The 71,058-nt window shown below is 37.1% G+C and overlaps 6 protein-coding genes, 1 long non-coding RNA gene and 2 other non-coding genes across 12 annotated transcripts in view; 2 read left to right on the forward strand and 7 right to left on the reverse strand.

Moving 5' to 3' along the window:
• Positions 1–2,030: 2,030 nt before the first annotated feature.
• pole3 (polymerase (DNA directed), epsilon 3 (p17 subunit)) lies at positions 2,031–5,672 on the forward strand. Of its 2 annotated transcripts, XM_051378471.1 has the most exons (5): positions 2,031–2,238; positions 2,787–2,949; positions 4,072–4,157; positions 4,313–4,431; positions 4,612–5,672. In XM_051378471.1, exons 2-5 carry the CDS (start codon positions 2,884–2,886, stop codon positions 4,797–4,799), a joined length of 459 nt encoding a protein of 152 aa, XP_051234431.1. In that variant the 5' UTR covers positions 2,031–2,238; positions 2,787–2,883; the 3' UTR covers positions 4,800–5,672. The 2 variants fall into 2 exon arrangements, with proteins under 2 accessions (XP_051234431.1, XP_051234430.1); XM_051378470.1 differs by having other exon boundaries at positions 2,031–2,949.
• A 574-nt stretch (positions 5,673–6,246) lies between these two features.
• On the reverse strand, positions 6,247–9,810 carry rpl12 (ribosomal protein L12). The gene is made up of 6 exons (XM_051378468.1): positions 9,644–9,810; positions 8,095–8,168; positions 7,688–7,786; positions 6,883–6,964; positions 6,704–6,790; positions 6,247–6,400 (listed from the first exon to the last, which is right to left on the reverse strand). The coding sequence occupies exons 1-6, from the start codon at positions 9,678–9,680 to the stop codon at positions 6,282–6,284; spliced, it is 498 nt and encodes a 165-aa protein (XP_051234428.1). The 5' UTR covers positions 9,681–9,810; the 3' UTR covers positions 6,247–6,281.
• Positions 6,524–6,649, reverse strand: LOC127352331 (small nucleolar RNA SNORA65). The gene has a single exon (XR_007881074.1). It is a non-coding gene; the product is annotated as a small nucleolar RNA SNORA65 (small nucleolar RNA).
• LOC127352332 (small nucleolar RNA SNORA65) lies at positions 7,929–8,054 on the reverse strand. Its single transcript, XR_007881075.1, has one exon. It is a non-coding gene; the product is annotated as a small nucleolar RNA SNORA65 (small nucleolar RNA).
• A 1,436-nt stretch (positions 9,811–11,246) lies between the features above and the next one.
• Positions 11,247–17,051, reverse strand: LOC127351184 (uncharacterized). Of its 2 annotated transcripts, XR_007880807.1 has the most exons (4): positions 16,851–17,051; positions 16,225–16,286; positions 15,210–15,415; positions 11,247–12,168 (listed from the first exon to the last, which is right to left on the reverse strand). It is a non-coding gene; the product is annotated as an uncharacterized LOC127351184 (long non-coding RNA). The 2 variants fall into 2 exon arrangements; XR_007880806.1 differs by having other exon boundaries at positions 15,210–16,286.
• Positions 17,052–25,840: 8,789 nt separating this feature from the next.
• Positions 25,841–38,981, forward strand: LOC127351158 (potassium voltage-gated channel subfamily G member 4-like). The gene is made up of 3 exons (XM_051378437.1): positions 25,841–26,257; positions 30,732–31,574; positions 36,216–38,981. The coding sequence occupies exons 2-3, from the start codon at positions 30,816–30,818 to the stop codon at positions 37,056–37,058; spliced, it is 1,602 nt and encodes a 533-aa protein (XP_051234397.1). The 5' UTR covers positions 25,841–26,257; positions 30,732–30,815; the 3' UTR covers positions 37,059–38,981.
• Positions 38,982–52,274: 13,293 nt separating this feature from the next.
• LOC127351180 (C-C motif chemokine 18-like) lies at positions 52,275–54,035 on the reverse strand. Its single transcript, XM_051378473.1, has 3 exons — positions 53,876–54,035; positions 53,640–53,766; positions 52,275–52,657 (listed from the first exon to the last, which is right to left on the reverse strand). The coding sequence occupies exons 1-3, from the start codon at positions 53,937–53,939 to the stop codon at positions 52,522–52,524; spliced, it is 327 nt and encodes a 108-aa protein (XP_051234433.1). The 5' UTR covers positions 53,940–54,035; the 3' UTR covers positions 52,275–52,521.
• Positions 54,036–61,129: 7,094 nt separating this feature from the next.
• LOC127351179 (gamma-aminobutyric acid receptor-associated protein-like 2) lies at positions 61,130–67,256 on the reverse strand. The gene is made up of 4 exons (XM_051378472.1): positions 67,021–67,256; positions 64,072–64,127; positions 63,735–63,907; positions 61,130–61,332 (listed from the first exon to the last, which is right to left on the reverse strand). Exons 1-4 carry the CDS (start codon positions 67,052–67,054, stop codon positions 61,242–61,244), a joined length of 354 nt encoding a protein of 117 aa, XP_051234432.1. The 5' UTR covers positions 67,055–67,256; the 3' UTR covers positions 61,130–61,241.
• A 1,465-nt stretch (positions 67,257–68,721) lies between these two features.
• The window catches only part of nqo1 (NAD(P)H dehydrogenase, quinone 1), a 4,759-nt gene continuing 2,422 nt past the window's right edge, over positions 68,722–71,058 (reverse strand). For both annotated transcript variants that reach the window (XM_051378458.1, XM_051378459.1), the window contains exons 3-6: positions 70,991–71,058; positions 70,621–70,734; positions 70,119–70,220; positions 68,722–69,209 (exon numbers count right to left, since the gene is read on the reverse strand). The exon at positions 70,991–71,058 is cut by the window's right edge and continues 63 nt beyond it. In XM_051378458.1, coding sequence (XP_051234418.1) covers positions 68,883–69,209; positions 70,119–70,220; positions 70,621–70,734; positions 70,991–71,058 — 611 coding nt within the window. In that variant the 3' untranslated portion in view covers positions 68,722–68,882. The remainder of the gene's footprint in view (positions 69,210–70,118; positions 70,221–70,620; positions 70,735–70,990) is intronic.

Raw genomic sequence — 71,058 nt, forward strand, 5'->3', positions numbered from 1 at the left:
ATCTCTGGTTTTACACAAACGTCCTGCAGTTATTGTGTTCACCGTTTACAGTTTATCTTGTTCTCTGCTGTTATTGTTAAACATTGAATATAATATTAATGTATTCAGGGGTCGACAGTCGGTGATAATAAAAATGGGTCCTTTAAGGAAAAAGTGTTTTAAAGTAAAGACGGTATTTTATATTTTTATTTATCTTAGATTGCGTTAGCATTGAGGCAGCAATAATCTCTCTGTAATATGTATTCTATTTATTTTTTACAGATTTAATAGGATTATTTTTAGACACATTCAGTGTTTTATTACCTCTTTGTTTGTTATAGCTCTAATGTATGTGATGAGACCTGCTGTGTATATTTTTAAAGTTTTCCTACACGCCTTAAATTCATCAAGGTCTCGTGACCCCCCTGTGAAGCTTTGGCGACCCTGGTGGGGGTCCTGACCCTCAGGTTGGGAACCAGCTGTAGAGAGTATTCGGGGCAGCAGGACGGTGAATGTGTGACAGAGTAAACTACAGAGTTCAATCATCATCGTTACGTTGTTAACAGAAACAGAGAAACAACCTTCAGCTGATCTGTCTCAATACCAATGATAATCTGACTTTATCTAACAGTTAAATGTTTGTACATCAACAACATTAGATTATTTTTATAACAATTATTACAAATGTTTAATGAAAACTAAATGAATCAATAAATCAATAAAAAGCCTGAGAAACTTTCTACATTATTAGAGATTATCATCACTTTATATTTAGACTTAATTTTTAATTCTGTTTATTGTATTTTATGTTAATTCAAATGAACAATAAAAAGACTTCATTAGTACGACCATAAACATTATTAATATATAATCAAAGCACTGAATGGATACTGATCAATATATGTACTGTGTGTAATATTTAACACCAGATAAATCGCTTTTTGCTTTATTATTATTTTTAAATTCATTTTTGAAATAAAAAGGAAAAATAAAGAATATGATGCTTTTTATCTTAGAATAGAAAATATTTTGTTTTATTTAGTTGTTAATTATTTAATCCAGCTGCTCAGTTAAAAGATAAAACTTTACACTTTTACTGACAGTTTTCTGCACATTAAATAAAGAGTATAAATATGTTTTGTTATAAATTAAACTAGTTTATACAAGAAGCTTAAATTATTAATTGATTAATCAATTAAGTAAGTAAGGTAGGTTAAATTAAAAATGTAATAATAATAAAATTACTAATTACTTATTAAAGTGGCCTAATCCAAGTATTTATTTATTTATTATATATTAAAGTAATGTAACTCTTCTGGATTACCTGAACACCAAATACAATGTAAAACAGGATCAAACTGATGATATAACACTGATTTGTTTTGGTTGAGTGGTTAGAAAACACTAAAAACAACACGTTTTTATATAAAAGGGTAAAATCAGAAACAATATACTGGGAAATAAAAGCAGAAATATCTTTACAAAAAGAACAAAAATGGGGACAAAACCAAAATAAATGACACAAATCTTCTGGAGCGAGTTCAGTTACCTTTAAAAGGACCTTATAAAATATATTTAGAAGGTAGAGACCACAGTCCAGGTCTGGATGGAGGTTAGAACCACCGTCTATATCACAGTTATTATTCTCTTTAGAGGAGGAACAGATCTACAGTCAGCTCACATTAACAGGAGAACTTATACACAGCCAAACCTTCCTCTCCAACAGTAAGGAGATTATATATATATACATTATATATGTCTCTGTGTAATAATATCTGTGAGGAGAAAATGTTTGTCTATAAATTAAAGACAATAAAAGGAGGAATTGTTTGTTTCGACATTGTAGCTGCAAAGTGAAATAAATGTAAGGCTGAGCGAAAACAAGAAAAGAAGAAGATTGAACTCGAGTTTTAATCTAATTTATCTTTAAAGTTTTGTTACAGGTGGAAATAAATGTTCATTAATACCGAGTTCATTTATTTTTGTTTGTTTTGTTTTTATTTCCTGTTATTGACGTGACGGTTCGCACACGTCACGCCTACGTCAGGGGTCGAGGTTGAAAGTTGGCGGAGGAGGGCTCGTGCTCGGACGGTTCGCGGGAAACGTCTCAAAACAAAAGTCGGTTCACGCGAGCGTCACGCACTTCAAAGAGTTTGAACTTAATCTGATCCATACACACATTAAACCAATCGATCGGATCAATAACGCCGTATTCCCCTATAACTGACGTCAACGGCTATCGGCAGCGGGCACGAGCTGGTAACGTTAGCAGCTTACTTTATGTTAGCTCCTCAGGCTAACGTAGCACTGTAGCCGTTAGCTTAAGTTAGCTCCTCGGGCTAACGTAGCACTGTAGCCGTTAGCTTAAGTTAGCTCCTCGGGCTAACGTAGCACTGTAGCCGTTAGCTTAAGTTAGCTCCTCGGGCTAACGTAGCACTGTAGCCGTTAGCTTGAGTTAGCTCCTCGGGCTAACACAACACTGTAGCCATTAGCTTAAGTTAGCTCCTCAGGCTAACACAACACTGTAGCCGTTAGCTCCTCAGGCTAACGCAGCACTGTAGCCGTTAGCTTATGTTAGCTCCTCAGGCTAACGCAGCACTGTAGCCGTTAGCTTTTGTTAGCTCCTCAGGCTAACGCAGCACTGTAGCCGTTAGCTTATGTTAGCTCCTCAGGCTAACGCAGCACTGTAGCCGTTAGCTTTTGTTAGCTCCTCAGGCTAACAGCACTGTCAGTTGGCGCTGATCGGTTAGCATTAGCATTAGCACTTGTTCAGCGGCTCCACACGAGCTAACCGCGCTCTCCCGCAGTCTGTGGCGGCCGGTGCGGTAACGGTAGCGGCGGAGACCCGGAGCGAGGACCCGGAGCGAGGACCCGGAGCCAGGACCCGGTTTAACGGTGGTTAAGATGGCTGAGAGGCCAGAAGACCTGAACCTTCCCAACGCGGTGATCACCCGCATCATAAAGGAGGCGGTGAGTGTGAAACATTAATGGCGGAGACACTTTATCATTAAAAGAAGAATTAAACTGAACATCAAGAAATTATTTCTTATTAAAAAGAGTGACAATTAAAATAATACTACTAATTCTACAGGCTTCTTATTATTGAAAGTAGGTCTGCACGATATAACGTTAATAAATAAAACTACATTATTTTGACATATTGCAACTTTTATAAAGTCTAGTAACCAAAAAGTAAAATAATTTTTAAGAATATAAGTAAATAAAGTCGCTGTTAGTTTCAGTTACATCGTTGAGCCTTTAAAGCACATTTTACTGACGTGTAAAAGTCACAAAACTATTCAGTTTAAAATATAAATAAGCATGAAAGCAACTAAATTTAATGCTGATCGTCTTTTAAATGCTTTATTTTTTATAATAGTTTCACTAAACAATCAATTATTTTATTATTAATATGTTTTTGTGTATGCTTGTTTATAGTGGTTTGGTTTATTTTGTCCTAATATGCTTATAAATTACAAACATAATACATATTGGTGTGTTTTTATGTGGCATAATGTTTAATTTAAATGTTTTAGGAAGTGTAAAGCAAATAAAATCCAACACTACCTCATTAACCCACTCATATAGTATAATAAAGTACATTTTCCATTCAATATTCTCAGATTTACATTCAATATTTTTAATTAATAATTGATTAAACAGCAGGAATATCTTCAGTCTTTACTGTGTTCATCTCTGTGTGAGCACACTCACTTACACTGTTATATTGCTGTTTTCATAGTTATTTACTTAGATAGAACAGTTGGGTTCAAACAATCATATACAGTAAACCCCATTAATCTATAGTCTACTGTCAGTTACTGGTGCTCACGTAGAAATGTAAAACTTTCTTTATATCTGTAGAATAAAGTTGAATAAAGTGTTCAAAGTTTCCATAAAAGGAAAGAAATCCATAAAAGACAGTGACAGGGTGTTATTGTTATTGTCCTTTAATGTTAAGATCTTATTGTTTCTGAGTAAATCACTCAGTTTTTTTATTATTTCTCAGCCCGCCTGTGTTTTCTGATTAAAATGCTTCTTTTACTGCAGCTCTGAGATAAAACTCCTCCGCACCGTTTGTTTTCCTAACAGCTCCCAGACGGGGTGAACGTGTCGAAGGAAGCCCGGAGAGCCATATCCCAAGCTGCCAGTGTGTTTGTGTTGTATGCGACGTCGTGGTAAGAACAAAAAAAAACCCCACTTCAGTCGAGAGCTGATTCACGAAATTCAATCCGATTGAACACAAACGGCGTCTGAGTCGACTCATTATAACTTCACACAGCGTTTGAATTGTTTTATGATAACTCATTAAATTCTGTTTGTCTCGTTTCAGCGCGAACAACTTCGCCATGAAAGCGAAGCGGAAAACTCTGAACGCAGGAGACGTTTTGGCCGCGATGGAGGAAATGGAGTTTGAGCGTTTCCTGGAGCCTCTCAGAGAAGCTTTGGAGGGTCAGTGAATCTTTTCGAGCTCACAAGGACACAAAATAAAAGTTGATATAATTCCTCCTCAATCAGGGTTTAAATCATCATTAACATATTCGGTGTTTGTCGTCTTTACATCGGCCATGAACAGAAGAATAACAGGTCGAGATGTAAAATATAACTGCGGCTGTTTGTGTTCCTCAACAGTGTATAAGAAGGGCCAGAAGGGGAAGAAGGAGGTGTCGGAGCAGAAGCGCAAAGATAAAGAGAAGAAGAACGACTCCGAGAACGATAAGAGCAGAGAGGAGGAAGAGGAGGAGGAAGAGGAGCGCATGGAGGAGGAGCCCGAAGCTGAGAACGAGGCGGAGGCGGAGGAGGAGGAGGTGGACAACTGATGGGAGCTCTGGCGACCGACGGACGATGAAACCTCCCGAGGTTACCGCTGGCTGGACGTGATGTGTTCAAGTGACGCTCGTTCATCTCAGAGCCGCCGCGAATCGACACATCCAAGGTTTCTCAGTGCAGCGACGTTGTGATGAGCTGCCGTCTTCCATCAAATCGTAGCACAGAGAAAACACAATCGCTATTCATTTTGTATTTTTTCATCAGTTTTTGATACAACAGGATTTATTGACAGTAAATAATAATACGCAGTAGTTAGTGTTTGTCTGTCTGCCACCGGAGGGAGCGAGAACACAGGCTGTAGTTTGACCAGCCTCCACTCATTAAAAGGGCTTTTTGTTTTTGGGGAAATGTTCCAACAGTAGGACGCTTACTAAACACTTTATTATCCAACTGAAGTTCTTTAATGTTAAACTTTGTACAGTGTAAGATAGTCTGAGATCAGGGACTCGTTTATCAGAAGAATAAAAACAGAAACCAATCTGGACGGAAATTTGATGCTAGATTCTGGTACGACAACACAAACCTGGTGTGAAGTTAGGATCATGGATGTGCTTTTTCCTACACACACACACACACTCTCTGACTGAAACAAACACTGAGCTTGTAACAGCTAAAATGTGAGAAATACTGCGTTTGAAGTGTCGTCCTCAGATCAGTTTCACACCTAGAAGAAGACAGCGATGTCTGTGATGAACTGTTGGATCAACGTTACTTAAAACCCGGTGGAGAAAAGAGAAATAGCTGCACTCGTGTTTATTGGCCCTTTTGTTCTTTATGTTGGGTTTTTTGAACCATTTTTACTTTTGTAGAATTGTACATGACTGGTGGATATTTTCAATAAATATTTTGTATAAAAAGTTAAACTGAATCATGATTGATGTGAAACACTGAACTAACCCAGACTGCAGTGACACCAGTATCTGCTGGTGCTTTAATATCACATTACAGTTAAAATCAATTAACCTTTTTCTCAGCAGCCATTTTGACATGAACTAGTTGGGTAAACAGGCGTTAATGATACCAATTAATGTTCAACTCAGGTCCAACAGTTTAAAGACTGCTTCATTAAATGGAACTTTAACTTTACCAACTATTGGCTCCATCATTAGCAAAGATTCAGTTATTTTATGGTAGAAGTCCTTAAAATGACCCAATGTTATTTTAAATACATCAAGTTACAGTTACACCATTCTCAGTTTATCCCACATTAACTGTTTTTATCTTCAGTTCTGCTCCTGGAGACTACAAACTACAGTTCTCACTACCTGATCAGCTGTAGAGACTTATTCTGTAATCTTATAAAACATTAAGATAGTCGGCTGTTCTGAGAACTGCTCACATCCACACAGTCACTCATTAATGTTTGCAGTCTTTTAATGTTTGGATTTCAGTGTTTGTGTGAAACAAAAGGATGAACAGAAGGTTTAACACAAGAGGTTTAGTTTTTATGAACTTTTATTGATGTCCTCCGTTTACTCAGACGGACACTCAACCTTGCCGCTGTTGATGTCATCGATGACATCATGGGGAGGACGCCCATCGATGGTGCAGCCGACGGACTGAGCGGTTCCCAGGATCTCTTTGATGGTTCCTGAAATTAAAGAATATACAGATTTAGTTTAAACCGCTCTGAGGGGACGTAAAGTGATTAAAAACATTACTGCCAACACTTTAAAGTTTAAACTGATGTGGATCAATTTATTGGTTTATTGATAAATGTTCCAGACTTTACGGCACAGAGTTGTCCATTAGTTTGGGGCAGACCTGTTTCCTAAAGTTGGGTCAATCTGAGCCTCCACTGGATTATACTCAGTCACTAACAGACAGGCATAGTGGCGGGAGGCTGCGCGGTACACAGACCGTCAGTAAACCGGGTCGGTGTTTAGACTCTTACCGGAGAGCTCTCTGGCGATGGAGCGATGCCTCATGACGCGAGCGACGCCCACAATCTCATCGAAGGTCACGCTTCCGCTGTGCTTGACTGAAGATGTTAGAAAAATCAAGGTGAGATTCAGTAAATCCACTTCAACACTTGAAAAAAGATTGCTTCCACACAACATCACAGGCACTTACTGTTCTTGACCTTCTTCCTGTCACGAGGAGGCTCCTTCAGAGCCTTGATGATCAGAGCGGACGCAGAGGGAACGACCTCGACCTGGAAAACAAAGCTGAGGGTTTATATTCGCACCAGCTGGAGGGAGAGACTGCACAAGATTTAATCCTGAAGACGTTCAGTTCGTGACTGAACCCTGAAACCCAGACAGCTAGTGTAGAAACTCCATATTTTACCTTTAAAATCTTATTTATGAAAGCTTTTATTCACAGAAGCATCAGTCTTAGTCATAAAGCATGATAGTTAGCGTCACCCAGTTGCTCTGTGCTCACTAAGGCTGCACGATAAGGTAAAAACATTATGTGGGAATCATCATTTTATATCACAAAACAATTAAAATCATGTTGATGTGAAGCCTCTAGGTCTGTACCAATGTGGGTCACAAACAGTCCCATAGAGAGTCGCTGTGGTTGTAGGAAATACAGCATTAACACACGGCTGACTCTTCCTGACATTACACACCAGAGCTTTACTGCTTTAACTATTACAGATTATAGATTCAACTGTTCTCAACTGGCAGGGAGCAGAAATCATTTCAGTAAACAGACTTTAAATGTCATAGTGAGCAGATTATCGACAGACAGGTTTATGTAATCTGAGTGAGGAGCTAAAACAATTTAAATCTTCAAGGATTTTTTGTCATTTTAATCTATTTCCACATCTGGACAACTAGTCTCTATTTCCAGGTCTTTCAGGACGTAATAAAGGCAACAGATTGGTTCAGATTGTCGATGTTGAGCCCCTAACTTCAGACACATTACGTACCACTGCCTGTCTGTTCTGGATGGTCAGCTTCACGGTGATCCTCAGACCCTTCCAGTCACCGGTGGCCTTGGCAATGTCGTCACCAACTTTCTTGGGAGACTGGTGACAAAACAAAGACATGATGAGTAAATGAAGACAAAACAGACTTAAATGACTTCAGCCTGAAGCTGCGACTATTATTTACACTATAAATATAGTAATTACATTGTTAATCAGGATAACGTCACGTTGGGTTCTCAGTTTGTGTTCCAGACTTTACGGCACAGAGTTGTCCATTAGTTTGGGGCAGACCTGTTTCCTAAAGTTGGTTCAATCTGAGCCTCCACTGGATTATACTCAGTCACTAACAGACAGGCATAGTGGCGGGAGGCTGCGTTCAACACACACACACAAAGCTTCGTACTCACCAGACCCAGAGGTCCGATTTTGGGGGCGAGGGCGGAGGTGGCTCCAACCTCTCCTCCTGTGCACCTCATGTACACTGCGAGACAAAGACGACACACAACTCGATTTAAATGCTTCCCTGGATGCAGTTTCTTCACACGTACACGTTCACAGACACCCACTGACAGCTGAGCGTAAACAGGTTGTCAGACGCAGCTTCACAGCGCCGCCGGGACGTAAATAGAGACCGAACAGCGTTTTAGTTTAACACCTCAAAACATTAGGAATCATTCCAGGAAGAGGATGCAACATTTAAACACTGCAAAAGAAAACTCATTACATAATTAACACCTATAAAGTGCTTTATTATTCTGGACCAGAACAGTTTGTGTTTCACTGCTTTAAAGCTGTCGGACCTTCAGATTGACATTTAATATTCAACAGCTGTTCCAACCAAATCTAACTTATTTACATTCATTTAACTGTTAAGTTACTCTTCATATTTCCCCATTATCCTTTATGCTCACAACTATTTCTGTAGTTTTAAACCCCTAGAAACAACCTGCACACTCAGGAAACTGTTTCTGCTCCTCAGATATTTAAAGTGAAGACTGAAACTCTTTAAAATACAGATTTTAAATCCCAATAACTCAGTTTACAGCAGGGAGTCTGAATCCAGGTACATTTACCTGCTCTTGTCTACAGGAGGATATAAAGTTATTATATAAAATCATAAAGAGTTGTTTCAACTGATTTAAAGACATTAATAATAATAATAATAATAATAGTTTCTCTGCAGTTTAATTATCACTTATAGCAGCTTTAACAGGTTAATGTTAAATAAAGGCTAAATATAAGACTTTAAACCCATTATCAATAAAATGTAAGAACTAGTTTATGTCCATCGTGGCAACAAAAGGAACAATATAAAGGAAAATAATTAATAAAGTTAATTCTCATTAATTTAATTCAACTTAAGAACTATTCTTTTAAAATGTATGTCCTAATTTCATTTAATCCTTTAACCTTAAAGTATCAGAAACATAATTAAATAAAACAGTTATTAAAGTCTAAAATGTTCATATTAGTGTTAATGTGTAAATATTAGTAATATTCTAATAACTGATCAGAATAGTAGTAATCAATAATCTGTATCTGATCACTGCAGGACCCAACACCTACATACATTACATTAAACATTAACAGGATGTTAACATTAAAGGAAGAAGAGTTAATAAAATAAAGAGTTCAGAGTTTAAAACCAGTTTTACTTTAAATAAATTTAACCCTTCGCTAACGTTAGCCACCTAGCAGCTAACTAGCACTCGCTCCACGTGGACTCGGACACAGACATTCAATCCCTCATCAATACCGCCACAAATCAATCAAATCCCACCTGATTAAAACATTACAGCATGCAGAGGTTCAGATAAGCACATTTTCTGTCTTTCTTGGCGCGTTTTGTGTCCCGTTTTTACCGTTTAGTTCGCGCCGTTAGCGGGCCGGCGCAGAGCGACTCCATCTTGTCTGTGAACAAACTTCTCTTATTAGCCAGAGACAGTGACAACGTACCGACTTTAATCTCGCTGGGGTCGAATTTGGGAGGCATGTTGCTGCTGTATAGGCTGAGCTCAGCTTGGTGAGGGTGTCGGATGAACCCGGGCTCGGGACGACCGATTTACTGTTGCACCTTCACCGGTAACGGGAGAAAGAGAAGAGAGAGCGCGGCGGCCGCGGAGGGGTTTATATATAGCTGCACCAAGTCTCGCGAGAGGTTGTGATAACGTTCTTGTGACGTAGTGAGAGTGACGCGACTTTCAAATCAGTTTTTAACATTTAATTAAAGTTTTATTTGTTTTTATTTTATTTGTTTGTTTTTTTTACCTTAAAAGTTATTTTTATATTCTCTTTTGTTGTTGTTTGTGTATTTATTTATTATTGTTGATATGGGGTCATTATGATATTTTATTTTTTATTGTATTGACATATTTCTATAATGAATTGCAGTATTTATATATTTGAAAGTTGATCAATAAAAAAAAGTTTCTAATATTCACTGGAAAACAACATGGTTTCTCCCATTTAATTAATTAAACCCAACAAATAGAAAGTAAAGTACAAAATTGTGCATAATATTAATTACAATTAAACATCTATTCTTTGTCAGTTCACATCAAGAATCTGCATTTCTGCATTGTGTGGATATTTTGGACAGTCCTGTCTTTGAGGTTGAGGTGAGGGGCCTGTATTCAGATATTTTATTGAAGTAAAAATAATAAAAATAAAATAAAACAATATATATATATATATATATATATATATATATATATATTTATATTATATATATATATATATATATATATATATATATATATATATATATATATATATATATATATAGTATAGTATAAAAATACCTCAGGGTAAAATCCTTAATTTTACACAACCTACTTTTAAGTTTTAGTTTGTTATCTATCATCACTTCTAGAAATGTAATTTTTAGACCCTCAACATGTTTGTGTGTTTATTTGTCGCAAGAATATGAATTTAGAATAATAAAATACAAAAATAACAATAACAAAGGTAAAAGAAAACAGCAATAATCGCCCCAAAAAATACTGTAAAAAAAGGACTATTTTATCAGTCAAACCAACCATTTAATTAAAGTAAAAACCAGTGAAATCTCCAGTTTGCTGTTGTGTGCTGTGGCAGCAGGTTGAGGGTAGCGGACGCCGACAGACCCAAACTTATACACAAGGCCAGTGACAATGTCTCCCACCCACTCCACCGTGAGCTGCACAAACACAGGACTCCACCGAGATTAACCACAGAAACGCCACAAGAAGTCATTCCTGCCTGCGGCCATCAAACTCTTCGTCTCCTCCGTCAGAGCGTCTGACTCTGAGTCACTGTCATCAAACAAATGTTCTCTGGTTAATGTTCAGCATTCATCAGCATACTGTCTCAGCTATTATCACTCCAGAACCAGTTTCAACATTAATAAAATGTGTATTTGTTGCACGATTCCCAAGAATTATACATTTCTAATAATAAAACACAATAATAACAAGACTTTCATTTATTGATCCTCTGTAGAGGAAACTCACAGTTTTGAACAGCAGCAGAGAGTAAAGAAAATATAATAAAATACAACAACATTCAATAAAATAGAATTTAATAAGTGTGTTGTACGTTTAACTGTCTGAAATGTGATATTATTTTATAAGTTATACGTTACATAATTTTAGAAATGTATTAACTGTATTAAACTCGAATTTTATGTGAAAAAAAGGACATTTTCTTTAAAAAAGCAGTAATTTTATGATGATTTACAGTTACAGGTTATTTTACATTATACATGTAAAATAACATAAGATAGACTTCATTGATCTCACATCCACTCGCTACAGCAGCTCCAGATACAAACACAGGCAAGTAGTAGTTGTGCAAAAAGTCAATAAAATAGAACAAAATATGAGAAAAAACAACAAAATGTAATAAAAAAAATATAATATAAGTAACATAAAGCAGACTATTGTGAGTGTAACTGAGTATTTTTACTGTTGTATTAGTACTTTTACTTAAGTAAATTCTTTATTTTACACAACTGACCTTAAAATTTTAGTTTTTATATAATTTATGTGCATAGTTTATTATCTAATATCACTCTCAGAAATGTAATTTTTAGACCCTCTTTCAAATTCAACGCGTTGTTTGTGTATTTGTTGCAAGAATATAAATTTAGAATAATAAAAATACAATAATTACAATATGATAAGATAAAGATGCTCCTTTCTTAAGTTGGCACACGGGAATGTAGTGCAAAAAAGTCAATAAAATATAATAAAATAAGCGTATTTGTGTAACAGCCTTAAATATAATAATATTCTCTAACATGAGGCAGCTGTTTGTGAGAGATTTTGCTTTTGTTTAATGGACTTTGTGTCGATGGTGGAAAGTTATTTTCTGATGGTTCGTGAACCCGGAGGAGGTCAAAGTGCTGCATGTGGGAGCCGAGTGGATGAACATCCTCTGCAGCAGGACGGATAACGGAGCTGCATCCCGTCGGTACTTCAGGTGTTTGTCAGGTTTCCAGGCTGCTGCATCATCGTTGTTGTAAAAAAAAAAAAAAAAACAACCTTTTTTATTTCCTGTTTGGTTCCTGAAGGACTTTTTTTTATTTTTTTTTTATTTGACTCAGAGCTTCTCTACAGGAATAGAAACAGGACACAAGAGGGAGTAAGTGGGTGAGAAGCAGAGATCATCACTGTTGTGCTGTTTAATATGCATCATGAAAATCTGTGAGGATAGTCAGAAAATTCACAGCTCATATTATCAAAGGACAGATTTATCTGTGTTTTCAGAAAGTCCTCAACACTCAGAGGAAATGTCACATCTCAATAATCTTTTTTTTAATGAAACGTTATTATTGGTTTTTCAAGCTCTGGTGGTCAGAAAGTCTCTTTAAATCTTTATTCTTGTGATGAAAATAGATAAAAACAAGCAGAAAAACTGAATATTAAGTTTTAAATTCTGTTTATTGTTTCCAGAAAACTCTCAGCTCGTTTCCTTTAAGTTCAACGGGGATAAACTGAGGAAGAAGATAATAATAATAATAATGATAATAAACATGATTTACTGGAGCTAAATGTGGCAGCAGTTATTGATCTTCAGATTACAAATAACTGATAACAAATAACTGATATTTAACGTGTTTTATATGTGACTCTGACCCGGTCTTTAACATGTTAACATCAGTACAGTAATGTCACGTTACACCAACATGAGACATGAGGGAGTCCAGTTTCAGTTTCAGAGGAGACGACAGAGAGTGATGTAATTACATTTCCCTTCTCCTGTTTTTCTGTGTGTGTGTGTGTGTGTGTGTGTGTGTGTTACGCTCGTATTGCTATCTTTGTGAGGACCTGTTGCAGTTTCAAACCACCGTTGTGAGGACATTTTGGACAACTGACTTTTAAGTTTTAGTTTATTATCTATTATCACTCCCAGAAATGTATTTTTTAGACCCCCCCACAATTTCAACACAAGTTTGTGGTTTTATTTGTTGCAAGAATATGAATTTAGAATAATAAAATACAAACATAACAGTAATAAAAGGTAAAACACTGCTATAATAGAAACAATCAGGCTGTGCTGTTATTATTAGATTTTTCTGAGTTTAATGTGTATGTAAAATTACTCCACTACATGTGAAAGTCTTGTGTTCAATATCTAAACCAACTACAACACTCTGCTAACCCACTAACTTCTGAACAATGACTTTTAAAACTTTGGGCCGAGAGCTGGACCCAATAACCCTCTCAGTGCTCTGTTCACTGTGTGCTTCACCTCTTTCTCTGTATCCCAAAACAATGAGATTGCCTTCAGCTCTCTGCTGGCCAGAAGACTGATCCTGATAAAGTGGAAATCTCCTTCAGTCCCGCTGGAGTCGGGACGAAATTCACTTTCTAACGACATCTAACATTAGTGTTAGTGACAGGCAGCTTCTTTTAGCAACAAGTTCATCAGGTAACTCCATAAATCACCTCAAACTGTCCTCAAACTGTCCTCTGTCTGTCTCTGTGTTCACTGGGAGGCTGCTGAGCCCTGTTCAGTTGCTAACGATAATGGCAGCTACATTAGCAGTTAGTGGAGGACGTCAGAGGGAAAACCAGACAATATTCTCTCCATAAAATATGATCCAGTTTGATTTGATTCTGATGTAAAAATACAAAGTTTTTGTCATAAATTGTTAAACAGGGGAACAATATAACAGAGGATGTGATCTTAAAGAGTTAAAATGACATTTATCATTTCACCTGGACTTTAATTAAGATAAGATGCACTTTAATTGATCCCCATGATGGAAATAGTGTCTTAATCCATCCATATAACAGAAAGCCTAATCAAATAAATGTACTCTATAGTAAACTATGGTGAGTGATCAATGGAGTGATTTCAGACGCAGCCACAGATTTAAAGTGTCTTTAATTAAGACTGTATTGAGCTCTAAATGAAGTGAAGATTAAAGTTGCCTCATTGACTTCCTGCTCACAAACCCAATCAAGAACCAGGTGCTCAGGGTTTGTAACTATTGATAAACCTGCTTACTGATCAGCTCCACTGAGGGGGGCTGAAACCCAAAGACAATTTCTTCTGCTCCTCTTTTAAATCCAGTTAAAAGAGACAAGCAGCGTATTTAGCCTTGATTCCCTCCCCTCTCCTGACTATAGCCGGGCTCGAAAAACAAAAATCGATAGAGGAAATTGTGAAGCAGAGAAGTTGGAGGAGAGAACGAGCTGCTGCTGCTGCTGCTGCTGATGATTGAAAAACACGAAAGGAAAAGGTCAAGAAGAACGAAAAAGATGGAGGGGAGGAACTGTAAATCGAATCATTCCCCAGAGTTTAACAAATGAGCTGTCGAACTGAGTGTGTGTGAGCTCGATGGTTCAGCTTCAGGCTCACAGTGTGTTGATGCAAAAATAACAGCTTCACACACACACACACACACACACACACACACACACACACACACACACTGCAGCCTCCACTACTGAACACTGACGAGGATCTATTGGCAGACAAGTTAAATAATATTCACAGGTATGTTTTTAATAGTGTAAAATCACCTGAATATAAGAACCGTTGTGTTTCTGTTAGCGGATCTTCCCAAAATCTACGTTTCTCTACGGAATCTACGGATTATTTGTGCGCTTTGTGGTCGCCACAGTTTCTCCTTTGTGTGTGTGTGTGTGTGTGGGAGTCGCAGGGTGAAGCGAAGGGAGCTGCAATCTGTAACTACGTCGCTAGATGCCATTAAACCCTCCACGCTGGACCTTTAAATGTATATTTATCTCACAGCTTTGAACACAAAACAGTAACATATGAAGCGTTATACAGTAAATTGTAATATAATGCTTCATATTTTTAACGTTCTTTATTATTATTCACATTTCTTTAATGCAACTGTATCACAACCAGTCAGTAAAGTATTTCTGAAAACAAACTGTGGTCAATCTGAGGTATTGATTAATGGGAGCTGAAGATTAAACAGGATGCACTATGAGAACCTACAACAATATACACATACAGTGAGGCAGAAAGCAGAACCAGACATGAGAACATGTAAACACTTTACCCCTCTCTGCTCTGTTGATCTGTTTGTTTGTTCTCTGTGTTGACGGATGGTTAAACTCTCTGTTGACTCTCTCAGCTGCTCGTTCGGGTAGAAAATGGCAACAGGACGTCGCTGCCAACTCGATGAAAACAAAAACTGTGTTCACTCTGCAGTAAGATCCTTCCCTCCACAGTGCTTTAAAGATATTTAAACCTCTCGTTTATTTTCTGCAGGGAGAAGAGAGAAATCTGGTAGTTAGAGGAAGAAAAATACACATTTAAAGAAGATTTCAGGAGTCAGGTTTGGAGCACGTGAGCCGAGCCAAAGGCCCGACTTTCGCTTTACCTGGACTCAACCCAGTCGCTGTCTGCATGCTTCTGCTTTTGTTTCTCTTTACTTTACAAACACTTTACTATCACATAATGCTCAAACATTCACATCTACATCACTGATGTTACTGACTGACTCACTTTACTTCTGGAACTGAAACAGTCACTAATTACCTGTCAAAAAAATGTTAAGGTAACATAACTTGAATACTTTACGTTACTTTTGGATTACCTCAACACCTAAAATGCAAATAAAAACAGGTTTAAAGAAATATTAATAAGTAATGATTGATTAGTTTATTCTATAAGACAACAGAACAATTTAACACTTTGAAAATAAGATGGAGACGGAAAAGAGAGGAAGAACTGATGTATTTTAAAATTGGAATCCTGCTAAATAATTCCTATTTTATCCTAATAACATGTAATCCATTACTCCCCAAGCCTGCACATTAGGGCTGTGCAATATAAACAGAATCTCATATCCCTATAAAGGTTGTTTCATATCCAGATAAGTTATTTCCTAAAATCCATCTCAAAGGAGAGGGAAACAAAATAAGAGAAACAGGGGATTAGATTAGCAATTATTAACAATGACAGTGGAACCAAAACTAATAAAAACAATCCAAAGTGGATTTCAGTGAAATGAAGGTCGACTGATACCATCAACAGACTTGTTTCTTTATGTCGTCCATAAATCACTCAACTTTATTCCACTCCTCGTTCTGCACCAGGCGGATTCGACGCCACAGTCTGAGGAGGATTACATCTTTAAAGAAAAGAGATTAAGACTTTTGAGAGATTATTGTCGCTCCTGGTTTGTTGACATTTCCCAGATATTACATAACTATAAGTCAGTGAGGAGAAGCTTTATGAGATATCAGGACTTGTTTCTCGTACAGTTGCAGCGGGTGGCATTAAATACAATAAATATGTGTCTCAGCTTTCCTTCATTTCCAATTTATATAATCCCAACACTGTTTATGGAGCCCAGTATGTAGAAATATTCAAATACACTAAAATAACACAGTTATGCTAAAATCCTTTGATCCTTTGAAAATGACAAAAATTTGCCCAAACGTGCAAGCGTTATTTTACCTCCTTCTCAACGTGCAAATTTTTACTTTTCATCTCATAATTTTGACTTTACATGAAAATTTTTTTAGTATCAAGGCTAAGTTTTCATCTTATTTTATATTAGTAGAGCATGGTTGGTGCATTAGGTCATCTAGTTTTATATAATACAGCTCTGAAAGAGGGAGGGATATATATATCTTTTTGTGTACAGATTAAACAAATAAGATACGATGTGTTAATGAGTGAACGTACTTACAGGCTAGCTGTTTCCCCCTGCTTCCAGTCTTTATGCTAAGCTAAGCTAATTGACATGAAAGTGGTATTAATCGACTCATTTGACTCAAAAAGTGGAAAAAAACAAATAATTCTAGTTCCTAAAATGTCAAACTGTTCCTGTAAGGAGTCTTGATGTTAAAATGAGTATAATTCTGTCCTTGTTCTCTGAGCTGCTCCGTTTATCTCCGACAGCTCTGGGAGATTTCAGATCGCCGCTGCCCCAGAAGATCACCTTTATCCCATCATACATCTCTTCCACAGAGATAACGCCGCTGTCCACTTTACTGACATCTACTGAACGAGGCTGTCGCTGTTTGTGGGCTGAAGGTTGAAGCTCTGCACATTCCTGGTGGATTATTGTATAACCTGAATGTTATGGAGATTAAAGATAAAATAACTGCTGCCAAGATTAAGTGAAAACAAAAGTCTGAAAATGTGAAGAAGAAAAGCTGTAAAAAATGACTACTTTAATAAAAGAAGTTAACATAAGTTCATTAATTCTCATTTGCATTAATTAAACTCTAAAATTAAAATGTTGTATAGCTTAATTTTTAATTATTTAAATTTATTAATCATAATAACCCCAATTATGCATCCAAATAATTCTTAATGATCCCTCAGAGTGTAAAGATTTGATGTTTGTCACATAAGAAAAACACAAATCAATTAAATATAAATAGTTTATAAAAAGTTTATTCCAGACGTTCTCAGTCTGCCGGTGGGGTCACCAGATTACGAGAAATTAGTTTCCTTCTTTTAATTAAATTTACTCAGTTACTGAAATTAAACCATGTGAAGTTTAGAGGGGAAACGTCTCTTTGGTGGATCTGTTAATAAACTCCAGACTCGACATGTGAACGTGACAAAGAGCCACAACTCTGCGTAATCGTGAAGGAGACCGACTGCGCCTGCGTGGGTCAGTGGTTCCCAGCGGCCACCAGGGGTCGTCAAAGCTTCACACGGGGTCGCAAGGCCTTCTTAATTATAAGGGCTGCAAAAAAAACCATACACAGTTGATTTATATCTCAGCATTTATTTCATTTATGTGAAGAAAACTAAATGAAAAAGTTTAAATGATTAAATTATCACAACAGCCTCGTCCTGCTTTAGAAAAGTACATAATTAAAGGAACCAGAGAGGAAATAGAAGAAAACACAGAATTTGTCAGAAAAGACACCTATTAAGTTTATTATTATGTATGATTGTTAAAATATAAATAAAATACATAATACAGACAGAAAATTGTATAAAAGTTCCTCTCTGATCAATATTCGAAGGAAATAATCTGCTTGAAATTACTTGTTTTACACAAACTTAGTTACTGCAGTTATTGTGTTTAATATTTGGGTTCATGGAATAGTTTATCATTTACTTTGTATAATTATTGTTAATAATTGAATATAATGTGAAATATCCATAAAACTTTGTCTCACTTTGTCAGTTTACTGAATGATAGAAAACCTTAAAGGAAAACTTGAAAATGCATTTTATTTCCTAAACTTTTATATGTTTTTATGTAAAATCCTAATCTGAAAAGTAACTTGTCAGATAAATGTAGTGGAGTATAAGTAGAGTATTTCCCAGTATAAGTATATAGTGTAATATAGGCTGCTCCCTGAAGGTGGATCATGTTTCCATCTTTACACAGGATGCTCTTCCTGACACAACCCTCTGCTCTTTATAGAGACTCGGGACTGGCAGGAATAAACACCGGCTCGGGCTTCCCCAGTGACCGAGGAACAAATATAACATGGGAATACTGAAGTACCAACACTGTAAAACCTTTTAATAACACATATTAAGAAAGGAAGGAAGTCAACATAAAGTAATCCTAACTGGAGTCACTCATTCACATTAATTAAACTTTGTTCCACTGACTGATTTTCTTTAAGTTGACTTTACATAATTGTAATAAAATGTAAGCTTTATGCTCTATAGCTCAGGATTTTATCATTTTTGTTTTCATAAGCCCAAATATGCATCCGAATAATTCTTAATGATCCCTAAAGTGTAAAGATTTGATGTTTGTCACATAAAAAAAAAAACAACATTTTGATAATCAATTAATTATAAATACGTCAGTTGTTTAATGTAATAATTTGCTTCAGTGGAAGAAAACTGAGAAAATTCAACTTAACATTTGTATAAAAAAGATGCATTTAAGTGACTTTATTGAGATAAATTCACATTCATTTTAAATAAGTTTGGAGAAATGCTGCATATGAGTCTAACTTCATACTAACTTAAATAAATTAGTTGCTTCGACTCAGATTTCATGCTTAAATTGTTTGAGTTAAATGGTTTAAGGTTGTTTCCTCAAACAGTTAAACAAGAGCTACATTGAAGCTGCAGACTTTGTCCCAAGTCGGGATGTTTAAGACGCCGTTGATCCAAAATCGGTGGAGCGGCCCGTAAGCTGAGTCGGGGGGGCTGAGAGCTTGTCAATAACTGCAAGAGGACACCTGTGCTGGCCTACATAATCTGATTCCTTTCTGAGGGTTTCCTCCATCGACGCATTGGACTTCCTCTCGTCCTTCATTCCATTATGAGAAACAGGAGACAGACAGAAAACAAAGCCTGAATGCTTAATGAAGCTCGCATCAACATGCCGTATTAATGAAAGTTCAGCAGCGTTTTTTAAAGTAGGAGACTTTGGGAGACTTGATGAGGGATTTGAGGGCGGGGGTTAATTAACAAGGACTGTTTGTGCTGAATCGAGAGGTGAGTTATCAGTTGCCCCACTGCACCGGGTCCCCTGGTGGCTTCGGCACAAATTGAGAGAGCAGCAGAGCAATTCCCCAGGAGTTTGGTTTAATTTCTTCTGCCAGAGAGATTCCATTGAACCATGGTAACCCCACCGCACCGGCAGGAAATTAAGTTGCCAAAGAGGCTTAAGGTTTCTAAACAAAATGAAAATGAAAGGCTGCCGTCTCCGTCGGCTCCCGCTGCTCTCAAACTCTTCAAAATGTAAATAATAAACATGATTCCTTCTTATAGAGGACGTACGGCTCCAACCAGGAAGAAAGATATCGGCCGTTGGAGGTGGAAACAGACGGGACACGACTTGTGGCGCCAAAAAATATATGTTTGAGAAACTGTCATGTCTGTTTCCAGATATCCCAACCCGGTTCCTCCGATAATCCACAGACCTCGTTGTTTCATGTAGGAACTATTTTCTTTCTACGTATCACGAAAGGAAGAGTTTGTCTACTCGTGGACGAGGAGGACGCCATTAATGTTTACGTCCTTGTCTGTTGTTCTTCCATCTGAAACATCGTGCTGCTGTCGTGGCCTCTTGTAATCTCAGTGGGAATATTCTAATAAAAGTAATGAACAGGTGTGTATTTCATTTTACAATGTATATGCATGTTGTATTATCTTGTTTTAAGGTAAATGCTTTACTACACTCAATGATATGTTTATTTATTTATCTCCAGTTTGACGTTATGGTCGTCGCCATGACAATTTATTGGAGCCAGCAACAGAATCTGGATCCATATCTGATCAGCACTGTTTGACAGTTTGATCTGAGTTTGGTGCGTTGAGCTGGACGGACTCACTGAGAATGAGCTGTCAATCACAAGGTAGCCCCGCCCTAAAGCATACCCTGCTTTATGGTCTGTTTTACTCTAAATGGGACCATCAGTTACTAAATGAACATCATGCTGTATGGAAGAAGACTGAAACTAGAGACTGAGACCAGAAACTCATCAGGAAACTGTTTACTGAGGGAATAAATCAACTGAGAAGTCGACTCATTTCTCTATAAGACTGAATGGTATCTGTGTGTTATTGCAACCAGTGGAGCGCCCCCTGCTGGTTGTTACAGTAAATGCAGGTTTAAGACACTTCACAGACCCAGAAGCTGCATTAATGTGTTTAAAGTTGATATACTGTTAAATCTACAGCATCATATTCTATAAGATCACCACATGTTTGTAGAGTAATTCAGTTAATGTTCATCATTCCTGCTGTTTTCAAGGTCAACAATGAACTTTGAACCTCTACGTTCACAGTTTTTATCGCAGATTTTCTGCTGAGGACGATAAAATAAAGTCGTACACACCTTGATGACATCACTGTGACATCATCAGACATGACAGAGGTCATCCAGAGGTCACGGGCTGTAGTGCCGCTGACCTTTATGTGTAAAAACATGGTGGATTGTCCCTTTAATTCTCTGATAATCCTTATTTATGGTGTCAGACCTGCTAATGAAGCAGTGATTGATTCCCAGCGTGCTCCAGCGGGCTCGTTGCGTCCCAGCATGCTCTCTGGTCTTCCCCTCCCTCCCTGCTGGTGGATTATCGTGTAATCCGCGATATTCATCAGCCTGGTGGGGGTCAAAGGTCGGCTCATTACAATTCTACATCACTCTCATCTCGTGTACGTGAAGTGGATTGTGTCGGTTAAAGAGGAGAACAGACACATTGATCGTCTCCTCTGAGCTTTAATCTCTGTGGTCGCAGCGCCGGGTGTCACTTTAAAGCCGTTTACACACCTGAGAACGAGCTGAAAGGTGAGGGAGGAGAGCAGGAACTAGTTATTATCCAGGCAGAAATACAGTGCTTCAGTGTGTGCGCTGTAATTATATATATATTATAATATGTACATTAAAATGTCTATAACTCTTTAAACTCTCAAAGTTCAAACTCAGAGAAATCTGTCATTTTATTCAGGTAACGCTGCGTTTCACCTGTCGCCTGTCGATGGCGTCATATCCCCTTTGTGCCTGCGTCAGCGTTGTGGTTGTCTGCCAGAAGCTGTCATACATTGACTGTTGATCCAGTCTGAAGCCACATTGTTACCATCCACTGTTTAGATCTTGGTGCTTTTTAACTCTAGATTTGAACCGGATGAAGGATTTTAGTCATCGGACGTCTGGATCTTAAGTTATCAGAGAAACAAGCTGAGCTAACGTTAGCAGCAGCTCGGCTCGCAGCCCCTCCGGGACGTCCTTTGTCTGTCCAACAGCGTGGGAGAAGCAGTGATTGTTAAGGTGGAACTGCTTTATTCAGTGTGTTTAAGGTGGAACTGCTTTATTCAGTGTGTTTAGTGGTTTTAATCAGCGGGTCTGTTTGTGTTGGAGAGGAGGAGACCTCTGTGGATCATTGGGCTCCCGGTAGAAACCTCCTGAACCATGAACACTGAAGGAATCCTAACCGGGAGAAGCTGACTGCAATGACGCCAATGGTGGTGAAGACAACAACTCCCATGATCCCACGCTGCTCCACCACCTCATTAAACTTTGTGTTATTGTTTTGATGTGAGAGTGGCAGAAATTGAGTGCTTGTTGACTTTCAGGTGTCTATGAGTTGTTAGAGATTCTCTGTTTGAGGTCTAAACAAGTAAAATTATTCAATATTTCACAAAAAATAAAGATTTAATAAAAGCATAAAAACAAAAAGAATAAAAATGTTTTATCAGAACTTTTTTTTAACCTTCTTTTCTCTCCCATTAACCATTATGCTACAGGCCAGAAAGCTAATGTTATGCTGGCAAGATTATGTATTATTAATAATATTTCACATTTTACTTTTATTATACTTTCAGTGGATGTCGCTGATAATACGTCTGTATTTTTACTGTAAATACTTATTTTGAGTTCTGGTTCAGTTCCTGGGAAATAAAATCTGCAGTAAATCAACATTTCTAAGCCCAGAAGAGATTTTATGAGGCAGATAAACAAAATTAGGACAAAGATGTTTTTTCTGCTTCCAGCAACATGTAATAAATCCTCTCCGAACACTAAATCATCTGAATTTGAATGGCAAAGTTTTCATGCAAACGCACACCGACGGGCTCCTTTCTAACGACAATTAGTCAAACAACAACACACCAGAAACACATGAGTGACGTTAATCCACCTTCTTCTTCTTCTTCTTCTTCTTCTCTCTGCTGCAAAATATAAGCAGGACATAAATCCTCGTTTCACAAACCAAACATTTATTTTACAGAGGTCACGTAATGAGAGCGAGGATGTCACCGTCACAGCGGCTGATGTTTCGGTTATTAGATCTGGACGGAAACAACCACCTGCTTCTTGTAAAGCAGCAATGCAAATCATGAATGACATAATAGTGTGTGTGTGTGTGTGTGTGTGTGTGTGTGTGTGTGTGTGTGTGTGTGTGATCTGTGTTTTATCGTCTGTCCGTTTTTATTAATCCTCTCTGTGTTTGGATGTCAGCCTGCACAAACTTTGTCAATCAGGCTTTAGCTGCATTTAAACAAAAGGCTTTTCAGTGGAGTTCAGTTTATACTGAAGAGTCCTGATCAACTGGAGACCAGCAGCTTCTGCACTGTAAAAAAAACAACATGTTGTGTTCAGGAGCTGCAGATACACAGAAACAATTTTCTCTTTGCTTGAGTTCAATCATTTTTGTACATTTTATTACATTTTTATAACATTTTAATAAGTCAAAGTAGCTCTTGTTATCCACCACAACAAATACCTGCAAAACTACGGAAGCGTTCACTTGAAAAAAAAACAACATCTTCAACTATCTACCGTACCGGGTCAGTTTTGCTCTGTATATATTGCTCTGTATATATTGCTCTGTATATAATGCTCTGTGTATATTGCTCTGTATATATTGCTCTGTATATAATGCTCTGTGTATATTGCTCTGTATATATTGCTCTGTGTATATTGCTCTGTATATATTGCTCTGTATATATATTGCTCTGTGTATATTGCTCTGTATATATTGCTCTGTATATATTGCTCTGTATATAATGCTCTGTATATATTGCTCTGTGTATATTGCTCTGTGTATATTGCTCTGTATATATTGCTCTGTATATTTTGCTCTGTATATACTGCTCTGTATATATATGGCTCTGTATATACTGCTCTGTATATATATTGCTCTGTATATATTGCTCTGTATATTTTGCTCTGTATATATTGCTCTGTATATTTTGCTCTGTATATAATGCTCTGTATATATTGCTCTGTATATATTGCTCTGTATATAATGCTCTGTATATATTTCTATGTATATATTGCTCTGTATATACTGCTCTGTATATATATTGCTCTGTATATTATTGCTCTGTATATATTGCTCTGTATATATTGCTCTGTATATATTGCTCTGTATATATTGCTCTGTATATAATGCTCTGTATATATTGCTCTGTATATATTGCTCTGTATATATTGCTCTGTGTATATTGCTCTGTGTATATTGATCTGTATATATTGCTCTGTATATATTGCTCTGTATATATTGCTCTGTATATTTTGCTCTGTATATATTGCTCTGTATATATTGCTCTGTGTATATTGCTCTGTATATATTGCTCTGTATATATTGCTCTGTATATATTGCTCTGTATATATTGCTCTGTATATATTGCTCTGTATATATTGCTCTGTATATATTTCTATGTATATATTGCTCTGTATATATTGCTCTGTGTATATTGCTCTGTATATATTGCTCTGTATATATATTGCTCTGTATATATTGCTCTGTATATATTGCTCTGTATATATTTCTATGTATATATTGCTCTGTATATATTGCTCTGTATATTTTGCTCTGTATATATTGCTCTGTATATATTGCTCTGTATATTTTGCTCTGTATATTTTGCTCTGTATATATTGCTCTGTATATATTGCTCTGTGTATATTGCTCTGTATATATTTCTATGTCTAGCAGATCTGAATGAGCTTTCCTTCTGAACAACCGCAGAGTCCTCAGGTTCCTGCGTAGAGTCGACAAACTAATGATAATACCATCTATATGACTTAAAGACGGGACTATCTCTCAGTGTCTGAAACCAGATCAAAGTAAAACTTGATTGAACTAAACAAGCCGCTCATGTTTGTTTCTGTTAAATCGAGCTCTCAATAAAGGAATGAATGCGTCTATTGTTTCAAATGCTCAAAACTCAGAAAGAAATTAGTCTGAAAAACAGAAAAACATTTTTTCAAGTGAATGCAATATGCTTCCGTACAAAACGAAGCCTCAGCCTTGTATTTTAATCATGTTTAGTGCTAATAAAGGGAGAAATGTTAGCATTCTACCTAAACATCAGCATGTTATCACACTAACAGGCTAAACTGATAAAGGAAACATTAGTAAACATTATACCTGTTAAACATCTGCACGTTAAACTAAACTAAGAAGGTATGAGTCGCTACTGTTGATAAGTAGCCTACTGTCGACTTCAGGTCCTCATTTTTTATTTATTTACAAGTTTATTTGTTTTATTTATTTATTTCACATATAATAAACATACATGTCAATATATTTGAAATGTTATTGGTTATACGGAGATATAGCTCAGTATACAATTGTGAGTTAAATCTTTAGTCAGGCAGGTGAAACAACAGAAGCTACATTATAAACAACACTGAATGAGTTTTACTTCTACTGCAGGTTTATTAGTCCTACTCCAACTTTTATCTAAAACATCTGAGTATTTCTTCAGTCAGAGGACTTTTTCGTTTTTAAATGAGAAAACCAACATCTATAAATCTACCATATTTATAAATAGACTATAAAGACTTTTTAAAAATATGGAACAAAAACAGAAAACTGGTCTTTTTTTTAAATTAACTGTTATTTTAAAAACAAAAACATTTTTTTTGTTTAATATTTCCGCTTTCCGTTAAACATAAAAACGGGTTGATTTTTCATTTTCCAGTTTCTGTTATCAAACACACACTTAAAAATATTGTTTCTATTTTTTTATTTTTTATATTTAAAACAAAAAACAGAAAACCTTTAATTTTATTTTAAAAAAAACAACAAAATATGCAATTTTTCATTGTTTTGTTCCCTTGTTTCTAAAGATTTATAAATAAATAGTCATAAAACAGCTCGTTTTCCTATTTTTCTCACTTTAAACCAAAAATCCTTTGAAGTTCACCTCCAATCATATTCTGAGTTATTTTAACCTCAAACATTTTACAGTGTAGAACCAGAGAGAGAGAGAGAGAGGATGGAGGGAGGAGGAGGAGGAGGAGGAGGAGGATGGTCCTGCTGTCAAACACAGATGAACGACAGCAGCAGGTTTCAGTAGGACTCCTCCGTTTGATAACCGCAGTCACTCCTCGGCGGCGGCGGCAGCGGCGGCGGACGAACCGGGAACCTTCATCCGTTAAATCCGGTCCAAACTCCGGAAGAGCCGCCGAGCGCGGAGCGGTGATGCAGCACAGACACACACCGAGCCCGCAAACTTCAGACTGGATTTACTATACCACCACTGCTCTTCCTCCTCCTCCTCCTCCTCCTCCTCCTACTGCTGCTTCTGCTGTCTACAGTTTATTATTTATAATAATCATAATAAAAAGAACAATTATGGATTAATTAGTGAGGAGCTTCATTACAGCAACAGATGGGGAAATGTTAAAGAGCTGAGGCTGCACAGGTGAGTGAATACATTATCTCTTATCATAAATAATATCTTATAATGGAATTTTAACACTCGTTAATTAGAAAATTGCTCAATTAAATCAATCAGAGACTCTCCTGCTGTGGTGGAAAGTAACTGAGTACTAATTTAAGGTACTTTACTCGAGTATTTTCCATTTTCTGCTACATCCAGAGACACATTTTACTCCACTATTAAATGAACACCTGTAGTTACTTTGTAGGTTTAGATTAATATCTTAATGCAAAATATAATCAGCTAATAATAACTGTGATGTATTCTGATCGGTTGGAATAAAGTATTGATCCCTGGGGGAAATTCAGCAGCTTCCCGTCAGTATATATAATTAAAATGAGCTCCACATTTACCAGCTGCAACATGGATGCATCAATAATTATAATCCAATAATATACAAGTATATATATATCAGTACTTTTACATAAAGGACAGTATTTCTACAGCAGTGGTTCCTTCTTCCTTAATCGCCTTTCTATCACTGAGCAAACTGACTTCATATTATATTTAATAATAACAATAACAGCTGATAAACTGAACAATGAACCCAAACAGTGAACACAATAACTGCAGGAAGTTTGTGTAAAGATTATTTCCAGTGAATGTTGAGTTTTCCTGATATTTTTAATCACTTTTTATCATAACAATCATATTTACTCAATATACTTTTGACAAATTCAGTTGTTCTATGAGCTCTTTGGTTGTTTTAATGCAGGATGAGGCTGAAAGACACAGTTTGTGTTTAAAACAAACTGTTGAGCTGTAGACCTACTGTGTATATTTTTTACATTTAAAATCTAGAAGCCCTCGGGACCCCCTGTGAAGCTCTGGCGACCCCTAGTGGGGGTATCGACCCTCAGGTTGGGAACCACTGAGCTGAGTACTTCTCCTTCCATTGGCACTGATCCTGATCAATAAATCAAGATTTACAGAATTCATGATGCACAAATTTAATCTAAAATGTAAAAACAACAAACAAAAGAAAACTGCAGAGTCTAAAATATTACAACAATTTTATTTTATGATACAGTTCAGTGCAGCTGACATTAATTTGACAATTTAAGGAGTATTTGAGTGGAACATTTTCTTATATGTGTATATTTAATATTAATATATGCACAGTATATATGTAATAAAGTACATCTGTAAACCTAGAAACTGCCTAATGTGACAACAAGAAGATGATTTTACTTATTTATTTATGGAAATATGGAGATTTTTCTTAAGTAGCAATAACACACCACAAAAATACTCCATATAGTAAAAGTCCAGCATAAATATAGATTTACTTAAATAGAAATACAAAAGTATATTGCAAAAGAGTGTTTTCAGAGTGATACATGATTGGATTACTGATATAGTATGTGTAAGCTTTAGTTTAATTTATATAAAAATATCTATTTTACAGACTGCATCATATATTTTGTGTGTAAAATCTTAACCTGCAAAGTAACTGTCAGATAAATGTAGTGGAGTAATATAAAGAAAAATGGTAGAACAATGTTCTTGAAAATGTAAAACAATAACATATTATATGTAAATTAGATTGTGTGACATATTTAAGTCTCTTTACATTTCCCTTTATTTCAAAGTTTCAGCTCCTTCAGATCCTCTTTTGGTTATTTTCTGTGATTTAAACTTTGATTTACCTTTAAACACCTGGTTTTATGTTTGAGCTGGGTTGTAACAATAGCATTGTATTAGTTTAATTCCAAAGGTTTCTTCAAAACATACAAACAATAAGTGCATGAACACATTTGCCTGAAGCTTTTTGCCTAGAAGTAGTTTTATTATCATCATTATTACTAATATTTTTCTTGCATCCAGCAAATTGTTTCCTCTGAGGTTTCTGGCTCCTCTAATACAATTGAGGTGAATTTATTTTGTGGCGTTTGAAACAATCTAATTTAAAGGAAGCAACATCTTTTTCTAAATAAGTCTAATTAAGAGTCTGAGCTTTAACTGCCAACCTCCCTGAAGACCAGTTGGAAACTTTGAAAAAGGTGTTTATATTCTGGAAGCGACTGCAACCTTTTTCCCTTTTCTATCATTTAATAAACTGACTCAGTGACATATTTTATAGATATAAAAAACTGTACAATGAACCCAAACAGTGAACTCAGTAACTGCTGGAAGTTTATGTAAAACCAGAGATTTGGATGAATTTTGAGCAGATTATTTCCTGTTTAGGGAACTTTTTATACAATTCTCTGTCTGTATCTTTTAAAATATTGTTTAACAACCATACAGACAGAGGCTTCTTTTTTTTTTGACAAATTCAGTGTTTTCTTGTCCCTAGTAGACAACTTACCAAATACTGAGATATATATATATAGTATATATTTTTTACATTTTCTAGCATTCCTTAAAATCAAGAAGACCTCATGACCTCATTAGGTGACTACTGGGGTCCAGACCCACAGGTTGGGAACCACTGCACTACAGTTTATTGGTGATCTCAGTTTATAGTTTGTACAGACTCTGATGTCAATTTATATAGGTAACATTTTCAAAAATAGAAATGAGCTTCCATAGAAAAGAAATATACAAACACTAAAAACAACAATTTCTATCTAGAATCAGTGTTACTGTAAGGTCACAATAATACACAGAGAATATGTCTGTAGAAAACAGTCCTAGTGAAAACATCATAAACCGGTCAAAACTAAAACCAAAAAACCAAGCGTGGTTAGATACCGGAGGGTAAATGATAAAGTGTTCACAGTGTGTTGTTTCACGATCATCTTGTGACCATTAAAAACGTGTTTGAATCTCTCCACTGAACAGAGGCTGTGGTCAAAGCTTTCTTCAGCCGGTCGATCCGGCGTTGTAACCTCTCCGGGCCGTTCACACCGTCAGAGTTTTTAAAGGTCACACAGCAGTCGAGTGAGAGTCGTCACGGTCACATGAATCGAGGGCGTGAATTGGTGTGAAGCCAACTCAGAAAGGTGTCAGGACTAAAAGTGGGGTGTCAGGATCTTTTCTCTTTTTTCCAGTGAATTGCAAATCTCTCATTATTGAACAATTAAAAGAGCATTTTGGATGTGTTAAGGAGGTTGTTTCTAAAATTATATATAGAGCCAAATACGTCAGTCATTGGTTTGGACCCTCGAGGCCCTCGTTAGGGTCGTCGCTACGTCAGTTTGTCGGAGGCAGTGGAGGTGCTTTAGGGTCTGTTTTACTCTAAATAGGACCATCATTTACTAAATGAACATCTTGCTGTATGGAAGAAGACTGAAACTAGAGACTGAGACCAGAAACTCATCAGGAAACCGTTTACTGAGCTCATAAATCGACTGAGAAGTCGGCTCATTTCTCCATAAGACTGTATGGTATCAGTGTGTTATTGCAACCAGTGGAGCTCCCCCCCGCTGGTTGTTATATAGAATGCAGGTTTAAGACAATTCACAGACCCCGAAGCTCTGTCCATTATATATACTGTCAGTGGTGTCATGTAAGGCCAGTTGCCAGTTGGCCTCGAGTACTGCAACAAAAAGCCTTTACGCAGACTTTCATTATTAAACAGATGTTTGTTAAAGGAAACCACAAACTGCTAAAGAGGTCAATTATTACTCTTTGTTTATGAGTTTTGGTTTACTGTCGATATTCCAGGGGCAAGGGTTTATAACCAGTCAGGGCTTGCTCGAAGGTTTCTGCCTCTTAAAAGGAATATTTTCCTTGCCGCTGTCGCCAAGTGCTTGTTCATGGTGGGAACTGTTGGGTCTCTGTAAACAATGTTATAAAGAGTACGGTCTAGAACTGCTGAAAAGTGTCCTGAGATAACTTCTGTTATGAATTAGCGTTACACAAATAAAACTGAATTTAACTAAATAACGTTGTGTCTTTATAATGTGATTTGGCTCTGTATGTCTTCAAATCCCACAGAGGTTGCTGACTTGTGTATTATGTCTTTTTCCTTGATACTAGTGCTTCTACCATGATTATCAGGTGGATTGTGGCTGTAATATTGGCTCAAGTTTTGGTACAATGAGCTGAGTCTGTGGATCTGGTCCGGGGCAAGTCCAAAAATACATTTCTAATATCTTTATATGTGGCCGGAAAGTTCAAAGTCGATAGTAACACCTAATTTACTGTCCAGGGGTGTAATGTGTTGAGAGCAGTAAACTGTTGCTCTTTTGAATCATTAACTAGGACTTTTGTTTTGCAATTCTTAATATTTTTTTGATCAAACATTCAGTTAATAATTCAGTTTACAAGGTGGGTTCAGGTCAGGATAAACAGATGTATAGAGTGTGGTGTCATCAGCATAGCAATGAAAGTAACATAAAGAAAAGTATTGTACCCAGAATGGAGCCCTGAGGTACTCAATATGAAATGTCAGTATATAATTCAAGGCTTTCAACTGAGATAAAATCTTTTTTATTGAAAGAAAAATACAATTTCAAAGGAGTTCATGTACAAAACACTGACTTGTTGTTTTTGTGTTTCACTACAGCTTCTCTGTGGATCTGACTTATAACTTCCTGTCAGCTGGACATACAAATACTGCTTCCACCCCGTCACACATCCTGAAGCCAGCATGCCCATCATCAGTAATGCCAACCACGACTTCAGCACCTACTCCATCAGCAGTGATGACAGCAGCCTCGACCGCTTCTTCACCGAGATCCCGGAGACTGAAACCATCAAGGGCGTTTACTTCCAGCGCGCCCAGCTGCTCCGCGACCGCAAGGCCTCGTATGTGGTCGACCACACCCTGCAGGTCCTCATCAACGTCGGGGGAAACCGCTACACCTTCCCCTGGAGCACCTTGGAGCAGTTCCCCCAGAGTCGTCTGGGACGCCTCCGCTTCTGCACCACGCCCGAGGAGATCGCACGGCTCTGCGACGACTACGACGAGACGTGCCAGGAGTACTTCTTCGACCGAAACCCGACAGCCTTCAGGGTCATCCTCAACTTCCTGGCTGCAGGCAAACTGCGTCTGCTTCGGGAACTGTGCGCCGTGTCGCTGCACGATGAGCTCGACTACTGGGGCGTGGACCCGGGCCACATGGAGCGCTGTTGCCGTCGCCGTATGATCACCCGTGTAGAGGAGGTGGCTGAGCGAGAGCGCAAGGAAGAGGAGTGGAGGCAGAAGAGGGTGATACTGAAGAAAAGCACCACGCATACCGAAAAGGGCTATCGTCGAGTTATCTGGATGCTGCGAGAAGTGGTGGAAAACCCTCAGTCGGGGTTGGCTGGGAAGATTTTTGCCTGCCTCTCTGTCGTCATGGTTCTGGTCACCGTCATCAGCCTGTGCATCAGCACCATGCCCGACCTCAGAGACGAAGAGACCAGGGTGCGTATGAGATCCTGTTAAACAGGATTTACACACATGAAAGTTCAGCAAAGTGTCAGCATCTTGTAGTGTTTCACTTCAGCACGTCACAGCATAAAGAGGCATTCAGTGACACTTCACTAAATTAACCAAAACTTTGTTTTATTTATATTTTCTCAAGAAAATGAGTGTGTAATGTTAAAGGGTTAGTGATGATAAACCAAACCTCGGCTCTGATAAACACACTTCATGCTAAGTAGAATAAACTTTATTGTCCCTGAAAGTAAACTTGTCTTGGGCACAGTGATACAATCTGTTGCTTCAGAGTTAAATATATTTTTCTCAGACGTTGTTGGAGACCAAAACCTAAAAGGGTTGAGTGAGTACTCAGCTAAAACTGGTATGGTCCGGTACGGTTCTTGCGCGTATCATCTGATTAAAATGTGTCAATATCTGTACTCATAAATACAGCAGTTTATTACTTATTACTCTTGTGATCAGAAACATTGCTCTGAAGCTAAATTCTGAGGCTGTTCTCTGATCAGCAACTTCTGATCGATCCATATCTATTTCAGACTTAAATTAACCAACTTCTGGTTAGTCCCGCCCATTCTGGGTACGGACATGAATACAGATAATTTTGGTTAAATACATACAGATAATGGTGTCGTCGGTTATCCCCAGTGAATAGCAAATGCACCTGCAAATGAATGCTAATGCTAACATTCACAGTCAGCTTTATAAGAATGTAAGTGGCCAAACGAAATCGGTTAATGTGTAAACATGACTTTAAACATATTTACGCAAACTTGTCAAAGTAACATTTCTGTAACGCGACACAAGTCGATTAGGGGCCTTTTGCAAGTTTCGTGGCCACCGTAGTTTCTCCTACACACTTTACAACCTTTCTGTAGATGCCACTAAATCCCAAACACACTGGTCCTTTAAACAAGAGACAGACAGTCAACAATAATTTGAGCAGACAATCAGCGTAAACTTAATTATTGGAATTCTTTAATTTCCCTGCATGGGATCAATAAAGTTCATCAGTGATAACAAAAATTTTGTTTTTCCAGCTTTTTTCAAGAAAGAAGAGAAAATAATCGCCGCCAACAATAAAATAAAAGCCGTCAATTAATTAATAAGTATCAGAACAACTGAATTGATCGTAGATCCGGGTGTAGAGATGGGTCAGGGTTGTTTGTAATGTGCTGTCTGACAGTGAAATCATAGATTTCTGCTGTTATTCTTGTCTGAGTGAACAGGATTGATTATAATGATCAGCACAGAGAGAATGAACAAGGCTATGTGATTAGGTTTTCAAGCCGGAGACGGTGGATTGATTTCTCCCCGATGTATGTGCAGATCAATCGCACTAATCAAGACAAATCAAAGCACAAACATGTTCAGACGTGTAAAAATATAAATAAATAAATTTGTCATGGTTTTGTAATTGATGAGTTGGACTGAACAAACATCTGGAGATGTGTTTTTTTTAATTTGGCTCAAAAAGGCAAAAGCAAAGCCAAGATTCCTTTTAATTTCTGGACACAAGTTTTGTTTTTAGTTTTGTGTTTCTGGCAAATATCTGAATATTAATGTTGGTTTAACAAGCTTTTCTTCAGATTTATAGACATTTATCAAAATTAAATGGAGCTGAAAGTTTGTCTGTCAGAGAAACTAAAAGGATTCAAATACCTGGTAACTTCTGGAACATTTGGCCTCATGCAGCAAATATAAAGTCGTGTTCGGTAAACGTCGCCAAATCTACAGAGCAGCAAACGTTAGCTTAAGCTCTGATGTGGATGTGTTAACCCTAAACAGAGCTTTTAATAAAAGTAAACACACTTTTATTTGATTTTAATTTGCTAATGTTAAGCTTGTCATGGCTGGTGGTTTGCGGCAGTAACAATAGGACCCAAACGCAGACAGGAACAGTTCAAGAACTTAATGACATAAATAGTTACATGAGCTCTCTGGCATGGACCGAGTCAATGGCAGGCAAACATATTCCGGTTAGATTTAGGTGGAGAACAAACTGACAAACAAATGATCTGGGCTGGTTTATGTAGTGAGCGGTTGGTCAGGGAACGAGGTGCAGGTGGGGAGGTGGGCGGGGCAGCTCAGGTGAATCAGGTGACTGCAGAGGGTAGATAGGAGTGGCAGTGGAGTTCCCCACCTGTCCTGGAAAACCTGGAACACCTGGAAATGTAGAGACTAGTTATCACAAACAACACGTATCATAAAACATATCAAACTTGAAACTCAACATTTGCTCGCTATGATATTTCAAAGCCAGTTTAACAGACGAAAAGGAAACAGAAAAAAACTAACTTTTGCTGTCAAGTTTATTTTAGAAAATGCTGTAGATGGTCATTTGTAAATCCTATTTTATTAGGCTAATAGGTGAGAAGATTAATTTTCTGTTAAATAAAATAAATTCGATTGTAAGCAATGTATGGTTCGGTAAAGTCTGGGATAATGAGTTCTTAAAGAGTGGAAACCCTGATAAGGAATAACGCTAACTAACTCTTGGCGTTAGTGCTACTGCAGGTTTGCGAGGCATGCTAAAGTTTGTGGTTGAAGCTACGACAGAAAAACGCTGTTTAATAAATTTCTTACACTTTTACTTTTGTATTTTTTGTGTTACGACCCTTGACCTTAAGTTTAATAACCTTACAAAGAGAAATACCTGAAGTCAGCTACAGTACTGTTTTGTACAATTGAGTAAATATCTTCTATCTTTCATGTTCAACGTCTGTCGGTTTCTCTTCAGCTGCCTGGATGTTGAAACAGACGTGAGCTTTAAGCGCCAACAGCCAGATAAAGACAGTAAAGCCATCAACATGTTGGCAGGCACAAAGTTCAGATCAAGTTCACCCTCATTTCCTGAATACTTCCTTCACAAATAATTCACTTATTCCCAGGAGTTATATCTCCCGTGGTACAGAATTATAGATTAAAACTATTGATTTGAACGCTTAATGAATCCTGCCCTTTAACCACTTCTTGTCAGTAAACAGAAAGCTGCTCATTATGTGTAATTTAAAAAATAATTGTAGTAATTTAAGTTTGTGATGGTTCCTCATTAGAGGGTATTGTTTTCTTTGTTTCTGCCATAGTTAAGTCATTTAAAGACACTGAAATGGAAATAGATTTTTTTCCCCACTTTAATGTCTCCACATCGCAACAGACTCTTTTTTTTAAACACTTATTTTAGTTTCTGTATGAATCAATTTAAGTGCTGTGAAGTTTAGAAAAAAGTTTCTTTCAGTGGCCTACTTTACTGAAGGGTAGAGACGAGGTTAATTAAATATCTGTAACATCATTTAAAATAAAAGATATATTCTGCAACGTTTTTAAGCTTTATTCATCAGTAGTGAATTTTAATGTTGACCAAAATCTGCAGTTGATGTATTAAAATAACAGAAAAAGATCAATATTATGTCTTTATAGGATACGCCAGTAATTTAGTGTTGCAGCTTCATAAAGTTTTAAAAAGAATGGTTCAAATCAATAAAGTGTTTTCTGAAAGGAACAGCTGCTATTGATTTAAATTTTTATCAAACACGTAGAAAAGTTTTTATTTTAGTTTGACAACATATGAGGAGCAAAAATGTGCCAGAAAGACTTAAAACGGTGTGTCCTTCTTATTAAAAATGAATGATCTTATCCTTTGACTAAAAGGCGTTAACACTATTTTTTTATTATATTTGTCATGTATAGCACTTAAAGTTTAATTTATGTGAATTGCTAAGGTTAAAATACCCTCTGCTCCACACTGTCAAACCAAACTCCATTCAAAAAACAGCTGTTTTATGGTGGAATCTTATTTTTTTGCAGTAAAAACTTTATTTCCACCATCAACAAGACTCTTTACTGCTTCTCTTCGATCTACAGACACAATCTGCTCACATGTCATTTACTCAGTAACATCTTTATCCAACCTGTGATGAAGTGTTTGACACATATTGACTGTCTGGGTCCCTCAGTATACTATTTTTATCCCCTCTGTGGATGACCTGAAGTCACAGAAAGAAAAGCAGCCTTCAGAGCATCTTTGCAGAGTCATAGTGGTGCAAAATGTTGAATCCAGCTCCGTTAACCTGGTGTGGCTCCACGTTTTGACAAATAAACACAGGTCTCAATTAGATTTTATATAAATTATCTGGATGTATGAAACCTCTTAAAGGCCACCGGGTCGCCTGCTTGAGTGAGTTTTAAGCTGCTTAGGTTCATTTTACAGAAACCACGAGCACCAAAGTATCAAATTATCAAACGGATGATTGATAATTGATACGTTATCTGATACGAGTAATATTCATACTGGTTTAAATTAACAATTTTATTGTATTTCAAATCTTTCCTGAATAAAAATTAAATAAAGACAGGTTGACTGTAAAACCAGATAAGTTAATTTAACTCAGAAAAGTGATGAATTGGATTACATTGAAACATTTTGAGTAACTTAGTTGTGACAGTGACTTCATTTTGTGATAATTTTTTTTTTTTGAGTTTGTGTGACTTAAAATTTACTTTAAAATGTAGTTAAATTATCAAAAGTGAAAGTTCTCATTACCGTATGATGTGTTCTGTCATGTTTACGTTTTACGTTACGTGTTTACGATCGATGGCGCTCACAGTGCGTCTCTGTGTCTGCAGGGCGAGTGCTCCCAGAAGTGTCGCAATATGTTTGTGGTGGAGTCGATCTGCGTGGCGTGGTTCACTTTGGAGTTCGTGCTGCGATTCTTCAACGCTCAGAGCAAGCTGGCCTTCGCTCGCGGTCCACTCAACATCATCGACGCCATCGCCATCCTTCCGTACTACGTGTCCCTGGTGGTCGACGTCAGAGATGAGTCGCAGGAGGACGTCATCATGGGTGCCGGCAGAGGCTACCTGGACAAGCTGAGTCTGATCCTGCGCCTCCTGCGGGCGCTGAGGATCCTGTACGTGATGCGGTTGGCTCGCCACTCTCTAGGGCTGCAGACTTTAGGACTGACGATGCAGCGCAGCATTAGGGAGTTCGGCCTGCTGCTGCTGTTCGTCTGCGTGGCCGTGGCCCTCTTCTCGCCTCTGGTCCACCTAGCGGAGAGTGAACTGGCGCCGTTTGCCGCCACGCACCCCCAACACAGCTTCAGCAGCATCCCGGCCTCCTACTGGTGGGCCATCATCTCCATGACGACGGTGGGCTACGGCGACATGGTGCCGCGCAGCATCCCCGGACAGATAGTGGCGCTGACCAGCATCCTGAGCGGCATCCTCATCATGGCGTTCCCCGCCACGTCCATCTTCCACACCTTCTCCCGCTCCTACCAGGAGCTGAAGCAGGAGTACGAGCGGCTGTGGAAGGAAGAGAGAGGCGAGGAAATCGCTGCAGAGTCGGAGGAGAGTTGGTCCAAAGTCGAGTTGTCACCAGATGAGCTCACGTCCGCGTCCAAGGACGATAACGACGGCCTGTCGCCACGCAGGAGTCATCAGTCCACACTTCCATCTACAGCTTTCTGAGCGGGAAGAGAGCAGCCAGACACTTTTATTCAGTAATTATGTGTTAAAAATGGTGACAACATACTCGACCCTATATAAGCACATTTAGACTGTTATATTGTGGATTACACTTCCTGTTCTGGATTCATGCTTTAACCCTTAAAGGACCAGTGTGTGGGATTTAGTGACATCTAGTGGTGAAGCTGCAGATTGCAACCAACTGAATACTCCCCTGTAATGAAGCTTTAGCTTTAGCTTAGCCTCGACTCCCAGGTTGGTAATCTAGAGTCAGTGTTTGGTTCGTCTGTTCTGGGCTACAGTAGAAACAATCTGTAGATAATAACTCATTCTAAGGTAACAAAGACACAATGATTCTTATATTCAGGTGATTATACACTAAATGTTACACACTGGACCTTTAAAGCTGACTCTATCTTGTACCTATCAGGTTATATTGAGCTCTTTTCACATCAGCAAATACATTACCTGCAGCACTAAATAATAAACCTCTGCTTAAAGTGTGAAGACTTTCACATGTAAATTAACTTTTACTTTTGCCAAAAAAGTTCACACAATGCTGATTAAGCGTATCACTGCCAGGTAAACCTGTTTATCACAGAGCTCCGGTAATGAAGGAGGAGACACAAGTTCCACACTGCAGGTTTAAAGCTTCATTTCATTCTCTTTGTGTAAGAAAATATATAAAATATATAATCTTACTGCAATTATTCTCGCCATAACCTCGGATACTAGAATTCACATAACGTTAGCTGTTAGCCGTTGGCATCTGTCCCTTTACAACCTCCAACGTTTTGAGTTTTCATTTTACGTTTGTGTTTTATTCAGAAACAAGAAGCTCGTAAGGTTTGCGTTAACGTTATCACTGATTCCCGCTAGACGTTCGTTTTTATTCATGTTATTTTAACGGGAAAATGAGGGGTAGTGTTAGATCTTTCATGGGTCCAGTTGTAGAGACGTATTCTTGTAGACCAACGCAGAAGATTTTGAATTATTGCTCTAAAGAAGCTTTGTGTCGAACAAACAAGATAATCTTTACAAATGAACACAACTTTTAGCCACTTGTTAGCAACCGCCTATTTTAAGACCCGTAAAAGATACAAAATCTACGTTTGAGGTATTTACTGACACATTTTATGTATTATATATATATATATATATATAAACTTGAAAATCTCTTAAGCTTGTGTTAACCGCAGACATTATTTCAAGCATCTAACCAAAAGCCTGTTGTGTTTGAGGAACGTGAACCGGAAGTTCAACAATGCTAATGTCTGTGTTGTAGGACTCATTCCTCTTTAACCAGACAACAAACACTCCTGTAACCTTAAAACTTTACTCCGGGACAGGTTAAACTGTTTGTAAGTGAAGTAATAAACTGTTCTTGTACCCGCAGACAGATATTACACACATTAAATAATAGTACAGACATCGTTAGTAGTACCGCACCCGCTGGAGAACAACAACATTACTACTACAGATGTCACTACAGATAAATTAATAAAACTCAAATTATTTCTTTTTTGTGATTTAAATTTTGGCCAAGTCAAAACAAATATAAGGACATATACAAATATTAGTTTAATTTCAAGACAAAACAATTATTTATACGTTAAAACAAACGACTCATAAATGTGTTTTCACGTCACCGACTCTTAAATTGTGGATGTTGTAGTGTCTTTGTTGTTATCAGAGGACAATAAGTTCAACACTGTGAAAGATTAAACAGCACAACTGTCTCAGTTTCCGAGGGAATCGATGTGTAAAATGACGTTCAGCAGTTTGTGTGTTTAACTCTCCTTTAATGTTTAAATCCTTTTAATGTTTAAATCCTTTAATGTGCAGATTTCTGTCATCCTGTAGCTCCTCTAGAGTCGCTGTTTGTTTAACTTCCAGTCATTTTTAAAATTAAAATAAACTATTTTACTCTTTTGTTTGTATTTTTTTTAACTGTTTGTTTGCTCCACATTACAAGTTGTCATAGTTTCAGTTAACGTATGTAATTTATTATTATGGTGAAAACAGAACTGATGCTAACTGACCTTCAGATTAAACATATATTATCAATCAGCTTATCGGAGCTGTGTATACTTTAAATTTGAGTTTTATACACTGATTTGATTTTTAAGGTTATGTTTATTCAGTGTTATTAAAACACATGCAGCAACATTTTCTTAATTTTCTCTTAATTTAATATAAGAGAAGTCAATTAGAGATGCACCAAATATTCTTAACCATCCAAATCTGCTCTGACCAGCTATAGACAGACATCAATATAATGATAATATATCAATAGAAAAACAAACACACCAAATAAATCAATTAGACTAGCTCAAATGTAAGATATCTATATATCTATAAGATATATTGATGATAAGAAGCTGAACACATCCAACAGTTTTTATAGTTTTAATAGGAATCAATGGAGAAATAGTACTTATTTATTAAATCTAAAACATATACTATAATGTAATTATTTGATATTCATGCATTTTTTAAGTTCCTCAAATTAATAAATGTATGTTTCTCTGCATTTAACAATTAATTTGTGGACAGAAAACGAGGTGTTTTGTTCTTATCTTGGTACGAATGTTCGTAAAATATTCTCAAAAGTAAGTAAACGTCAGTGAATAACAGAAACCATATTAACAAAATAAAAACAACCAATAGAGAAAACAAATGTGTTGAAAGTATTTCCTTCCTCTTAAAACATCAAACAAAGCTGATTTTCAGTCTGAAACCTGTTTACGTCGGCGTTTACTAGCTCGCAGTCTCTATGTGTCATACTCTGGGCTTAAACAGGAAGGTATTGATCACTGATACGAGTCGATGAGAAGTTGCCACATTTTTAAGAAAACTACAGAATTAAACTTCAGAGCTGTTTTTAATAACAAGATTAACAGAAATATTTACAGAAGTTGCTATATTTAGAAATACGGACACATTTCTCTTGTTTGAAACTCGTACTTCTGTATCGATCGATCGATCAATCGATCGCTGCTCATTAAAAGACACGAATCCCCGACTCATCGTAGGGTCACTGTCTGCTAACGCCACCTGTAGATCGGTGGAATAATGTAAAACCATTGGCAGTCTCACCTGTGCTCAGAGAAGTGAGTTCTTTAAGATGTCGGTGCAGTAAAGAATAAACGTTAAGAGAACTTTTACATATTTAGCTCACCAACCAAAAATGGGCCAGCAGTGTTTTGCACATTTAATCATTTAACTGCTGCTTGACTTCAGGCGGTGAAGATCGTTATAAAACGAACAGACGGGTGAGAGAACGACCTAATTATACATCTTGAGTGAAGTATTCCTGATACTTGAAAACTGGACAACTATATAATGCCTTCTCCATCCTGGGGGGTAAAAAGATCAGCTCACAGAACAGGAACAAAGGGTTTAAAACAGATTACTACCCAATATATACTAAATATCATATATACTATAATTAACCCAAATACTGTAAGAAGTTTGTGTTAAATTAGTAATCTGGATTAATTTTGAGCAGATTATATCTGTTTGGGGAACTTTTTATACAATTATCTGCCTGTATTATGTATTTTTTAATCATTTTTTAACAATCATACAGACTTAATGTGAACAAAATGGTGAGCTGAAGCTTTGGTGAACCCTAAAGGGGGTCCGGACCCACAGTTTGAGAACCACTGATCTAGAGGAGAGGCTTTAACATATATAAATATATATACTGTGGTTATCATGCTGTGTACTTCAGTTTATTAATTACAGCTTTAACTTATGAGATATTGTATTTAATATTTTCCTGACATCAGTTATTAGTCTGGACTTTAATTCAGACGACATTTATCTCTAACAGAATCACTCCGCTCACACCGACATCTGTTGTTGTGACTGTGTTTGAAGACGCAGATGGAGCGTTTTGAAGAGCCTCTTTCTATTTCTACAGAAGTACTTTAAACACTGTTGCTGGCACGATTACTTTCACTCAAACCACAAAACAATGGAAACATTGAAGAGTCCAACAGTCACTTGTCCTCTTCTCTTCCTCCAACCTGCAGCGCCGGCTGTTCACGGCGATTGAAACACAAAGTTAGGAAGGAAAATACAAATCATAACCTCATCAAATGTCTGCAGTGATCGATAAATATAAGTTGATTAGTGTTGAAACAGTGGCCTCGACATCGTAAAGATAAGAGAAAATAAGGTCAGATGATACTTTACATGAGGTTTCTGTTGGAAAACACTCTACTCAGGATGTATTTGAACCTTAAAAGTACAATTTTAGAGATGCTGTGAGCGTGGGATCATGGGAGTTGTTGTCTTCACCACCATTGGCGTCATTGCAGTCAGCTTCTCCCGGTTAGGATTCCTTCAGTGTTCATGGTTCAGGAGGTTTCTACCGGGAGCCCAATGATCCACAGAGGTCTCCTCCTCTCCAACACAAACAGACCCGCTGATTAAAACCACTAAACACACTGAATAAAGCAGTTCCACACCTTAAAAAAAATTCCCCCTTAAACACACTGAATAAAGCAGTTCCACCTTAACAATCACTGCTTCTCCCACGCTGTTGGACAGACAAAGGACGTCCCGGAGGGGCTGCGAGCCGAGCTGCTGCTAACGTTAGCTCAGCTTGTTTCTCTGATAACTTAAGATCCAGACGTCCGATGACTAAAATCCTTCATCCGGTTCAAATCTAGAGTTAAAAAGCACCAAGATCTAAACAGTGGATGGTAACAATGTGGCTTCAGACTGGATAAACAGTCAATTTTACCAAGTTATTGGTAGAAATCAGCTAATTCATGCTGACGTAAGCATGCGTCACATTTTGTTTTACAGGAAGACACAATGATCGGATTTTGATATAAAAATACAAAGAAATTCATTTTTTGTACATTTCTTTGGCATAAATTGTTAACTAGTGGAACAATATAACTGTGGACTTGATCTTAAAGGGTTAAAAGGACATTTTTCACCTGTGAAATGAACTATTAAGAGTTTACAGCCACTATCAGTAGATAATTAACTTATTACCAGCAGAATAAACAAGAGTTTTATTGTATTTCTGCCAGGTTTTACTCTTGAAACTCAGCACAGAAGTTCACACATCAACATTTACATAATTATGGAAATGTGAAAATTTGCACACATATTTGCATGACAACCACAACTCAGGATCTGTTTCGTTGCAGAGGCTCATTTCCTCCATAAACATTGTTATTTAGTATAAATATTAAACAGCCCCACTGAAGGTCGCTCACTGTCTCCACTGAACTCTGGACTCACGGCCTCCAAAAGAAAGCGAGCAGAACACTGAGTCCAATAAAGCTTTTATTCAGAAAGGATCAGTGGATTGTGTAACAATAATACAGTTTAAATATTCTCCTGTAGTCTAATAAACATTAAATCAGGAATTAACTGTACATATTTGAAATATTATATAATGTTGCAGCTCTTATTTTCTCTAGTTGATGTCTTTAAAAAGGCATTTTGAGCTTTACTACAACCAAATTTTCTCACAATGTCAGTGACATAAATTATAATACAACAGGTTTCTCACACTTAGCACTTTATGACATTGAACGGGGGAGATGAAGACGTGTTGTTGGCTATCGACTTCTTGAAATCAGACAGCAGCTTCTGAGTCCATTTCGTGTTGGGATCAATACAAATCTTCTTATCACACGTGGTTGTGACTCTGTGAGAAACACATAATAAATATATATAGTTAGAAACACAAACAAAACAAAAACAAACATTTATTAATTTTATTTGCGTTCTATTGTTTCTATATTGATTTTTAGTCTTGTAAAATGTTATTTATTGTTGTTTATTTTGTATGAAAGGTTATTAGATTATTTTTACAATAACAAGAATTATTAAAAAGTTGCATTGAGTTATTTTGTTTTACTGATGCATAAGAATAAATCTAAAGTTGTAGTTTCTTCAGCTGGAGCTCATTTTATCTGATTTGTAAACATTTTCTAGATTAATCTTCTTCTTAAATGCTTCATTGTTTGTCACTTTTTTATGTAAAATCCGAAATCTACAAAGTAATTAGTAACTATATCCTAAATGGTCTAAAATGTTGTAAAAGATGAGGTTAAGCCCTTAATAATTTTACTTTTTACAGAACCATCCAGGTCTGGATTTACAACTGAACAGCTCCCCCTTATGGAGAGTCTGCAAACAACTGAAGATTAACTTATAACAAAAATATAATTGTCATAATAATATTATTTAATTTAAAAGTGTGAACTTACAGTTGTTCTCAACGTAAACAGTTTCCTTTAAATACTGTACATTGTCAAGTTGTCAGTTTACCTAAATCATCATGAAAACCACCACTGGGTACTTTAAGGACTTAATACTGTGCTAATATTTGTACTTAAAGCTTGCAAAACAGTATTTCTAATTTGTGATATTACACCGGAGGTAACTTATATAAAAATACATTTTTGTCTCAGAAACTTTCACTATATCCTGACAGTCAACCAATCAGAGCCGAGACAGACAGCTGATTGTTGATTTGAGGATACAGTGACAGCAAATATGACTCATAAGAACTTATATTTTTAACCTGCTGCAGCTTTAAATTAATAGACAAAAAACGCAAAATCACAACAGAGAACATAATCTAATGCATCGTCTGTATATACTTACATAACTGCCTTGACTGGACAGTGACTGGGGCTCGACGCCACGTGTCTCACCCTCCCTCTAGGAATCATGGTGGTGTTGTATCGTTGACAACATCGTTGTTGAAACAAAGCCTGTACTGCGACTAGAGCTGTGAACACACACACATACATACATTTAACTCACATTTAACTCACATTTTACTCACATTTAACACTAAACACAGTTTATATGAACAGAGGAATCAATCAGAATCACTGACCGGTAGAGCTGTGTTGCAGGAAGCAGATCAGAGTCAGAAGCACGACAGTCACCAGAGTCTTCATGTTTCCACTGTCAGAGAGAGAAGAGCTGCTGTTTGTGATGAAAAGTCTTCAGTGTTCAGAGTTGATGTGATGTTTGAAACCTGCTCGGGGTTCCCTTTATATACAGTTGCTGCCTCCTTTCATTGCTCCCCCTGCCCTCTCCATCTCTTTCTACTTCTCCTTTCTCAGAGACTTGCCAAAAAGCTTTTTTCAGCTTTACAGAGAAAAGGTATAAACTTGTACAAGTAATTCTGAAAAACAAAAGAGGCTTGAAGAGAATATAATGCAGGTTTTCACTGTCATTCAGTACTTTTTATATCCTTATGATATTATATTATATATCCTTGTGTTAAAGAAAGGAAAACCCACAATGGTCACTGAAATAACTTGAAACTGACAGAACTAATAAATTAAAATTTACTGGAAATTAACTAATGAAAATCAGACATTGCTTTTGAATTGTGGTTCAACAGAATCATTTTACTAAACAAACTAATGAAACTGGCCTGGACCTTAATATTTTGGTGCACAACCTTTTGAGACAATCACTGCAATCAAGTAAAAGTTCCGTGAGCAAACTGCTCCAGACTGTTTCAGCTCCTTCCACAGATGTTCAATAGGATTTAGATCGGGGCTCATAGAAGGCCACTTCAGAATATTACAATGTTTTCCTCTTTTAGCTGTGTGTTTTGGGTCATTATCCTGTTGAAGGACTCATGACCTGCGACTGAGACCAAGCTTTCTGACACAGCACATTTCGCTCCAGAATGCCCTGATAGTCTTGAGATTTCATTGTACCCTCCACAGATTCAAAACATCCTGTGCCAGGTGCAGCAAAGCAGCCCCAAAAGATAACCAAGCCTCCTCCATGTTTCACAGGAGGTTCAGTGTTTTTTTCTTTGTATTGCTTCAGTTTTGCGTCTGTGAACATGGAGCTGATGTAACTTTTGTCTCATCTGTCCAAAGGATATTCTCCCAGAAGCTTTGTGGCTTGTCAATGTGCATTTTGGCAAATTCCAGTCTTGCTTTCTTTATGATTTGGTTTCAACAGTGGTGTCCTCCTCCAGTCGTCTTTCATTCAGTCCACTTTGGCTCAAACAGCGATAGAAGGCGCGATCTGACACTGATGTACCTTGACCTCGGAGTTAACCTCTAATCTTCAATTTTTCATCAATTTTCCTTGTCCGGGGAGGTCGGCTACAGTCCTGTGGACCTTAAACTTCTGAATAATATGTGTAACTGTAGTCAGAGGAACATCAAGCTGCTTGTAGATGGTCTTATAGCCTTTAGCTTTAACATACTTGTCTATTGTCTATTAAATGACTACAGACCTGTTGCCCTCACCTCTGTGGTCATGAAGTCTTTTGAGCGCCTTGTGCTCTCCCATCTGAAAGCCATAATGGACCCTCTCCTGGACCCCCTGCAGTTCGCCTACAGAGCCAACAGGTCTGTAGACGACGCAGTAAACATGGCCCTGCACTTCACCCTCCAGCATCTGGACTCCCCAGGAACCTACGCCAGGATCCTGTTTGTGGACTTCAGCTCTGCGTTCAACACCATCATCCCTGCTCTGCTACAGGACAAGCTCTCCCAGCTCACTGTGCCTGACTCCACCTGCAGGTGGATCACAGACTTCCTGTCTGACAGGAAACAGCATGTGAAGCTGGGGAAAAATGTCTCTGACTCCCAGACCATCAGCACCGGATCCCCTCAGGGCTGCGTTCTTTCTCCTCTGCTCTTCTCCCTGTATACTAACAGCTGCACCTCCAGTCACCAGTCCGTCAGGCTCCTGAAGTTCGCGGATGACACCTCCCTCATTGGGCTCATCTCTGGTGGAGATGAGTCCGCCTATAGATGGGAGTTTGACCATCTGGTGACCTGGTGCAACCAGAACAACCTGGAGCTAAACGCTCTAAAAACAGTGGAGATGGTTGTGGACTTTAGGAAGAACCCAGCCCCACCCGCCCCCATCATCCTGTGTGACTCCCCAGTTGACTCTGTGGAGTCCTTCCGCTTTCTGGGTACCATTATCACCCAGGACCTCAAGTGGGAGCTGAACATCTCTCTAAGAAAGCCCAGCAGAGGATGTACTTCCCTGCGGCAGCTGAAGAAGTTCAACCTGCCAAAGACGATGATGGTGCACTTCTACACTGCCATCATCGAGTCCATCCTCACCTCATCTATCACCATCTGGTACGCTGCGGCCACTGCCAAGGACAAGGGCAGACTGCAGCGTATCATTCGATCAGCTGAGAAGGTGATCGGCTGCAATCTGCCATCCCTCCAGGACCTGTACGTCTCTAGGACCAGGAAGCGTGCAGGTAAGATTGTGGCTGAGCCCTCCCACCCCGGTCACAATCTCTTTGAGATACTTCCCTCTGGCAGGAGGCTGCGGTCCATCAGGACTAAAACGTCTCGCCATAAAAACAGTTTCTTCCCGTCGGCAGCTGGCCTCCTTAACAAGGCCCGGATTACCCACTGTCATTGACTCTTATACCCACCCTGTATATAAAGTATGCATTACATTAATGCACCCACGTTCTTCTGCACAGCTTTCTCTTTCTCTTCTTATCTTTATCTATTTATTTTTTGAAAGTACTTTATTTTCCTGTGTGATTTCTGTGTGATTTGAATAATTGTATATTTGTATATTTGTATTTGTATATGTTTATATTTATATGCACCAACTGCACCAGGTCACATTCCTCGTAGGCATAAAAACCTACTTGGCAATAAACAAATTCTGATTCTGATTCTGATATAACTCTCTCCTTAGCTTTGGTACACACCATCAGCACACTGACTACATTTCACAGACAGACAGACTGATTACAAGTCTGAAGACACCTGTGATGCTAATAACAGTACACACCTTAGTTTAACATCCCTATGGTCAAAGTATTTTCAATGTTTCCTAGGTGGTAACATTATTTATGTCCAGGCCAGTTTCATTAGTTTGTTTTTTTAAATGATTCTTTTGAACCACAATTCAAAAGCAATGTCTGATTAAGTTTTATTTATTATTACTTTTGTCAGTTTTAAGTTATTTTAGTGACCATTGTTGGTTTTTCTTTCTTTAACAGAATTGTACCAACAGTGTGTAAATAAATATATATATTTATATATTTCTGCAAACATTAAGAAAAGGACTTTTAATCACACAGCAACAGTAAAATCATACATTGTACATTACCAACAACCATTATTTTAATGACATATAATGCATGTAATGAGTATTATTTTATTAACTTTATGTTAAATTAACTACTCTCTTATGTTCTGTATTCACTGCTTGAGATACTGGGTCATTATTCTGAAGACGTGATCTGTAATTCTGTGAATGTATTTACAGTTCTGGTTGTTTTAGTGCTGCTGAGTTCACAGTTAATGTGAATGAGTAAGGAAGGAACTCTTTGAATCGTTATGTTTCTCACTTCCTCGTTTGTTACCATGAACAATTCTGTTGATGAATTCTAAGACTTCAAAATCCTGTTCCTCAGAAGAAGTTGAAGTTCCCTTGAACAGTAACAACTTAAATACTGACTGCATGTACCAATTATAACTTAATAGTTTTAGTATGTGATAAATGTTCTCTTTATTATGTAAAAACAGCTGCATTTTGTAATAAATTATTACATATTGTGGTGGATGTTACAAAATGTGGAAGTCTTTTTTTTAAAATGAGCTTTATTTTGAAGGTTTTTGGATGTTTTTGGGGAGTTTCCTGTCAACAGACCGCTGCAGGATAATAATAGACAATAAGTTTGTCTGTATTTGTAAAACAATAACAAGCTGAGCTTCACTGTTAAAAATGTCAAACTGACATCAAGAAATGTATTTAGAAAAACACTAAAATTCAACATTAAATTCAAGAAAACTAACTTTTTGTCATCAGATTTTACTGCAGTTAACTATTGCATTGAAAATATAAATACTGAATATAAAATGTAGTTTATGGAACTTACATTGAATCTTATAATTATTGTAGAAATGATGCACGACTGATAGTTTTCAAATTAAGGTTTTAAGTTCCACCTGCAGCACTCCAAAGTACCATTTTTTTATTGTTATAGCTGTATAACATGTGTACAGATGAAGACATCCATTTTGGTTGGTTATGACATAATACATCATATTAAATTGCATTCATGCTGTTTATTACACAATGCGGTTTTATTACATAATGTGTTGTTACATTATGTTTTGCAGACACAGACTCAGAGGTAAGATGATGAAGATGGATTGGATCAGATTAAAAGATTCAAACAAGGTTTTTATTGATTTATCTGACTTAAGTAGTAATAATAGTACAATTAGTACAACAAGAAGTAATAGTAGTAGTATAAGTGGCAGTTATTAGTAATATTATATATGGCATTAGATCAGTACAGTGTACCTTACTGTCTTCTAGCAGCAGTAGCACTACTAGTAAAAGCACTTTAGTCACATTGTTGTGATTACGTAATTTTCACTTCCTCGTCTTCTGAGAAAAAAATGTAATACAGAAAGACATTAAGTGTAAATATGTTTTACTTCATTATTCTAGATATAAGATACTATGATTTAATGAGGAAACAGAGAGAAGTGAAACAACATCACTCATTCAGCCTCTTTTTCTTGTTCCAGTAACGTTCAGTATGAAAGAACATAATAAGTTGTGTTAATATATTCATGATTTCACTCAGATAGTCCAAAAGAGGAACACAAAGTATTTACATAAGGAAGGAAGGTTTTTAATATACAAGAGAGCAAAGTACATTGTTACTGTACTTATGTAGTTTACATTTTACACAAATATCTGTCCTTTCTGCTCCTTACATTTTCAAAACAGGCTTGTTACTTTACCGTTTATACATTTTAGTTGAATTATGCATTTATTACTTTATTTTAGCATCATTGCACAACCTCCAAACATCGAGGCTGGTGCATATTGTTCATAACAGACGTAATGTGACGAAAACGGACGAGAAAGGGAAAATTGTCCTTCAGAGAAACCAGTCCTTTTTTTACTTGTACTTGAGTAAATAATTTGTATTTCTACTTTCACTAAAGTTTCTATACTTCTACTTAAATAAAGAGTGTGCATACTTTTGCCACGTCTGCAACAGAAAGAGTAGTGGGCCGAGGGTGATTCTCTGAGGGACCCCAGAGTTTGACAAACTGAAGTTTGGCCTGATGATGGCGCTGGAGGAAAAGTCGGTGGATCACCAAAGTTTTTTGGAACAACAACTGAACAGCTCCCCCTTGTGGAGAGTCTGCAAACTACTGAAGATTAACTTTTTAGTCAAGTATTGTATTTTTAAAGGATGTTACATTATAAACATACAAAACATACTGAACCACAAACAATAAGAAGCATTATTGGAGATGAAATCCACAATATAAAGTAGTTTGATTTAGTTTTAAACACTTTAAAATGGGTCCATATATCAAAAGTACTTTTATGTGTAAACTTGAAGCTATTTTCTTGTAAGCAAACAGCTTTCTTTAAATACTGTACATTGTCAAGTTGTCAGTTTACCTAAATCATCATGAAAACCACCACTGGGTACTTTAAGGACATAACACTGTGCTAATATTTGTACTTAAAGCTTGCAAAACAGTATTTTTACTTTAAAACTGTGATATTACACCTTTTTCTTAAAGCTGCAGGAGGAAACTTTTATAAAACAGTTTTGTCTCAGAAACTTTATCCTGACAGTCGTACATGAGACAGATAATCTGAGGATAAATCAGGTTCCTCGGGCTCCTGATGGCATAGATGAGAGCAGGAATATGTCACTTTCCTCTTCACAGGTTAGTTAACGATGTTACTGAGTAAATGTCTGTAGATTGAAAAGAATCAGTAAAGAGTCTCACTGTGGAAATAAAGTTTTTTCTTCCTTAAAAGAGCTGTTTTTTGAATTGAGTTTGGTTTGACAGTTTGAAGCAGAGGGTATTTTAACCGTTATAACTTATAAACTGAGCTGACCGACCTTCTGATAATGAACCTTGTAAATAGCAGAAAGTAACGTCGGATTGTTTTTCCACTTCTCCTGGCTCGTGGCCGGGGCCATGGCGCAATACCAAATTAAACAACCAATCAGAGCCGAGGGGGAGGAGGGGCCTTGTTTGCTGTGTTACGACTGTCAGGATACAGTGACAGCAAATATGATAGAAACTTATCTATTTAATAAAAGTTAACCTCCTGTAGCTGCAAGTTAAGGAAACTGAGAAACAATTTATCTCATTACAAACTTTTAAAATGCGAAATCACTGCAGCAGCAACAGAGAACATAATCTAATGCATCGTCTGTATATACTTACATAACTGCCTTGACTGGACAGTGACTGGGGTTCATCGCCATGTGTCTCACCCTCCCTCTAGGAATTATGATGGCGTTGTAACTTTGACAACATTGTTGCTGAAACAAAGCCTGTACTGTGACTGAAGCTGTGAACAACACACATACATACATTTAACTCACATTTAACACTAAACACAGTTTATATGAACAGAGGAATCAATCAGAATCACTGACCTGTAGAGCTGTGTTGCAGGAAGCAGATCAGAGTCAGAAGCACGAGAGTCACCAGAGTCTTCATGTTTCCACTGACAGAGAGAGAAGAGCTGCTGTTTGTGATGAAAAGTCTTCAGTGTTCAGGGTTGATGTGATGTTTGAGACCTGCTCGGGGTTCCCTTTATATACAGCTGATGATCATTCATTACCTCCGCCCCCCGTCTCTTTCTACTCCTCCTTTCTCAGAGACTTGCCACAAAAGCTGTTTTCAGCTTCACAGACAAAAAGGTATAAACTTGTAAAAGTTTTAAAAAGAATATAATGCAGGTTTTCACTGCCATTCAGTACTTATATATATATTTCTGCCGACATTAAGAAAAGGACTTTGGTGCTTAAAGCCTGTGCCCCCCAGCTATGTGGAGTTCATCACCATGTCTTCAACTTGAGTCTCCAAAGGGTTCCTGTGGTGTGGAAGACATCCTGCCTCATTCCTGTGTCAAAGATACCAGGATACCCTGTGTCCCAGTGGCTCTAAGGACTACAGACTGGTGGCATTGACCTCCCACATCATGAAGACCCTAGAGAGACTGGTTCTGGAGCAGCTACGGCCCGTGGTCAAACCTCACCTGGACCCACTCCAGTTCGCCTACCAGCCCCGACTAGGAGTTGAGGACGCCATCATCTTCCTGCTCAATCGCATCTACACCCACCTGGACAAGCCGGTTGGTATATTAAAGGAAAAAAGCTATGTTGGCGATGTTGATGCAGTCACCAGGCAGCTCAATGCAAATTAAAAGCCACCTACAAGACATGTAATGGTCAACACCTGGAAGCTTCACATGAGCTAAAACCTAAAGCTGCAGTGAAGACTAGCACGGACAAGTCTACCAATGAAGTTTTGTACCTTGACCGTCATGCTTGAAGTAGTCCGGTACTTTCAAAGGTGAGCAAGGTGGTCTTGCGAGGTGGACAACATAAATGATGGCTCTGAGAGAACAATTCTCCTACAAGCTGCTGCTGAAAAGCTCAAACTAAAGGGGAAACCACAGTTCACCAGGACCTACAGATACTGCGTGGATCTTCTGTCACATTTACCATCTTCCTTGCTGACCACCATCAGAAAACATTCAAGATAAAGGGAGCCTTTACCTCAGCAAACGTGGCTTTAGCATGTAATCAGGGTGCTGCAAATCATATTGTCTTCAACTGTTCATTCAATTACTTGAGTCTTACTTACTTACGTGTCCTGCTAAGGTTCAGAGAGCACACTGTCACTGTAAGTAGCGACATAAAAGGCGTTTCATCAAGTGAGGCTGCTCCTAAAAGACCGTCCACAAAAGTGCTTCTATGTAGATAATCATCTATAAAGTGTGCCATCTCAAGTGGAGGCGTTGACGTTTGAGTCAGTGGGCTAGTAACATACCAGTAATCATAAGTCACTTGCCTAAAGAAGCCAGGTCAGAGATGAATGAGCTTTGGCTCAGTGAATCGTTGTAAGACCCAGAAGAGTTGCCCCTTGGGCTACACTGGATGTGTAAGACTGACACTTTGGCATATAGATATCAGCCATTTGACTGTCCTGAGACAACAATGAGAAACACCTACAGGGTTCTAGCCAAGCAGTATGACCCATTAGGTTTCATCATCCCCTACACCACAAGAGCAAAAGTGATTGACCCTCTATAAACACTGTTATTTAGTATAAATATTAAACAGCCCCACTGAAGGTCGCTCACTGTCTCCACTGAACTCTGGACTCACGGCCTCCAAAATAAAGCGAGCAGAACACTGAGTCAAAAAATAAAGCTTTTATTCAGAAAGGATCAGTGCATTGTGTAACAATAATACAGTTTAAATATTCTCCTGTAGTCTAATAAACATTAAATCAGGAATTAACTGTACATATTTGAAATATTATATAATGCTGCAGCTCTTATTTTCTCTGGTTGATGTCTTTAAAAAGGCATTTTGAGCTTTACTACAACCAAACTTTCTCACAATGTCAGTGACATAAATTATAATACAACAGGTTTCTCACACTTAGCACTTTATGACATTGAACGGGGGAGATGGAGACGTCTTGTTGGCTATCGACTTCTTGAAATCAGACAGCAGCTTCTGAGTCCATTTCGTGTTGGGATCAATACAAATCTTCTTATCACACGTGGTTGTGACTCTGTGAGAAACACATAATAAATATATATAGTTAGAAACACAAACAAAACAAAAACAAACATTTATTAATTTTATTTGCGTTCTATTGTTTCTATATTGATTTTTAGTCTTGTAAAATGTTATTTATTGTTGTTTATTTTGTATGAAAGGTTATTAGATTATTTTTACAATAACAACAATTATTAAAAAGTTGCATGGAGTTATTTTGTTTTAATGATGCATAAGAATAAATCTAATGTTGTAGTTTCTTCAGCTGGAGCTCATTTTATCTGATTTGTAAACATTTTCTAGATTAATCTTCTTCTTAAATGCTTCATTGTTTGTTAATTAGTCACTTTTTTATGTAAAATCCGAAATCTACAAAGTAATTAGTAACTATATCCTAAATGGTCTAAAATGTTGTAAAAGATGAGGTTAAGCCCTTAATAATTTTACTTTTTACAGAACCATCCAGGTCTGGATGTACAACGGAACAGCTCCCCCTTATGGAGAGTCTGCAAACAACTAAAGATTAACTTATAACAAAAATATAATTGTCATAATAATATTATTTAATTTAAAAGTGTGAACTTACAGTTGTTCTCAACGTAAACAGTTTCCTTTAAATACTGTACATTGTCAAGTTGTCAGTTTACCTAAATCATCATGAAAACCACCGCTGGGTACTTTAAGGACTTAATACTGTGCTAATATTTGTACTTAAAGCTTGCAAAACAGTATTTCTAATTTGTGATATTACACCGGAGGTAACTTATATAAAAATAAATTTTTGTCTCAGAAACTTTCACTATATCCTGTCAGTCAACCAATCAGAGCCGAGACAGACAGCTGATTGTTGATTTGAGGATACAGTGACAGCAAATATGACTCATAAGAACTTATATTTTTAACCTGCTGCAGCTTTAAATTAATAGACAAAAAAGCTTTTAAATGCAAAATCACAACAGAGAACATAATCTAATGCATCGTCTGTATATACTTACATAACTGCCTTGACTGGACAGTGACTGGGGCTCGACGCCACGTGTCTCACCCTCCCTCTAGGAATCATGGTGGCGTTGTATCCTTGACAACATCGTTGTTGAAACAAAGCCTGTACTGCGACTGGAGCTGTGAACACACACACATACATACATTAAACTCACATTTAACTCACATTTTACTCACATTTAACACTAAACACAGTTTATATGAACAGAGGAATCAATCAGTCACTGACCGGTAGAGCTGTGTTGCAGGAAGCAGATCAGAGTCAGAAGCACGACAGTCACCAGAGTCTTCATGTTTCCACTGTCAGAGAGAGAAGAGCTGCTGTTTGTGATGAAAAGTCTTCAGTGTTCAGGGTTGATGTGATGTTTGAAACCTGCTCGGGGTTCCCTTTATATACAGTTGCTGCCTCCTTTCATTGCTCCCCCCCCCCTGCCCTCTCCATCTCTTTCTACTTCTCCTTTCTCAGAGACTTGCCACAAAGCTTTTTTTCAGCTTTACAGAGAAAAGGTATAAACTTGTACAAGTAATTCTGAAAAACAAAAGAGGCTTGAAGAGAATATAATGCAGGTTTTCACTGTCATTCAGTACTTTTTATATCCTTATGATATTATATTATATATCCTTGTGTTAAAGAAAGGAAAACCCACAATGGTCACTGAAATAACTTGAAACTGACAGAACTAATAAATTAAAATTTACTGGAAATTAACTAATGAAAATCCGACATTGCTTTTGAATTGTGGCTCAACAGAATCATTTTAATAAACAAACTAATGAAACTGGCCTGGACCTTAATATTTTGGTGCACAACCTTTTGAGACAATCACTGCAATCAAGTAAAAGTTCCGTGAGCAAACTGCTCCAGACTGTTTCAGCTCCTTCCACAGATGTTCAATAGGATTTAGATCGGGGCTCATAGAAGGCCACTTCAGAATATTACAATGTTTTCCTCTTTTAGCTGTGTGTTTTGGGTCATTATCCTGTTGAAGGACTCATGACCTGCGACTGAGACCAAGCTTTCTGACACAGCACATTTCGCTCCAGAATGCCCTGATAGTCTTGAGATTTCATTGTACCCTCCACAGATTCAAAACATCCTGTGCCAGGTGCAGCAAAGCAGCCCCAAAAGATAACCAAGCCTCCTCCATGTTTCACGGATGTTCAGTGTTTTTTTCTTTGTATTGCTTCAGTTTTGCGTCTGTGAACATGGAGCTGATGTAACGTTTGTCTCATCTGTCCAAAGGATATTCTCCCAGAAGCTTTGTGGCTTGTCAATGTGCATTTTGGCAAATTCCAGTCTTGCTTTCTTTATGATTTGGTTTCAACAGTGGTGTCCTCCTCCAGTCGTCTTTCATTCAGTCCACTTTGGCTCAAACAGCGATAGAAGGCGCGATCTGACACTGATGTACCTTGACCTCGGAGTTCACCTCTAATCTTCAATTTGTCATCAATTTTCCTTGTCCAGGGAGGTCGGCTACAGTCCTGTGGACCTTAAACTTCTGAATAATATGTGTAACTGTAGTCAGAGGAACATCAAGCTGCTTGGAGATGGTCTTATAGCCTTTAGCTTTAACATGCTTGTCTATAACTCTCTCCTTAGCTTTGGTACACACCATCAGCACACTGACTACATTTCACAGACAGACTGACTGATTACAAGACACCTGTGATGTTAATAACAGTACACACCTTAACATCCCTATGGTCAAAGTATTTTCAATGTTTTATTTATTATTACTTTTGTCAGTTTTAAGTTATTTTAGTGACCATTGTTGGTTTTTCTTTCTTTAACAGAATTGTACCAACAGTGTGTAAATAAATATATATATTTATATATTTCTGCCAACATTAAGAAAAGGACTTTTAATCACACAGCAACAGTAAAATCATACATTGTACATTACCAACAACCATTATTTTAATGACATATAATGCATGTAATGAGTATTATTTTATTAACTTTATGTTAAATTAACTACTCTCTTATGTTCTGTATTCACTGCTTGAGATACTGGGTCATTATTCTGAAGACGTGATCTGTAATTCTGTGAATGTATTTACAGTTCTGGTTGTTTTAGTGCTGCTGAGTTCACAGTTAATGTGAATGAGTAAGGAAGGAACTCTTTGAACCGTTATGTTTCTCACTTCCTCGTTTGTTACCATGAATAATTCTGTTGATGAATTCTAAGACTTCAAAATCCTGTTCCTCAGAAGAAGTTGAAGTTCCCTTGAACAGTAACAACTTAAATACTGACTGCATACCAATTATAACTTAATAGTTTTAGTATGTGATAAATGTTCTCTTTATTATGTAAAAACAGCTGCATTTTGTAATAAATTACTACATATTGTGGTGGATGTTACAAAATGTGGAAGTCTTTTTTTTAAAATGAGCTTTATTTTGAAGGTTTTTGGATGTTTTTGGGGAGTTTCCTGTCAACAGACCGCTGCGGGATAATATTAGACAATAAGTTTGTCTGTATTTGTAAAACAATAACAAGCTGAGCTTCACTGTGAAAAATGTCAAACTGACATCAAGAAATGTATTTAGAAAAACACTAAAATTCAACATTAAATTCAAGAAAACTAACTTTTTGTCATCAGATTTTACTGCAGTTAACTATTGCATTGAAAATATAAATACTGAATATAAAATGTAGTTTATGGAACTTACATTGAATCTTATAATTATTGTAGAAATGATGCACGACTGATAGTTTTCAAATTAAGGTTTTAAGTTCCACCTGCAGCACTCCAAAGTACCATTTTTTTATTGTTATAGCTGTATAACATGTGTACAGATGAAGACATCCATTTTGGTTGGTTATGACATAATACATCATATTAAATTGTTTTCATTATAAAAAAAGTGCATCTCTTGTATTTTGTAATAACCACAAAATGTATTACACATTGCATTCATGCTGTTTATTACACAATGCGGTTTTATTACATAATGTGTTGTTACATTATGTTTTGCAGACACAGACTCAGAGGTAAGATGATGAAGATGGATTGGATCAGATTAAAAGATTCAAACAAGGTTTTTATTGATTTATCTGACTTAAGTAGTAATAATAGTACAATTAGTACAACAAGAAGTAATAGTAGTAGTATAAGTGGCAGTTATTAGTAATATTATATATGGCATTAGATCAGTACAGTGTACCTTATTGTCTTCTAGCAGCAGTAGCACTACTAGTAAAAGCACTTTAGTCACATTGTTGTGATTACGTAATTTTCACTTCCTCGTCTTCTGAGAAAAAAATGTAATACAGAAAGACATTAAGTGTAAATATGTTTTACTTCATTATTCTAGATATAAGATGCTATGATTTAATGAGGAAACAGAGAGAAGTGTAACAACATCACTCATTCAGCCTCTTTTTCTTGTTCCACTAACGTTCAGTATGAAAGAACATTTCACTCAGATAGTCCAAAAGAGGAACACAAAGTATTTACATAAGGAAGGAAGGTTTTTAATATACAAGAGAGCAAAGTACATTGTTACTGTACTTATGTAGTTTACATTTTACACAAATATCTGTCCTTTCTGCTCCTTACATTTTCAAAACAGGCTTGTTACTTTACCGTTTATACATTTTAGTTGAATTATGCATTTATTACTTTATTTTAGCATCATTGCACAACCTCCAAACATCGAGGCTGGTGCATATTGTTCATAACAGACGTAATGTGACGAAAACAGACGAGAAAGGGAAAATTGTCCTTCAGAGAAACCAGTCCTTTTTTTACTTGTACTGTCAATAATTAGTATTTCTACTTTCACTAAAGTTTCTATACTTCTACTTAAATAAAGAGTGTGCATACTTTTGCCACGTCTGCAACAGAAAGAGTAGTGGGCCGAGGGTGATTCTCTGAGGGACCCCAGAGTTTGACAAACTGAAGTTTGGCCTGATGATGGCGCTGGAGGAAAAGTCGGTGGATCACCAAAGTTTTTACAATTTATCCACAAAGTAACTTGAATATTTGTAGCAGGTTTTACAGCAATCTGTCTCATAGTGGTCAAGATAAGGATTGCTATCCTTAGACCCACGCTGCTAGCATGCTAGCAAAATATCAGCTTTTTGGACCTCGTCTGCATCACATTTTAACACTTTGAAGCAGTTAATGTTGCATGAGTACTTTTATTTTTGATACTTTAAGTACAATTTGCTGGTGTACTTTTACTGAAGTTGGATTTTTAATGCAGGACTTCTTTCATTGTGCTTGAAGATCTGAGCACTTCCTGAAGACTGTCAGACAAACTAAAATAAAAAGGGAAAATTGGACAGGCATAGATTAACAAGAATTCACAGTTGGAGGGACAACGTCTAAGAACTCTGATTCAGTTCTGAGGATGAGGAAATCTTTGCTTCTTACTCTGAATTTGAAATAAAGGAAGTTCTGCATGTTTACTTCCGAGTATGCAATATGTTCGTAGAAAGGCTGCTGAGAGATGAGGAAGTGAAAACAGAAAAAGAAAACAGCAGAGCTCGACAAAAGCATTAAGCACACAGGAAAAATCTTCTTTTTCCACACTATCTGGTGATATCATATATGCTTTATATTGAAACTGCTGCAGTCAGACAGACTTTGAACTGAACTAAAGAACACAAACTCTCAATATATACAAAGATAATGACTGGCATTGTACATGGTTAGTTCAAGTGTAGCATACTAGAGTCGAGTATCGGTACACATATTGTTACATAATGTTGTAGTTAAAAAAAGGCCTGTTTTAGAGCAAAAGGTTGAGCTTCTATGCCACGCCACGGAAACACTGTTTGACAAAAACCTCAAGATTTTGATAAGATTTCATCATGAACTTCTTTAGAGCGCACCCATCAAATTTAAAGTCGATCTGATCAAGTCCCTAGGAGGAGTTTGATCAAATATAAGGCCTGGAAATGGCAGAAACTGCAAAACAAAACATTTGCCGCGTCACGATGGCCACAGCGGTCAGCGAAAACTCCCAAAATTCAAAACATGTCATCATCAACTTCTTAAGGGTCTTCTGACCAAACTTCAGCTGGATTTAGATCCACCTGCTAGAAGTAGTACATAAAAGTATAAATAATGTTATATATTTATATATAATTTCTGCTCTGAAGATGAGGGAACGTGTTCGGTGCTTTTTGGTGCAGATTGGATGAAGAACACTGAAGTTATCATCGACAGAGCAGAGCTGCACTGTAATAAACATTAACTCCACAGTTATGTTGCACAATCGATTTAGATTAAAAACATTTGACACAGTGCTGAAGACATCTGACATCAGAGGACTCAGTTCCCTGTAATTCCAAAAACATAAAATACTGTAGTAAAAGTTGCGTATAGAGGAAACAATGAATGAACTGTGACGTTTAAACATGAAGTTTGTGTTCATGGAAGAAATTTGTGTTCCCAGTGGAGGAGGAAGTATTGATATTGTAGAAATATTCTATTACAAGTAAAAGTACAAAAGTATAAGAACTATAAAAAATTAAAAAGTACTTATATGCAGAATGTCCCATTTCATAATAAACACGAGTTAAGGTTACATGTGATTATCTTATAGAATATGACGCTTTGCTGTTGTTTAAACTAACCACCAATATATAAAGTAGTTAAAATTAGCTCAACTTTAAACATCTACACATTAATGCAGCGATAATATTTATCCAGAGACATCAGACATACAAGTGAAACACTGACAGCGAACACTGATTTTCATACTTTAAGTTTAACCCTTCTGTCTGTAAACTGATGACTCCGATTCATTATTACCACCTAGAGGCTGATTTTGGTATGTAGGGAGATATATATATGGTCAAAAGTTAGTGGACATTTAGATTAAAGTTTTAAAGACTACATTGTCATTTTTATTCACATTTAAAGGAACCGTCTGCCCCTCCACTTCATTTTGTTTTTGTTGTTTACAGTTTACTGACTTTAAACACACCTAACAGTTTGAAAAATCATCAGATCGGTGGAGTCTCAAACTCAATTTCTTTGTATTTTTATATCAAAATCCAACCATTTTCTTCCATAAGCATGAACTAACTGATTTCAACCAATCCTGACATTCACCCGTCAATCAATCTTCAACTTTTAGCCACACAGAGTGAAGAAACAGGAAATAACAAAGAGACGGCGCTAATAAAAGGACATATTTAACATATGTCCTACTGTATATTACTGGGGGACATCCCTACACAGCCTGTTGTACACAGACTGCTTCACACATCACTTAATAATTAACTCTTCTACACCCCAGTGTAGAAATAATGTGTTATAGTAATGACTCATTTCACAATCATATATATTATTGGATTATAATTATTGATGCATTAATCACTTTAATGTGAATTAGTTTTTCATTACTTTACTTATTGCTGCGTAGCTTGTGAGTTTATTTGTTGGTTATATTTTCTACCATTAAATCAAAACCTGGAGAGTTTTAAAGTAAATGTAGTAGAAGTAGAAAATAGCAGAAAAAGGAAATACTTCATTAAAGAACAATTAACTCAAAGTTAAACTTGAGTAAATGTGGTTTTCCACCACCAGAAGTAAAGTTCTTCCACATCCTGAAGTTTGCACATCGCCTACAGATGGGAGATTGACCATCTGGTGACGTGGTGCAGCCAGAACAACCTGGAGCTAAACCCTCTGAAAACAGTGGAGATGGTTGTGGCTGACCCCTGCCACCCCGGTCACAAACTCTTTGAACCTCTCCCCTCTGGCAGTAGGCTGCGGTCCATCAGGACCAAAACCTCTCACCACAAAAACAGTTTCTATCCGTCTGCAGCCTCATTAATAACTGTCACTGACTCTTATACCCACTCTGTATATATAAATTACATTAATGCAATCCTGTTTTCTGCAGTTTTCTTTCTTTCTATCTATCTATCTTTATTCATTTATATTTTAAAAATACGATTTGTATATTTTATGCACCAATTGCAGACAAATTCCTTGTAGGTTTAAAAACTTACTTGGCAATAAACCTAATTCTGATTCTGACAAAACTGTGAAAACACGACAAATTAAATCAAATGCACATTAATATATTTACATTTTGGAAGAAAAAACAACAACCAGAGTTTAATTTTAATCTTTTTATTGGTTAGGTCATCCTAATTCAATTCAAATAATTAAATTAAAAGTTATTTTAAATATCGTCTTCAAAGAGCAAAAAGCGTAACTGAAACCAAAAACTCATTCACACACACACACACACACACACACACACACACACACATCATTTAAAATATGAAAAAACAAAAGAACAAATCAAGATTCTTCCTAAAAACACTCAAATCACAAAGTCAAATGATAATAATTGAAATGAAAACACAAACTATACACAACTGAACCTATGAATCTTTAAAGAACTGGTGCAACTTGGGCCAGAACAAACACACCGGTGCACTCGTTTATGTTTCTCCCGTCAGGTGAGCCGTCAGTCCGTCTTTCTGTTGCGTTCATGTCGCTGAATCTCTTCTGGGGCTTCCCAGCGCGTTCTCCAGGGGCCGAGCGAGGGCTGTGATTAGATGTGGGTGGGTGTCAGCAGGTAAGGCCGGTCAAGATCGTGGCTCCTTGTTTTTTTTTGTTTAGAAACCAAAGGTGTTCTCGCCGCTGTAAGCCACGTATAAAAAGCCGTCCTCGTCCTTCTCCTTCTCGTACAGCTGCCCCATCGTGATGCTGAAACAGACGTTCAGGACAGCCGATCAATCACACACAGCTGATCAATAACACCAGCCGATCACATCCTGTCTTCTCACTGTCAAGATATCAGCAGTTAACCTATTGACTTACATCGTGTATCACATAGAGCTCCACTAAAACTATTAAAAGCACTGATTAATGATGAGTTGAGCTCAGACGATGTTTATCTCTCAATATTTTAATATATTCAGGAGTATATATTTTATTTATATTTCGACCAATCAGAGCCGAGGAACAGATTTAAAGACACTTTGAGTTTGAAGAAGATGCCATTAGGAGCCACTAGGAGGAACCAGAGGAACCAGAATTTTTCAATAAACATGAGAAAGAAATATTTTAATAAAAATGTTAGACTGCAGAAGTTTGAGTTTTGACCCACTGAGGTTGCTGTAGCTGCTCGCTGTCCACACAAACTCTTATTATTGTATAATTTCAACCACATTTCCCCCAAAATTTAGTCGGATATATTTGGAAAATCTTGTGCTGTGAATGTTTGTTTGGCTGTATGTGTAACAGATTCTTGTCTTTAATCTGTGAATTTTATTTATTATTGATTATCTCGTTGATTATCTCATTGATTATCTCATTGAGTTAGCTGTTGAAAGTAAATTGTGTTGAAAATGCTGTTGTGATATTTTGTTTACTTGCTGAAGTTGAACTGTTGAAGTTACAACCTTTATTATTTCATTTTGTTTATTATTGATATAATTTCGTTATCATTTTCTTCCGTTTTTGAACGTTAATATTTAAGTTTTGTTGATGTTTCTGTTTACTCTGCCCAGCAGCTGTCACTGTTTAACCTATTATATATTGTTTTTCATGGTTTTAACAGGTTACAGTTGTGAGTCATGCAACAGTGTGTAATGATTCAATGATTCACAGAAACTATGACTGGAGTTTCTGTATTATTCTCCACCAGGTGTGGCTCCTCTCGCCCAGAGGACACGTTCCTCGCTGCTCCCACTGCTCCGAGTCACTCTCTGTGACGAGGCTAAAAATACAGGCTGAAAGTGCTGAGTAATGGCTGCTCAGAGAGGAGTGTAACTGCAGCTCCACCTGGACTTTCCCATCGTTGAATCAGCCTCAATATTTAGTCCAAATGACACATGAACTCGTGCTGTGGACACTTTTGTTCCCAGTGTTATTCTCTAGCTCATATTTTCCTTCAACCTGACCAACAGTTCCTCACTTCAGCCTCCTTTAAATCGGCTTTTATTAAATGTACGCCATAAAAAGCAGCACTGACCACACATGAAAATGAAGAACATGAGATAAGAAGCCACATTGAGACACTTTATCCACTTCCTGCTGATAAAGTCATAAAGGTGATTTGACTAGTTTTACATCAGCAGCTGTAGACGAGCATGAAGCCACTGTAGAGTCCTGACAGCACATCGTTACAGAGCCAATTACACAGTAAGGTAGCAGTTTAACTTCAGCTGCAATCAGTTGACTCATCGACTGAAAGAACATTACGCTTCCTAAACGTTCAGATTCACAGATTTTCTTTGTCAAATGATGAAATATCTTTTGGTTTTTGACTGTTTGTCGGACAAATGAAGCAATTTGAAGACGTTACTCGTTAAATTGGATTATCTCCTTGTGGTCTGGAAGCAAAGGTTCCTATGTCCCGCCCCTTGTTGCTCTCTGCTCCAATAACAGTTGAGGTAGCCTCGGTCAACTTCCTCCTTCACTGTGCTATGTGCTTTATGCTAAGCTAATCTATGTTGAAAGACAAACCACATTTTGAAGCCACGTATAAATCGTCACAGCTGAAGTTAGCAAATGTTAACAAAACACTAGCTAAGTAGCTAGCAGAACTACAGCAATCAATCAATCAATCAATCAATCAATCTAGTTACATTTGATAGCTAATGTAAGCTAAATGTGAGCTAATGAGCTAGCTAACTCTCTGTATAAGAAATAATTTGAGGACCTTTGCTCACAAATTGTCCCATAAATTTACCAGTCGGTCTATTATTGACACATTTTCCCAGTTTTATTCCTCCTTTCTTGTTTAATTTCCTCCAGTTTAACATTACTTTAGCAACAGCCTGTTAATAACAGTTCAAATTAAGTAGAATTTATTTAATATTTCATATAAATTCTCTTCTCACCTATTAGTCTAATAAAAGAAGAAGTAGAAAGTGTTTGTTGCGCGTACAACTAACATGTGGATGTATTTATTAACCACAACAACACATTTTTCTAACCCTGATATTAGTTAACATAAAATGTAGCTTTTATTTTGAAATGTGGTTCCTTTTAACATAGATTACAGGAAGTACAGGAAAGGAGGAAGCTGACCGAGGTTCCTTAAAGAGTCAACTGTGAATCCACGCTGTGACTAAAACCCCCGCCGGTGACCCGACCCTGACCTGGACTGAGGCACCGTCTTGTCCACGAACAGGAAGATGGCTTTCTCTGAGGGCAGCTGGATGCGTTTCCTGATGATCCACATGAACTGAGCCACTGTGATGTCGGAGGGGACCAGATACTTCCTCTTGTCGATGTCCACGATCTGTGATCCAGAGACCTTCTCCACGATCACCTGAACACACACACACACACACACACAAAAAAAAAAAAAAAAAAAAACATAGCCACACACACACACACACACACACACACACACACACACACACACACACACACACGATTATAGCCGATGTTCAAGCTCTCAATCAGCTGTAACATCACAGGAACGTCACCCACCGGGACCCTGTCAGGGTACTTGTTGCGGATTTTGGCTGACTCTATGCATCGATGTTCTGGAAGACAAAAAGCAACATTTGTGTTAATTGTGTGGTTTTTTTTGTTTTACATGACAACAGAAATACACAACAGGGGTCATTGAGAGGGTTGTAGGGCAGCGGTCCCCAACCTGGGGATCAGGATCAGGGTGTTTATGAAGGTAAAATGTAGTCCTGTAGTCCTGCAGAGACGACCTGGTTCTGATCCTGTTTGATAAAGACCTCGACAATGTCACATTTCACGCACGATTTTAATTGATTTTTTGGGGAAAATGTAATTTGTGATGCCAAAAATAAGGATTCACACACTTATTGTGAATATCACGATCAATATCTGTCAAAATAATCACAATATAATGTTTTTACCACAGCGCACAGCCCTAATGTTAAGATGTGTAAGGAAACAACTCAAAAAGGAAGTATGACTGTTAAAAATGATTAAGAAATACATAATACGAACAGAGAATCTGCTCAAAAATCACTCGTTTTATACAAACTTTAGTTTAAAAACAAAATAAAAATGACAGTAAAAGGGTCCCTCAAGGAGAAAGGTTGTCTGTTCTGACTGTAAATGATTGTGTGGATCCTGCAGAGAGGGTTTTATATATAGTTATAGAGGTATAATATATATAATATATAGAGGTCGTTCACATGAACACACGACGTTTGAGAACTCCTGTCTTAAGGTAACTCTGACCGACCGGTGATGGACAGCGATCAATAGGTTACGTCTGAGGTCTGACATTCACAGGAAGCTGCTGTGGATTAAGACCCTGAACATCAGCAGTCGTCGATCCAAACACTTAAAATGTGATCATTAACAGCGCGGCAGCTTCTGCACCGAGTTACCGATGAGAACATCGGCCGGTTGTTGAAACCGTAACTGCACAAGATGATCAGTTAGACTATTAAATGTCAAAAAGTCACAAAAAAACAACCTCACAGAGCCAAAAGTGACAGATTCTAGTTACATAATGTGTCCCACCAGCAGCCCAAAACCCAAATATATTTAATTTACCATCATATAAGACAGTGGTTCCCAACCTAGGGGTGGGCAGCCCCATTATGGGTCGCAGTTTGAAGGTTTAAAGGCGTACAGTGGAGCTTATATCTCAGCATCTGGTTCACTACAAAGTAAATGTAAACTGTCTAACAGGCGTCAGGGACAAGAAAACACAGAATTTATCAGAAAAGAAGCATATGAAGTCTTTATGATTGTTAAATAATATAAATAAATACATAACACAGACAGAGAGTTCCACAAACAGGAAATAATCTGCTCCTTTTACACAAACTTCCTGCAGTTATAATATTAAATATAAAGTTTTACATTATCCTGCCACACAATAAAATAAATCCCTCCACCTCCCCTGAGTTGTTCCTACAACCGGGGTCAAAGGTCAGTCTGAACCTGTTAGCGAGGGGATTAATCAGCTCTTCTTAAAAAGGCAATAAACACACAGCGTCACTACACTGATTATAATTTAAAGTTTTATTCTTTCTTTTGATTTAATATAGTAAATGTAAGCCTCTAGGACTCCTAAACAATCTGAGTGGGTTGTAGAAGGTCAGCAGTAATTTATGATCCTAGTTTAATTATTGATTGATTATAAAAGAGAGAATTTGCTGTTTTTCTCTGATTTATTGGACTTAAAATATTAAATATTAAATATATTAAAAGATGAACAATTTCAGGAACATTTTTCCACTATTTCTTATTTTATTATTATTATTATCTGACAGTGAAAACACATCTAGTTGCAGTCTTGGTAGTAATAAACACAACCCAGCTACAACATCCTCTTTTTAACAGGAAGCAGAGGGGTTTCTGGGTAATGTAGTCTTATCACTAACAATAACAGTGCCAGAGAGAGAGAGGCCGTATGCTCGTTTGTTTTACTCTTTTAATGGTAAAAAGTGCAAAACTTTTAAAAGACAACATTATTCCTCAACAGCAGCGTGTAACCTGAGTTAATTATTATATAGAAATGAGCCCTGAAGTGTTTTTAAAGTGTAAAAAAAAAAAAAAAAAGGAAACACTAGTTGATAGCATCAGTTAGCTTGTGACTGTCAACAGGAAGTTAATTCAGATTATGGTTTGAGTAATGTGATCCGAGGCGGTGAAAATAGCTGCTGTGTTTTAGTTTTAAATGCATGAATACAAAGAGTGTCTCATGTGTTTTATATTGAATAAACAGAACTGATCAGAGACAGTCAGCTGTTATAAAAGGAGCCACTGACTCCTGGAAGCATGGCAGCTCTTTAATTGTGTCATTAAAGTTAAATTTATTGACACAAAAAAAAACAACCTCATAATTAATCCTATAAACAGACTAAAAGATGGGATGTAACACCAGCCTGCAGGCCTAAACAACTTCTGGTCCTGGTGAGGCCTCTGAGGCCTAAAGTCAGCAGCAAGAGGAGATAATATATAAAATAAAAGCTTCATAAAAGAGTAAAACAATCACAGTTTATCATCCAGCTGTTAACTAACTGTAACTCAATGCAATAATGGAGGTTTAACAGCTTAATGAGCCTCCACCTTGATGGTCGTCGTCGGGCTGTTTTCCCCCATAAAGAACAAAGACACGGTGGTTTATATAATCCACACAGACACAAACAGGCTGGATCTAAAGTGCAGATTCATTATTTCACTTTACATTAACTGACATTAACTGCTTTTTATTTTATCCTCTCTGCAAACAAAAAGCCTTAAATAATAAAAAAAAACAGGCCAGTGTTTGTGGCTGTCCGCACTTTAAAGTGAAAGGAGGGAGATTATATCAACATTAAACACACAATTCTGCTTTAAAAATAAAACCCTAAATATTTAACCTTATGAATTAACCTGCGTAGACATTTTGTTTTTCTTTAATCTGTCTCCCATTAAAACACCTCCCTCCTCCCTTACCCAAGGAGTGATCCTCTTTGAACATCCATTTCATGTTTCCGGGCTGTTTCCGCTCGATGCAGCAGACTGTGAAGGCGACTCTGGGTTCGTTAGAGGGAGGTAATCTCTTTCTTTCGGGTCTCCGGTACCGTTAAACTGTCGGTTTTAACCGGACAAGCGGCGCCGCGGCTCTCAGCAGTAACAACAACAAACAAACAAACAGCCTCCTCTTCACCATCAGCCCGCTGACACCGGACGGTTCCACTCCGCCGCTGACAGCAGGGGGGAGCGACGAGCACAAACCGGACGCTTTCACTTTAAACTCCTGAAATTATTGAGATTAAAATGCGTTAATATCAATTGTTTTTTATATTGCGTTTATTGTCGACATTTATAGCAACTGTCTGTATTTTACATGGCAACCTTTTTGACAGGGTTCCCCCTATTGGTTATGTTGGTTCCTACCGACAGTTCCTCCCTCTGTGCAGAACATAAACATACAGCACTTTAAAGGCTGCAGCTAACTGATCATTATCGATCTGTTGATCATCTTTTGGAAAATTAGGAGAATAAAGTCATAATATTAGGTCTACGAGAATAAAGTCGAAACATTACGAGAATAAAATCATAATATTGAGAGAATAAAATCATAATATTGAGAGAATAAAATCATAATATTGAGAGAATAAAATCATAATATTACGAGAATAAAATCATAATATTGAGAGAATAAAATCATAATATTACGAGAATAAAATCATAATATTGAGAGTATAAAATCATAATATTGAGAGAATAAAATCATAATATTATTGAAAGAATAAAATCATAATATTACGAGAATAAAATCATAATAATATTGAGAGAATAAAATCATAATATTGAGAGAATAAAATCACAATATTGAGAGAATAAAATCATAATATTACAAGAATAAAATCATAATATTGAGAGAATAAAATCATAATATTACGAGAATAAAATCATAATATTGAGAGAATAAAATCATAATATTGAGAGAATAAAATCATAATAATATTGAGAGAATAAAATCATAATAATATTGAGAGAATAAAATCATAATATTGAGAGAATAAAATCATAATATTACGAGAATAAAATCATAATATTGAGAGAATAAAATCATAATAATATTGAGAGAATAAAATCATAATATTACAAGAATAAAATCATAATAATTGAGAGAATAAAATCATAATATTGAGAGAATAAAATCATAATATTGAGAGAATAAAGTAGTAATTTTATGAGAACTGTCTGTTTGGCTCAGCCAGGTACGACGGAATATTAGGGCCAGACTTTTTTGGCGGGGAAATTACGAGAATAAAGTCGTAATTAGCTCCCAACATGCTATCATGACGTGGTTGGCACCAATGGATGCGTTAGGTCATCTAGTTTCTTCACTTTAGCTTTAAAACAGAGCCTGTTACAACCTCTGAGACGGAGTGGCAAATCAGATTTCAGGGCCAAAATCTTACATAATGTTGCTTTAATAAGAGGCTCAGCAACATTTTGCCCAGTGGCCCCGAAGTAAGTTAATCAGTTCATGAACCTGCAGGCAGAGTTTTTAGTTTTTAATCTACAGAACCCAAAATCCCAAATCCCAAATTGGCCTCAGAGGGTTTTACAGCATTGGACACCCTTAAAGAGACAAGAAGAGAGAGAGGTTGATGTCATATGAGCAGAATAAAAACAGTAAACTTCTTGGTAGTCCAATGTAAAGTTTTAATATGACCACCGGCATTAATATAGTTTAGGCTTTAGTATCTAAATAAAATTAAGTTCAAGACATTGTTATCTAAATAGGTTTATTTCAGCTTCAGTAAACATAAAGCGTTTTATAAAATCTCATCACGTTGGCACTAATTGGCACTGTTTTCCCCGGAGGACGGAGCCGTGATCTGGTTGTCAGGCGGCAGCGGTTTCCCCAGATGGTGCCCCGTCGTGAGGCCGTAGGGCTGCGACTCTCGCTCCTCCTTCGCTTTGGGCCGCAGCATGAACCCCCCCTGAAAGCTGAGGTCAAAGAGCTCACAGGGGGCAAAGGTCAAAGGCTTTTCTGCCAACAGTCCCTTCAGTCGAGCTCGCCACCCGTCCAGCATCGCGGTTCGCACCGTGGGGGGGCAGTGAGCCGGACTCCAGAATATCTGAGGAGCAAAAACCTGAAACCCACAGAAGTGCAGAGTGCCGTTCTGAAAGAAACAAACAGAGAGACAATATCTAATTTAATATTTAATGATTGATTCATTAGATTACAGATCAGAGAGAGACACTGGAATCATTTGATGATCACCAATTAATTAATTAATAAGTACTATTAATTAAAATGTAATGATAAAGTAACTGCTGCAAAATGTAGCTGCTGTTAGCTCATTAGCTTAGCAACACTGGAGAGTAACTCCTTATTGTCTTCAGAGGACTCTCAGTTTTTACTTTACTTATTTTACTTATTTATTGTGTAATAGCATTATACATATATATATGTACTTTTGTTTTTATTGTGTTGTGTGTTGTAAAATAGTTGGTTTTTATTGGACTTCTGTTTTCATGTGTTTTAACATCCAAACAGCACTTTGCTGACCCCCAGTGGGGGTAGTCAAAGCTTTGGTTTTGGCTTTGAGTTGTGAGGCCTTGATTTTAAAGAGTGTAAGAAAGGGTTTATATATATATAATAATATATATACAAACAGGACTTTATCTCAGCATTCCATAAATTAAATAGATATTTTTAAAAATGAAATTATTTTTTATAAAGAAGAAAACACCTATTAAAAAAAAAGAAGCCTATTAACTATTAATTAATTAATTAATTAATTAATAGGTATAACTGTAATAACTCATAATATAGAAACAGAATTTAATAAAAAGTTCCTAGAAATATCAATAACACTGATCTCTGATGGGATATCCACAACCCTGATCAAAGTTACTGCCTTATAAATAAATTATAATCATTATTAATATCTTTGCATTTGCTATGATAGAATATTTCTCTGTGTATTGATTTTAATACTGTAGAAGAAACACAGGCAGAAAATGACTTCTTCCTCATTCCTAATCAACATATATATTAATATATGTGTCTTATATGTGTCTCTTACCTGTAGAGGCCACAGTGTGACGTTGATGTCTCCATTGATCCCATCAGGCCGGAACATCGTCTGTGTCGCTCCGGTAGTGAACGACAACATTGCTTTCTTGTCCTTCAACAGAAAACACAAAAACACACTTTTTATCCAAAAAGCTGAGAGGAACCAGCTGCTAATATAATAATAATAATAAATAATGTTTGTATTTTAGTGTATATATTGAATTATTAGTGTTTCGACGCTGGTTCTAATCATGAAAACATACGTCAGAATTTAAAGAATTCCCATATTTTAAAGATGGAATAAAAAAGATAATCATGTCATCCTTGACATTGCAATTAAAATCTAATTACACATTTTTTAAATGTAATCTGGACTGATGATAGTTACTGATGTATTTACGCTTATATGTAATCCATTACTCCATAAGCCTGTTTATCATCATGCTTACTTTACTTAATCATTTTCTCTCCTCCTTTTAAAGAGATGTGTCGTCCAGCTAAGAGAGACTGACCTTGAATATACCGTTATTGTACATCTTTTGCAGGGAGAAAGCGAAGCCTTGTGTGAGCACTCGATCCATCCATCCCTTCATGATGGCAGGAACACTGAACCAGTACAACGGAAACTGCAAGAAGAGACGCATCAACATGTCACACTGATACTGTACATGTTATTTAACGACAACATAATTTAATTCATTTGTAAGGAACAGAGCCAGAGTTAGAATTACAGGAGTAAGGAGTTTAGCCAGGTTAGCTGTAGCTCTGAGGTCTGTTTAACAACTAATGGACTTTGGTGACCAATCTGATGTTTTTGTTGCAAGTCTCAACCCACAATAACAGCAAACAGGACAAAAACTAGCTTTGTGAGTGACCTCTGACCTGGAAGATGATGAGCTCGGCCTCCTGTACTTTGCGCTGCTCGGCTACGATGTCGTCACTGAGGCGGC

Source organism: Dicentrarchus labrax, unplaced genomic scaffold (genome assembly GCF_905237075.1).
Source record: "Dicentrarchus labrax unplaced genomic scaffold, dlabrax2021, whole genome shotgun sequence".
NCBI classification, from domain to species: Eukaryota; Metazoa; Chordata; class Actinopteri; family Moronidae; genus Dicentrarchus; species Dicentrarchus labrax.

Excerpts from the sequence above, each read along its gene's own strand:
- pole3 (XM_051378470.1), top strand. The coding sequence starts at position 2,884 with ATGGCTGAGAGGCCAGAAGACCTGAACCTTCCCAACGCGGTGATCACC. Across the intron at positions 2,950-4,071 it reads CCCGCATCATAAAGGAGGCG|CTCCCAGACGGGGTGAACGT; the intron begins GTGAGTGTGAAA and ends TTTTCCTAACAG. Across the intron at positions 4,158-4,312 it reads GTGTTGTATGCGACGTCGTG|CGCGAACAACTTCGCCATGA; the intron begins GTAAGAACAAAA and ends GTCTCGTTTCAG.
- rpl12 (XM_051378468.1), bottom strand. The coding sequence starts at position 9,680 with ATGCCTCCCAAATTCGACCCCAGCGAGATTAAAGTCG. Across the intron at positions 8,169-9,643 it reads CCCCAGCGAGATTAAAGTCG|TGTACATGAGGTGCACAGGA; the intron begins GTACGTTGTCAC and ends TTTGTCTCGCAG. Across the intron at positions 6,791-6,882 it reads CAGGAAGAAGGTCAAGAACA|TCAAGCACAGCGGAAGCGTG; the intron begins GTAAGTGCCTGT and ends TAACATCTTCAG.
- LOC127351158 (XM_051378437.1), top strand. The coding sequence starts at position 30,816 with ATGCCCATCATCAGTAATGCCAACCACGACTTCAGCACCTACTCCATC. Across the intron at positions 31,575-36,215 it reads TCAGAGACGAAGAGACCAGG|GGCGAGTGCTCCCAGAAGTG; the intron begins GTGCGTATGAGA and ends CTGTGTCTGCAG.
- LOC127351180 (XM_051378473.1), bottom strand. The coding sequence starts at position 53,939 with ATGAAGACTCTGGTGACTGTCGTGCTTCTGACTCTGATCTGCTTCCTG. Across the intron at positions 53,767-53,875 it reads CCTGCAACACAGCTCTACCG|CTCCAGTCGCAGTACAGGCT; the intron begins GTCAGTGACTGA and ends GTGTGTTCACAG. Across the intron at positions 52,658-53,639 it reads TGTCCAGTCAAGGCAGTTAT|AGTCACAACCACGTGTGATA; the intron begins GTAAGTATATAC and ends TGTTTCTCACAG.
- LOC127351179 (XM_051378472.1), bottom strand. The coding sequence starts at position 67,054 with ATGAAATGGATGTTCAAAGAGGATCACTCCTTGG. Across the intron at positions 64,128-67,020 it reads CAAAGAGGATCACTCCTTGG|AACATCGATGCATAGAGTCA; the intron begins GTAAGGGAGGAG and ends TTTGTCTTCCAG. Across the intron at positions 61,333-63,734 it reads AAGACGGTGCCTCAGTCCAG|CATCACGATGGGGCAGCTGT; the intron begins GTCAGGGTCGGG and ends CGTCTGTTTCAG.